The sequence below is a fragment of the Symphodus melops genome (assembly GCF_947650265.1).
Source record: "Symphodus melops genome assembly, chromosome: 2".
NCBI lineage: Eukaryota > Metazoa > Chordata > Actinopteri > Labriformes > Labridae > Symphodus > Symphodus melops.
The window spans coordinates 27,947,520-28,019,608 of record NC_136692.1 but is presented as its reverse complement, the minus strand read 5'-3'; the positions used below and the strand labels follow the sequence as shown (position 1 = coordinate 28,019,608).

Sequence of the window (72,089 nt, the reverse complement as noted above, 5' to 3'; positions counted from 1 at the left end):
ATAGATGGCATTTTTTTCCACTGTTATTCTCCCGGTTGTTTTTTCGAGTCACTTGTAGCAGGTCATCTGTTCTAAAACGTGTACTGGCTAACTCTGACAGATTTATCCAGGTAATTAACCCACTGAGATCAAGATCCCTTTCACAAGGGTGACCTGCAGATCATAATAAATAGAACATACACACACATACATGCATATAAGCAAGTGTTTAGTCAGCTCTGCATCGCTCTGTAAACCTTTCTGCGTTCGAACCTCTCTCCAGTATTGATCCTAGTTTGAGCAGGTTTCTGCTGGTGGAGCTTATTAGAAACATGCAGAGGCTTTTTAGCTCAGGTACAATCACTTCTATCTGAAGCAGTTCCACTGCCCGCTTCCCTCACAGCCACCTGTTGGTTTGCTGTTTGCCTGGAAAGGTGGGCGGCGTCTAAAATGGCTGTGTGCCTTAAAATTGCCCGTCTTCTCTGGCCCGAACAAATCAGGACCGGAATCTAACATTGGAGGGAGGACATGCTGGCTGCTGGAGTGTTGTCAGAGAAGCACTTCAACATGTTTCCTTGGTGTCTGATCAGAGAGGCCTTTTTCATCGTCTTCACTCAGTCCAAATATACAATACAGGAAGTTCAGGAATACACCGTGCTCTGTCTCCAGAGCATGCTACCAGCGCCACTTTATCAAAATACAGGCAGGCTAGGTTTCCTGGATTCTGCTGATAGCACAGGCTAGCTGTTCAGCTAGTGAGACTACACTGACTGGACAGGAAGTCAAAGGGAGCGCACAGGGCTTTCAGTGAATTTCAAAATAAAACAATTTAGAGACTCCCGAGTGTATCTCTGTCACACAAAATTAAAAACACGTAAAATTTGAAAAGGCAAAGTAACCTGTTTTTTGCAAGTTGTTAACTTTGTTTCCGCGGCTCTTGTAGTTCTCTTGTGTTCTTGTGAATCAGTAAATACATCTGCAGCACGTTATGTTTAGATTTCTGTTCTGGATTGATGAAAAAGTGTGTTGGGTTTTTAACAGAAGTCTCTCTCGGTCCTCGACTTTGATGTTTGTGTATTTTTCCTCTGCTGCTACAGTTTTGAAGTTCATTTAATACTTCTGTGCAGAGGACTGAATCAAGAACAAATGGATTATAAAGGGGTTTTTTTTCTTGTCATTACAGTCACAGTAATGAGTGTTGTGATGACTTTGAACCCGCGCATCCTTTTGAATGAATCCAAATAATGTCATGAAATAACACAATTGATTGAAAAAACAACAGCAGGGATTTAAGAGACACTTTAGACGTGTTTTCGTTGTAACCATTCATTCACATTAAAGTGTTCACCAGCAGATGAAGGGATTTGTGTGAATGCATGTTTGTGTTAGGAAAAACTGCACATGTGCGATTGTTGGAACTTCATGGGAATGTTCAAAAACATGCAAGTGGATGCAGGATTTAGTGTCATTTCTGACCGTTCTTCACGTGTGTGTGTTTCATATGTGAATGGATGAATTAATTTTATTTGTGTGTAATGCACACACTGTGCCCAACCCTCATGGGCTTATAAGACACCAAAAAATACATTGCATTATACATTGCATTGCAGTGGTAGTAACATTACATGGTATCATTACAAAGTTGCCGGTTCCTGGTGTGGTTCATTTTTAAATAACATTTTCTGCTTCTTTTCTCAGGCTTTACAAATAAGAAACAGGGAAGGTTCCTTTTTTGAAACACACTTCAAGTCTAACCAAACAAAACCAACATAAATTGAAGACTTTTTATGTTTTTCATATATTAGTCCAAATTCAAAAAGTCAGACACTGGATGACCTGCTGTGTTAAACAGTAACTAGCTTTGCCATGGGTGGGCGAGCTTCACAAACAAGAAAAACACACAAACACTGTTATAAGCTGTTATTTACACACACGCACACACACACACACACACGTTGCATTGTTCTGTATTTTGCGTTGCTACTGTCAAACTAGTGTGCGACTCAAATACGTCTCGACTGAAGAAAAGAATTAGTTTCACTTGTTTCAACAAGCCTGCTTCTCCTGAGGAATACAAATGTAGAATTACGAGTTGAAATGCAAAGTGCTCTGTGCAAAACTGTGAGAGGGAAGTTTCCCCATGAGGGCACGATTACTGTGGATGTGAGTGAAAGAGTGTGATTAAACTGGAGCTGAGAAGAAACAATAACACTTTTGATACAATGAGTAAAATACGTCCACCATTATTTAGTACTACTACTACTACTACTAATAATAATAATAATAATACGTTTTATTTATGGGCAACTCTCATGTCACTCAAGGTCACCTTACAGTAGAGTAAAAACAACACAATCGAACATGAACACAATCAAGTAAAAAACAAGAGCAGCAACAGAGAGAAGTACATGGACAGAATGTGCTCATCTCAACAGGTGAGCTTTGAGCTTTGATTTGTTGTCTTTATTTAATAGCTCAGGAGAGGCAGGAACTATTGTGAGGAGAGAAGGGAGGATGACATGAAGCTAAAGAACCAGCCTTGAATCGAACCCATGGCTGTTGCAGCGAGGTTTACAGTCTCCACACATGGAGCGTGCATAACCGCCAGACTCTCCAAACAACTACCACTTTGAGTGGAAAAGCGTGAAGGAGGAGAAGCTGGTGGAGATGGAGGGGAGAGGAGGAATGCATCTTTGGTGTGTGCCCTCGTTGTGCCACAGGAAGCCTATCAAACGTGACTATCTGGAGAAAGTCAAAGTGTTAATGCGACTTCATTGGTGGACCGGCGGTGCGCATCAGGGCACAGCAAGTTCTGTTTTCCTTCTCCTCTCTACCGTCATACAAAGAGGACGTCTCAAAGAGGCATTCTTGTTCTTTCCACAACTCCACCACGTTCTCCATGTTCTTCCAATATCCAGAAGAACCACACATTCTTTCACCTCCTCACCACATTTACAAACGTGCAGCTTCCTGACATTCATCAGGTCATTAAACAACACAATTTGCATACAAGACTAAAGACCTTTTACTACATTGAAATTCTTTGATTTGAATATAATGCAAAGATGAGTGTGTTAAAACAGCTATGATCGAGTTAGATGACCCCATTACACCAAACGGCCAAGATCACAGGAGCGCTGTCCAACAAGCCGAACCCTCGTGCTTTAATGACATTTGGAAATGTGTCTGTAAGATCCTGTTAAAGGCCAGCATTAGTGTAAGCATGGGGTCACTGAGCGTGGCTGCAGGGGCGGAGGAGACAGGCCTGTATTGAGTTTACGTGCAGATACTGGAAAACAGCACGTACAGTAACTCAAGAACAAACCGGTAAACTCTGTCGTCTTGAACTTACTGCAGCTTCACTTGTTTTTCATCTGATTTCTCTCCAGAATGAGCGTGCTCATTAATCAGTGAGGCATTCTGCTGATGCGCAGAGTTCACTCGAAGTGTCTGGAACAATTCATGTAAAGGTGGATAAACTCCACCAGGACTAACATTTAACACAGCACTTTAAAGGATAACGTTCTGTAATCGCTGGTCACCTGATATTCCTGCAGTGGAGGAGAACAGTGAATATTAATTGCAGGCCAAGATTAAGGCAGAATGTATGCTCTGTTGGACTTTCTAAATGCACATTAGTGCTGGGTGCAGAAATGACATGATGCAAATTTGACTGGCTTTGAGTGATTGTGTTTGTCTTGCATCAGCATCATGATGTAGTTATTTCAGCATCCTTTCAGTCTGTTGATTGTAATTAAATCTCAGTCAAATCTGTTGGTTGTGTGCTCATAGCGCTGCAGTGAGAGAGATTTCAGACGACTTCAGCGGGACTTGTTCGACACAGGGAGACTGTCATTCAGTGGAGAACCCCGGTAGGTGTTTTCCATCAGAGAAATCCGACTCATCCTCACTAACAGATCATCAAAGTGGGACCGGGTCAGCCCACAGTAGCTGGAAGCAGCAGACAAGTTTTCTGCACTTCATGGAGAAGGGTGGTGGATCAAAACGAACTGTGTGTGCGACGGGAAGATGTCATGAACACACGGCAGCGTTTGGTTTTTATTTAACGTGAGGTGAAAATTTGTTTCACTGACGGCAGCGATTATTAAGAAAAAAAAACTACATTAACATCCACCAAATTCTCTCCGCCAGCCGAATGTACTATTGAGCAGGGCTTTCTTTGTTCCTATACCATACAGCCTGATGGTGCTCTCTCCAGGATGCATCAAGCTTTGTTATGTGTTGTCTGTCGGCACTCACCATACGCCTTGCTTTGGTCACTACAAATGTTCTCTCCTGCACCTCTGACTGTGCTGTCGTCTGCTCCTCGCTGTTTTCCTCCATGTTGTTTTCTTTAATAAATGTCTTTTTTACCCCATCAGTACCTTCCTCTAGTTAAGGCCAGATCAGCTGTTTTGGAGGCATACTGATGTCTGAATGCACACAGGCAACGGTCGCTCATGCAGGCAGCAGACTGCACAGGCCTTATTCTTTGTCTTTTATTTTTGCCCAAAATTAACAAGCGAACCAAGATTTGTGGGATTATTGTTTGTCTAGAACTTTCTGTTTAATGAGTCTCCCCACCAAACTACAACTGAGACAGACAACACACCAAAACATCATGTTTGCTTCAATGAACAAACGTAATTCACATTTCTTCACAGTTGCAAACCGCCGCTGTAATTTAGTATATGAGAAACTAAACGATACTTTGGTGAACGTTTAGGCGGCTTTGTTGTCTTTGTTTGTCTTTTTATGCAGCAGAAACACAGCAAGTTTAAATTTTAACTCAACTTGCATCTTGAAAATTGTAGAAATTTCTCCTTAATTCAGGAATAGTTTAAAAGAGGCACCATGCAAGCCAAAGGTCAGAGGTCAATCCAGAAAAAAATAAAATAAATCTGCAATTCTAAAAGAAGAAAACGTTTTAAATTTTAAAATGAAATCAGTAATTCTAATAATTTCACTTTATCATTTTTCATTGCTTTTATTTGTTCAGCATGTTGTTAAAAAATGATCCTCCTGGAGGACTACACCATGCATCTACACTTTATTGGAAAGTGGAAAATTGCGTCTGCCTAACATTCATAACACGAGAAACGGCTTGTATCCACAATACAAATAAATCTGGTTGATATTTATCATAAAGCCACAGATGGAATGGAAGCTGTGTTTTTAAACTGCAGAGGTGTTTCCTGTCTGTCTGCAGGTTTCCACTGTTAAAGGCACCCTAGCAAAAGGCAGATTAAGAGAAGGTTCTTTAGCTGTTAGCAGCTCACTAGCTACTTTCCTTTTCTGATACATTTAAAGTCTATTAAGTGTTAGTTTTTATTTCAGGTTATTTGTCAGCTGGAGTGTCTAATGGAGCCTATAAGGGTCCCTTTGGTAACTCTCCACTCGGACAAACAGCCGTTAGTGTTCAGGGAGTGCTTTACCTGCAGAGCTCAAACTGAAGCTGTTTTGAAAGGCCGCTCAGTCCCGTGCATGCTCGTGTGCTTCATGTGTGTTCTGTGGCGTGATATTTTGTATCCTGTAACGTTTTGTATTATTATTCTTTGGCGTGTTTGTCGTCGAGTTTGGTGTGTTTTAAAGGCCGATGTCGGCATGGACAGTAAAAATGAGCTTCAGCTCTAAATACTCACTTTACTTGTGTTCAAACTGTAGATAAAAATAAATATTCCATAAAATTAAAATAAAATATTAAAATATTTTAAAGGTGTGGGAAAAAGATTGAGGCTCTACGATGTGAGCTGTTTGGCATTACAACTGCTCCAGCGCTCTGCAGACTGCTGTTTGAGTGTGTGTGCGTGTGTGTGTGTGTGTGTGTGTGTGTGAGTGAGAGAGAGAGAGAGAGTGAGTGAGTGAGTGTGTGTTTCTTCTGTGTGTGACTGGGTACCTGCTGTAGTGAAGCAGTGCTGCAACATTTGAAGGAATCTATCATGGAGGAACAGGAGAAGACCTTTTTTTTTCCAGTTTATACCGAAACATTATCACCAAACGACACAGTGTGTTGGTATGTTCAGTTCAACAAAGAATCCTATCAGCAAGGAAACATCATCGTTCTTTGATGGAAACCAGATTTTAAAAAAGGTTTCCATGTTTTCAGTCTTCTGTTTTCAGTCATGATCTGAAAGGTGGAGTTTGTTTTTTTCAGCACAGTATTTTCTTTTAGTGCATTTTCAGCAGATTCACATTTCCGTGGCTTCTGATTTTCATTTTAACAAGCCATCGACGGAGAAACAGCTGCAGAGCTGTGTGTTGGTCCTCGAGGTCAGTGGTTCCCAGAGTAGGGGTCAGGACCCTCTGGGGGGTCATGAGACACTGTGAGGTGCCTTCAAAAAAAAACAATACACATTTTGAAAAAAAAAATAATTTAAAATGGCATATTATAAGCTACCCATTATTGTAAAAATATAGAGGAAAAAGTAATTCAATTTAAAATTCAACTATTTTCGTTAAGTTAGATTTATGCTGAAATTAAAGACAACATTTTAATGCATCCATGTAGGGGTCTGTTACAGCGATGCATTAAAATGCATGCGTATTTGTTTATTAAACATTGTAGGCCGAGCACTCCTAAACATGAAGATGGCTTGTGTTCTGCTACTAACCGTTCTTACAATTAACTATTCTTAATTATTGTTGTAACCTGTGTGTGTGTGTGTGTTTTTCTCATACACAAAGCATAAAAATTGTAATAAGACTACATTTTTTTTGGAATATGTATAAATTAAGGCAATACATGCGTCTATTGAATAAATAAAGCTGCACGGTTACATCGTCCTTGAGTTTCTATGGTCTATGGTCTATTTTTTTTAGCGCGTGAGTATCCTGTCAGAACTAAATCAGGGTGAAGAAAACACACCTCATTAACCGGATGTCTTACTATGTGCTCGCTGCTCTTGCTCTCCGCCGTCACCTGTCACAGTCAGGGCATACGGTTCAAAGTCACGGCTGACCCCCCCCTCCATCCCTCAACAACCACCCATGTACGCTGCGCGCACACACGCATACAAACACACACACACTTACACACACGCAGTCGCTATGGCGCACACGCGCAAGCCGGCACACCGGTAGAGACGTCAGGATTGGACGCAGCAGGGGATCCCCAGCGTTCCGTTTCTGCCTCGCTTGGCGTATCATCATCTTTTACCGGGAGGAGATGAGCTGGCTCACTCTCGCAGAGGGCAGCAGTAACAGAGGACGCTCTCGGATCTCCGTTTCACCGGAGCGCGCTCTTTCGCTCCTTCTCCCTCCTTCTCTCTCCATCTTCACGTCTCGGTGCTGCAGAGATTGTTTCCCCCCCCGCGTGCGCCGGGCGGCCGGGACAGCGCGAGGAGAAAGCGGAGAGCAAAGGGGAAAAGGTGTTTCGCCTGCTGAGCGATTTCTTTCCGGAGTGAAGCGGACGCTTTGGGATGAAAATCAATAATAATCGTTGAACTCTGTTAGTTTCTTTGTAGTTTTCTCGCTGTGGACGAGTAGCGACCGTTTCATCTTCTTCACCAACGGTTCATTTCACGTGCGCTGTTCTGACAGCCGCGCGCCGAGCTGCTTTGGACTCCTCGAGCCTCTTCTCTTTTTTGCTGTAATAATAATAATAAAAAAATACAAATTTTTAAACAACTTTCAATGCTTTGAAAGGAGGAAACACGCTTTTTTTGTTTTCTTTCTTAAGACTGAGAAAGTAAAGTAGTACGAACGGATGGAGCTCTGAGAGCGCTTTTCTTGTTTTTATTTGTTTCATTTGTTTTTACAAGGACCAACTTTAAGGTTGAAGTTGAAAATCTGAACAAGTGGGAGTTTGTTTTGTGGGAGAAAAGCAAAACAACACAACGCGTGGCCAGAGACGGAGGTCGTAAACTGGGAGAGGAGGATCCCACCCTCCCCCAGCATCGGGGCGCACAGGTAGGACAGACCTCACTAACACTCAACCTGTAGACAAAAAGAAAAAAAAAAGACAGAAACAAGAGATTTAGAATGAAACGTTTTCAAGTGAATCTGTGAGCGACTGTCTTATACATCACTGATGCCATCCTCTCCGGTAAAAATGGCAGCTCACCGCTGCTCCACATGTCGATACGCATCACACACCATGTTCACAGAGCGCCTCAGTGTAATCCTCCTCGACTCATTTAGGCACCAATAAAAACGAGCAATCACCACGTGTTTATACATTTCTAACTTTTCTAATTGGTCCTCCTTTTATTAACCCTTCAGCCGTGCAACAACATGAGCGCGTGAGCAGTGAAACCGGATTTAAAAGTTGATTGTCATTGAAACAGGTCGGCGCTTTTGTGCGGTGTCTGCGCCGAATGAGGGCCTGTTTCATGAATATTAAGAACAAGCCTGTGATTTTGTTTTAGTGTGCACATTATCACTGCTGTTAGAGCAGCGACAGTTCAGTTGGCTATTTTTCTGAATGGAAATCATGGCGTTTTGCAGGCTGCGTTCTTAAAAATGTGTCGATGCACACAGTTCATGACGTGTTTTAGAGGCAGCGCAGTGTGTGGCAGAGAAAAAGGCGATTATTTGCACTGGGAATGGTTGATATATTGAGATTATTTATGGAGGGGAATTTAAACGTCCGATGAGAACAAGGGGAAGAAGAGAAAAACAAAATCCCAAATTCAATCATTTAGCCTTGAAAACACGTGCAAATCAAAGTGAATGTAAAGTGTTTTTGTGCATGAACGTTTCATCACAACACTGTCTCTCCAAGATTTCGAACACAATTTATTTCCACCCTGATTAAATAAAATCCCAGCCTGCTTTATGGGAAGGTATTCCTGGTACCATAAGAGGAGCGTGCCCTGTCCTCCTGCAAACAGTGACTGGGACAATCTATAGTGAAGTAAATAATGTAAAAAAAAAAAAGTGTGTCATCTTTGAAGAGTTTGTGCATATAATGTAACCACTGACATGATAATAATATATGATATAATGACAGTTATTGGGGATTAACCTCCATCCTGGTATCGATTACAACTTGAGCCCACTTTGAAATAGAATTACTGGCATTTGAGAACTCACTGCCTGAACTAAATTTGCAGTAATAAACCTTGTTCGAGAAATGTCTTGTCTTGTGAGTGTGGGTGGGGAGTGTGTGTGTGTGTGTGTGTGTGTGTATGTGTGAGAGCGAGAAAGGTGTGCACTGAGAGGCTTCTCTCTCTGCGTAGTCGCTCCTGCATTGTTGGATAAGGAAATATTCACACTTGCCCAACAGGTTCTTTTTTTTTTTTGGTGAATATTTCTTCTTCTTCTTCTGTCCCTTGATTTGTGGACGTATCCACAGCGGCTTTGGGAAGAGCTTTGACTTTGTCTTCCTGGGTATTGTTTGGCGTTTGGTCTTGCCTGCTCTTCTTCTGAAACATGACCGCATGTCCTTCCCTCTGTGTGCAGGAACAGAAGACATTGGTACGCAGTTAAGTGATCATTTTTAATCTTGCCTGCACTGTGCAGGATTTAAGATGAAATTGCGCTGGTGTAAGAAACGGGAGTGTAGTTACTGTGCAGCCCTGTGAAGGTGACAAGTGTGTTTACTCAGAGCTAATCCCTTTTGAAAAGGTCTGACCTTTTTCATTGAAATATATCTTTATCAGGTTGTTGTTTGGATGCTTTTCAGCACTCTGAAGCCCACTGTGCATGTCATTGTTGAAGAGGTTTCAATGAAAGGAAGGTGAGAGCGTTGTGTCATCATTTCATGCTCATGATGAGACGTGAGGATCTATTTATTCTGCAGTGTTGTTGACGGACGGTCGCTTCCTCTGATGATAATTCATTAAAATATATTTTTTTAAGATTTTCTATAAAAAGTGAAAGAAAAGTGTGATCAAAGCCTATTTCAGTTTCGCAGACTTCAGATTGCTTCTTTTTCCAAACCAACACAAAGAAGAAAGAATAAGAAAATCAACAAATCTGTGAATAAATCACCTGAATGATTTAGGGACTGTAGTTGGCGAATGACTTCCAGTCAATACTGAATAAATCACAAATCTTAGTTTTTGATTTGCTTGCTTTTGTGAAATAGGAAATGTATGAACATCATTTTCAAGCAGTGATGTGAAGGTGTTTTTTAGGGTTACATCTTTAGATATGTGTTTAGGACGAGTGTACTTTTCTGACGAAGGCTAACGTGATTTTTTTCAAGCTCCTCTGTTCGTCGCTCTTTTTAAACAGCAGCACTGCACTCAAACCACCGCTCACTGATTCCAGGTGAAGTTCTTTTAGTTTAAATCAGCATCAGCTGAAGTACAGAGACAGAGTGTGTTTAAATGTGAACGAGGAGGAGTCAAACTCGTCCTTTAAAGACGTCTGAATAGAAGATGGGCTCTGTTTGCGTCGACTCTGTAGCTCTGCAGCAGCAGCATTCAGTCCTCCTGCTGTTAGCTTCACATATGGCTCAGGATGCGTCCTCATTAAACACCAACGAAGAAGAAGAAGACGAGTTATTTTTAAAATACTGTGTGTGCATTTGGAGATTATTTCTTATAGCAACAGTAAATCGATATATTTAACTTAAATTGATGGTTTGTCCTCAGTTTTTTTTTTTTTTTTTTGAAGTGCAGCTCAGTGTTTCCTGAAAGAAGTCAAACACACTGCAAGCATCGGCAGCTAAAACACACCACTGTTACCTTTCTCTTTATTCTGTTCAGTGCATCGTACAGCATGAACAAATCTGGACGCTCCACACAAATCAACATGTGAAGCTGCTAAAAGCACAAACAGAAACTAGAGACTCTTGGCACCCTGCTGTGATTGGAGGAGATATTAAATGTTTCTTCTGTTTGTTTATTTTCCTGACATGATGACATTATTAATAAAACATATTTTTATATTTTCACAAGATTTAAAATCTAAGAAAAAAAAACTGGATTTAAAATGATTTACGTCACTGATCTTTGTTTGTGTGTGTGTGTGTGTGTGTGTGTGTTTGTTTGTGTGTGTGTGTGTGTGTGTGTGTGTGTGTGTGTGTGTGTGTGTGTGTGATGAGCTGATTAAATTTGTGTGTGTATAAATATGCTGTTGTATGGACTTGAAAGTGTGTGTATGTGTGTTTTATGGTTGGATGTTCTGTGTGTGTGTGTGTATGTGTGTGTGTTTGTGTGTGTGTGTGTGTGTGTGTGTGTGTGTGTGATGAGCTGATTAAATTTGTGTGTGTATAAATATGCTGTTGTATGGACTTGAAAGTGTGTGTATGTGTGTTTTATGGTTGGATGTTCTGTGTGTGTGTGTGTGTGTGTATGTGTGTGTGTTTGTGTGTGTGTTTGTGTGTGTGTGTGTGTGTGTGTGTGAGTTCTTGTGTATTTAATAACTACCATGAGAGCCCTCAAACTGAAGATTCATCCGCAAAGCACACACTGTGTGTGTGTGTGTGTGTGTGTGTGTGTGTGTGTGTGTGTGTGTGTGTGTGTGTGTGTGTGTGTGTGTGTGTGTGTGTGTGTGTGTGTGTGTGCGTATTATCCAGGGAGTGCTCAGACTGAGGATCCAGCTGATGAAAGCTACCTGGAGCTTCATAAATGAACCTTTTGTCCAACAGTGGAGCCTGTGTGTGTGTGTGTGTGTGTGTGTGTGGGGGGGGGTCTGTGCGTGTGTGTGTGTGTGTGTGTGTGTGTGTATTTCTAAGCTTTAATTTTCTCCGGATATCAGCAGAAACAAAACGTCTTGTTCGTAGTTTAGTTCATGCATCTGTGTTTTTAATTCTTGGGAATTTATTTTCTTGAATTTTTTGATATATATATATTTTTTTTTTTATTTATTTTTTTTTTTTTTCATTGAAATTCTTTCAAAAAGTCCCATTTATTTTAAACTGTTATTTTCCACTCTTTAAAGTCACACAGAAGAAAAAAACGCTCCCTGTGTAGCTGTGTCAGCGCCATGTTCTCTAAATCTCATCACATATTCGTGATGTGCAGCACAGCGCGGGACGTGGACCATGGAGGACCTGCAGGCGGTCCCAGCAGTCTCCCCTTCCTGGTTTGAGTTGCACTTCGTCATCAAGTCGGGTTTCTTTACCAAAATATGTATTCATACCAGTCATATGTTTTATTTTGGAATCATTTGTGTTTACTGCTGTTTTCTTTCAGAATAAAAGTTTGCACCCTTTGAGGCTTCTGTACCTCCTGGGTTTCCGTAGCTCCTACCGTCCGTCTTCCAGGTTGCAGAAAAAGAGAGCAGAAGGAGGTTTAAGGTGTTTTCTTGTGTTCCTCAGGAGCAGATAGAAAGGAGGAACAGCCCTCACAGGTCACACTCGTGCATGTTGAAAGCTTCCACACATGACATCAAAGACAAACTGACTCAAACTCAGCGGCTCCGGAAGCGTCGGACCTCGCCGTGCTGAGGTCACAACAGGAACTGTATATGTGCGTCTTTGAATAATCACAGACGTACGTACTTTAAATTGGATTTCATTGAATTTCTTCACTTTTATTTGCTTGTTGTGGAATTGAATGGAGGCCGACGGATTCCTTCGTGAAGTTAACAATAACTTCTGCCTTAGTGATGCGAGGAAATAACTTCAACGTGTGCTTCTATTGATGGTGGAACGCCATTATGCGCCCTTTGCTTATTTGAAATGATGCATAGTTTGTTTAAGCTCCTTTCACAAACGTTCGTTCGGGGTCGTGGAAACAAAGCGGCTGAAATCATTTCAAGGCTGACGTGAAAACCTGAACTTTCTGCAGACTTATTTAGTCGCTGTGATCGAGTTTGTGATGAGTTCAAAGAGGATTCTCTAACGTTAATGATTTGTTGGATAGCGGCCTTCTGACGGAGCTTGAAAAAGTCTAACATTTCATGATTTAATCTTCAGGTCACAAAATGTTCGACTTTGATCTGTGAGAGGTTTTTCATTTGAGATGACTTCGAGCCACGTCTGAATAGTTGATCAAGTCCACGCGGTGATGATTTCTACGATCTCGGCGGGTGAGCGTATACATTCACAAAGGACATTTGACTCAAAGAACACAGGACATGACGAGCAGAGGTGAACAGAAAATCATTAGGATGCAGCTTGCAGGAAATGCAAAGACTTTTTTTTTTTTTTTTTTTTCAAACTTTGGAGCAGGAGAATCAACTCGGTTGTGTCCCACGTGAACTCTGAAGAGCTCATGACGGGCTCCATCGTGTTTGTTTGGATCTTAAACATTCCAAAGTGTGCAGAAACTCTGTGTAGAATTTAAAGGCAAACACAAGTTTACCAACATCACTCTGCAAAAACATGTATTGTAATTTTTTCAAAAATGGCTTGTTGTTGCCATAGAAACAGTGAAGCCACAACAGGACTAATAGTGTTGAGTGAGTCGGGTAGAGACGCTCGATGAGGATGAAGAGGATGATGGCGGGGCTTTTTAACCCTGTGAAATGTGAGCGACAGCGGGGCAGACGTGAAGCGGCCGCAGGAGAGCGCTCTTCACTTCATCCTATTTGAGTTCATCTGAAGTCAAGCCGAACAGCAAGACGCTCGCCGCCGTCGCTCTGCAAACACCTCAGGTAGAGAATGGTGGCCTTGAAGAGAAGCTAGCTGTTGGATATATTTAAAGAAACGACGTCGTGATAAGTGAACGCAGCAGTGACAGAGCTGAAAGGGTTAATCACTGTGCTCACACGCTCGACATGTTGACAACATCACTGTACGAGTACACACAAAGATCTTTTTATTCTTTATTATAATGACAGAAATTGGTTTCCCTCTTTAATCTATGACTAGACTTAAATCTCAGACGATCTTCAAGCTGCTTTGAGTCTTTCATGCTAAATATTCCAGTAGTTATAAATGTTGGAACATCTCAGGAACATATGAAAGTTTCTCCTCATTCATTTGGAGTTTCAGTTTTTATCTCTGAACATTTTCAGCCTTTTACTTAGGTAATTTTTTTCTTTTTGGACTTCCTGGTGTTTGTTTTAATGTCAGTGTTTATTCGCATATGTGAGTTTATTTAGACGCTTATACAAACTTGTTTGTATGATCAGAGATGAATCAAACTCTTTCTTGTGAATTTGAGATGCTGTTAAAAAGAGATTCAAAGTCATTCGTGCTAAATATTAAAGTTTATAGAAAATATTTTTTTACAATCAGCTCATCACACACACACACACACCTTTTTTCCAAAAACCTTTGGGAGATTTTATAAAAACATCTGTGAACACTTAGTGGGGTAAAACTCCAAGAATACTTGCACTCTTTTCTTCCACATCTTCACCTTTGTTCTCAGACATTTCATCCATTCATTTTAATTTTAGACTTCCAGAAAAAGCTCATTCAGTCTTGAAATGTAAATTTATTCAGGAGGATTTTTTTTTGACTCAGAGAGTATTTAAGCTTCTTTCTTGTAAAATTTGAGGCTCTGCGCTAACCCTAACCCTAACGTATTTTCTTTATCACGTTTTGACTTTGACAGATTTCTGCAGTTCTTTTCTCTGCATGTGATTTCATTTTTATTTCATGTTTTCTTGCAGATCTTTGTTTGTATGCTGCTGAGATTATTCAAGCTGTTTTCGGGGGGGGGGGGGGGGGGGACTGTGGCTCAGTGGTCTGTCAACAGCTTGGTGGAGGATTCAATCCCCAGATCCTGTAGGAACATGTCCAGTGTGACCTTGGCTAAAACTCTGTGCATGAATGGATTAGTTCTGATGGTCGCTGTAAACAGCAGCCTCCAGCGTGTGAGAGCCGGCCCATTCACTGCGGACGCTCCTGCTGTGATAAAAAAAAAAGAAAAAAACATGCCCACTAACGCTCTTCTCTTTTGAACATGGACAGAGAAACACGAAGCTCTGAAATAATTGCACATGAAGTGATTTGAAAACACGAGCTGTGCACAAGCTGCTGCAGTTGAGGGGTGACTCAAAATATCTTTTTCAAATTTTTTTTTTGAACGCGTCATGATCGACTGTGACGTAAGGGTGAGCTCACCTCCTCTCCCTGTGATCTACACCCCCTCGTGTTCGTCCCTTTTAATGTTCCCTCTCTGACTTCACTTCACAGCTCTCCTCTGGGGGAAGCTTCCCTTCATACCCACAGATTTTATATCGCTCCAATAACTCCAGTCAAATGCTCCGTATGCACAGGTTTAGGTCATCGTGCCCAGAGGTGGATGATACACACCTTCAATTAAAACACACTCTGTTCAGAAATGTCTCTTTCATCTGACAGCAGCTAAGATTCATCTGCAGTTTTTTACTCCTTTCACAGCTCGTCTCTTTGTGTTACCAGGATCCACACGCCTTTATCTCTTCATCGTCGTTCAATAATCAGAATCAGAAATACTTGATTCGTATTGGAGAGAATATTTGAGTAATGATGTGGCTCGTATGCCAAATTAAAGCACACGATATTAGCGATTTGGTACAGACGTGTAGCACACGATGGGCAGCAGTAAGTCTGACTCAAGTACTGGTCTGGACCAAAGTACGGAAAGTTGGTCTGGTTGCTGGAGAGCTGCTGGCTCACTTCCTGAGTACTGCAGAGAAGTACATGAGCGAGAACAGAGACGGTAACCTTGAGACTTTTCACACATGCGCACACTGTAATGCTTTCAGTCTGGAGCCGTGTCAGGGTCGCTGGACTGCAACAACAATGGCGGATTCCCGAGTTCTTTGTGTGAAAATGTTGAGTGGCGTGACTCCCAGTGGAACTTCCTGACTCTCTTTGTACTTCCTTTGAAGTCGCAATTTTTGTAGTTCAGCCCCTTGTCGTTCTGCAGAAGGAGAAATATGTGCGTGTGTTGTTCCAAAGTCACAGCGCCAACTCCTGGCCTGGCATGTGAACTACAGCGTTTGAATCTATCCGGCACTTTAAACTGCATTCAGTCTTATTTACCTTTTCTATTGTCTCTATGGACCCTCGCTCAGGATTGTCTTCATTTTGTCTTTTAAGAACAGATTGTTTGTGTTGTTTGTGAAAGCAGTTAGAGACGGGGGCTGTGTGTTGTAAAAAAAAAAAAAAGTATTTTTGATTTTGAGGTTTTTTTTTTCTTTTTTTTCGATGACACCCTCGGACCAGCTTTGCAAGCCTTCTCATGTAACACCATCGGGTAAATGTTTCTTCTTTAATATTTAGTCATCAGTCACTTTCAAGTGTTCCTCCCAGCAGCAGCACGCTTCACATCACGCTGCTGGAGTCGGATCAGGTTTTCTTTTTTCAGCTGATTTAAGTCAATAAAAACATAAATACTTTTGAGTTTTAAGAACTTTTGATTGATGTTTTTATGTTGTTTTTTTGTATGCTCGTGGATTAGCATGTAATATGTGAACACACTCAACAATGTCAGAGCTTTAATGTAATCATCCATCCAGCAAAGAAGCACACAAGCAAGATGTGTGTGTGTTTGTTTGTGTGTGTATGTGTGTGTGTGTGTGTGTGTGTGTGTGTGTGTGTGTGTGTGTGTGTGTGTGTGTGTGTGTGTGTATGTGTTTACAAGGGTTTTCGAAGGTCAATGCCACCCTGCACTGAACGAGTGGGCTTGTAGCTGACTGCCTGTTACATTAACATTTCTCTACACACACACACACACACACACACACACACACACACCGGGGCTGCTGGTGTGTTGGTTGATGACATTAGAGCGTGCTCGCTGCTGCTCAGTCAGGCTGAAACTCTCGGGTGTGTCGGTTCTGTGTGAACTCTCCGCTCGGTGACTCGGCGAGGATCAGAGTACACAGGAAGTGAAGAATGGTCGTGAACAAACATGTTTGTGTGTAAACGTGTGCAGCAGGGAACACTTCAGTGCTTCTTCAACACTTCCTACCTTTGACTCTTTCAGCCACGTCCTGCTTTCATCCTCTGTGGGTCTCTTCCTCCGCTGCGTCTCCGCCTCTTTAATCTGAACATCAGACACGCTGCTGTCGTCTCCGTCCTTGACTGAAGAGCACATTTAAAGATGATTAAATAATTCTCACTTTGAGTTTACAGCAAATCAACATGAAGCATGCCAAATTAAATTCTTAATGAAATAAAATGAGAACTTTGTGACAGACAAAATGTTTTTACTCTCCTACATTTTATGGCAGTGTATTCTTTATGTTCTACGTCCATTTAAACCAGATTTTGAAGCTTTAATTGGATACACTTTGATTTTTACATCAACCAATAAGAATCCTTTGTTTGAGTTTAAATTCAATCAACAAGTACACTCATCGATAGGGAGCTTATGTTAGGCATGAAACATGTTTTTACTGATTCTTCCTTTACTTTAAAAAAAGTTATAAAACGTCATTGTGACACTGATACAAAACTAAATATTATTTTTATTATTGGTTTGTGATGACATTTTCTGTTTTTATTTTAATAATACAGTACTTTTATAATTTTAATATCACAGATTTTTACGCAATAGTCATTTTTGATCGTCTTCTTTTTTGCCAGTTAATTTTATTGAAAAAAAAAACAAACCTTTAAAGACTATTGAAATAGATTTGTTGCTTGTGATTTGTTTTTAAAAGCTATAAACGGTTGCTGTTGTTTTTCCCCCTAAGTGATGCAGCAGGAACGAAGCTGCTGTGGGAGTTTGTGATGTAACACTGCCGTCTTACTCCTCGACTCCTCCCTCGTTCCTTACAGCAGGGTTGTTGTTTTTTTTAAAGATCTATTTTGGGGATTTTCATGCCTGAATTTAGAGACAGGACAGTGGATAGAATGAGAAACCAGGTTGATTGACAACGCGTTCAAAGACACGCTCAGAAAGGAGCCGCAGGTCGGACTCAACCCCGGGCCTCCCGCTCACTGGACCACAGCCTCCTCATGTTTTGTTTGTACAAATTAAGGTCCCTTTGGATGCAACTTGTTTTAAAACATATATGATCGGGGCGCCGATAACCTCGCGGGTATGACGTGCATCATATGTTTGGAGGAAAGCCAAACCTTCAGCGCAGCGGCCATGGGTTCAAATCCCACCCCAGCTCTTTGCTGCATGTCATCCCAATCTCTCCCTTCCCAACATTTCCTGTCTTTTTTCAGCCGTCCGATAAGGGCAAAAAGGACCAACAAATATCTAAACAACTAAACCCACGCATTATCTCCATTATTTTACTGATCCAAAAGAAACTAAGCTTGGAAGCAACTTGAAATCGTCATATTTTGAACGTAAAGCTGCAGTGACAGAAACTGTAAATACGACCAATTTATTTGTGTAATTGAGATAGTGTGCAGGAGATCGCTTGCATTTTTTAGTAATGTCAAACAAGGTAATTACCCAATGTTTGGTGACGGGGACTTTTTTTTGTCGATGCAATGGTTGCAAAACAAATAATGATATTGTTAAAATGTTTTATCTTCATCTTTAGGAATTTACCTGAAAGTGACACTGTGCTACACTGAAAGCAATCTTATTCAAAAACATGTAATGAAAAAAAGATGAAACACAGATAGTGCTGTGATCAGATGCTGCTGCAGAGAAGCGGCTGGTAGAGTGTGTGCAGCCACAGGAGGGCAGAGCTCCAGCTAGATGCAGAAGGACACCGAGCGTGCAGGAAGACAACAGTAGAAAAGGTGCTCACTCGTGTATTTAATTAGTGAAGAAGAATGGGTTGTGGTTCAGAAAAGCAGCATCTCTGTAAGCTTTTTCACAAAGGTGGCATCTACCTTAATTAATCACCTACTTAATGCACTTCCTGTCAAGCATGCGAAGTGACCCCAATCAAACCCACCCACGATGTTTCCTGACCAGCGGGTGCACTCGGGGTCTGGCAGTGACTTGTTCATTCGGTGTCCTTGTCATGACTTCAGCACTCGTGTACAGTGTACAGTGGACAGAGATATGGAGACGTAATCTGCACGGGGAGATGGATGAGAAGGGAAGCTGTCACCATTCAAAGTGTGTTTTGTTTCGCTGTAGCTGCTGTCGTGTGCTTCGTCGGTTGTTAATCTTGGTGTTATGCTTTGAATGTGGCGCCAATTTCAACTTTTTTTACCAAATATTTTTCGTGGCAGTGTTTTGGGGTTTTGTTGTGGTTACTTCTGATAAGGCTTTAAAAGCTCTCACTAAATGATCAGACATGAAGGAAGACGAGAGGCTGATGCACGTTAGCAGCTTACAGTCATTATAACACATATCGTGCTTGGAGCACATTATGACTCTAATTGTCTTATTGCTATGCCTGTTTCTCCTGTACATTATAATACACCTCATTAGTGTCTGCTTAAAGGTGGATACTCTGACACACTAATTAGAGCTTCAGCTGATACATTTGTTTAAAACCCAAAAGTCAAAACCTTCTTGACAACTGGTCATTTTTATCCTTAAGCTCTCCGCCTCAGTTATTTCACCATCAAACTTCATGTAGTCTCTTCATTGTGCTCTTCTATAAAGTCACAGGATTATTAGATGAAACAAAAGTGGATGGACCGTTTTCTCTCACATTTTTCTTTTGGTGTCTATTTTAGACTAAAAACATAAAGCAAAGATTCACAACTTTGATCAGAATCTGATCATATCAGGTCCTGATTCTCTGACTGGATTTGCCACCTTGAGGAGGTTGTGTAAGTTGCAGGGGGAAGTTAAAATGGTGACTTTCAGTGGGCTTCATTTGACAATTAGGTATCTATTGAAAGAGTAGAAATGTGTAAACAGGCAACATTGTGCAACAATTGGCCTGATGTTAGCACCTTTTTCAAGATGTTCTTCATGAAGAATATTAATGCTTTGTGTGTGTGATGTAAACAAGCCCATACAATAGTTCAGTCTTGCAGTTTGTTATGGTTTCGTGGGGCTGAGCTGTCGGCTTCTGCTCTTCTCTGCTGCTCGTTCTCATCCTGATAGATCTCGATGAGGATGAGGATTTATTTCTCTGCAAAGTGTATAGATTTATTTGGGAATCATTTATTTTCAAGACATGAAGAGAGGAGTTCTGATTGGTGGAAATACTGCAGTGCAGTTACCACCAATGTGAAACACTCACTGTGTGTGCCTTTTAGTACCGTTCTTAGTCATTTAGATGTTCTTTGCATTGAGGCTCTTTTATAAAGAGAGTAGGCCAGTTTTACCCCAAATGTATGGACAGTATACTGGCTGATTCACAACAGTGCAAAGACCACCAACGCACAGCGCTGTTTGCTCTGCAGCCGAGTTAAGGGAGCATTTAACCCTTTCATGTGAATTAGATAGACAAGGTGCGGTGATACGAGGTTCTTTTAGTGAAAGATTAAACAAACAAAAAAAGCAGGTGCATATTGTTGAGTGCTGACGAGGAAGGTTAGTACAGATATAGTCAAGCATGGAATAACCACTAGAGTCAATAGGAGACTCAAGATACTAGTTTCGGTACCACTTGTGGAGTCAATAATCCGGCGGGGACTGAGTGTGGAGACCTGGTTTATATACTGGAGTTGATAAGCTGATTAGGAGCACCTGATAGCCACACCTGCCGCTGCTTACCGACCGGGGAGGAGACACAGGAGGAGCAGACAGACAACACACACAAGTGGGAGGGCACTAACAGAACCTAAATCACCCAGTGCCTAAAAAAAGGCTTTCCAGGCCTGAGATGTGAACTGTGGTCCCCGAGCTGAAACAATGAAAACATGTACAGTCGACAGACAGACAGACAGACAGACAGACAGACAGACAGACAGACAGACAGACAGACAGACGTACTTTATTAATCCTAAATTGGGAAATGTTGGCATTACAGCAGCAGGACATCAAACACACATGTTTGTTCGTTCATACAAAGTAGAAAACCTCTAGAAATACAAAATTACAAAATATAAAAACTAAGAATAATATAAACACCAGGATTTAACTTAAACATTCCAACTAGTCACAAATGTGAGAAGTTATGTTTGTAAGTTATGTTGATTTGAATTTAAACATACTTTGCTGGAGTAGATGAACATGTGCAAAATTGTGCATGTGCAAATAGAATCCAAATGTTTTTGTCTCTGTAAACGGGTTTACAGATTTGTAGATCAGGCACAGAGTTTGCTTCTTCCCCCGCGTGCACATAAAAGTGCCGTGTGCACAGGTCAAAGATGAGCTCAAGTCAGACTCTGGCCTGTATCAACCCCAGTCTGCTCTCAGGAGATCTGCATTCAGCCTGGCCTTACAACACAGCTGTGAGTAGGTTGGTGCTGTCATTCATCTGCTACAGTGACCTGAGAGAACAACAACCAGTGATATCCTGCGTATTGTCAAATCCTCCCTTGACCTTTCCCTTGTGTTGTGTATTTTCTGTCGGAACAAGTTCTTTAATGATGTAGATGCAGAATAATAAAGGCTGAGTTTCATCTCATGTCTTTTCCTCTTCCAATCATCTGTGCTGCCGTGAATCCTCATGCGATAGAAAAGGACTCACACACAAAAGAGACCACATGTGCTTTAATGTTTCAAACGGCTCCACTCAGTAGGAGAGACTCGTTTTGACCAAAAGCCTTTTTGGACGCAGGAAGCCATCAGGAGCTCAGGAACAACCTGTTTTTCTTTGAATCAGTGTCAAAGTGAATGTTTCTCCTCCAGTCTGACAGAAAACGGGCAGTCACACACCAAAACATTGTGCAGCCAGTATCTTGCACGGCTACACCACATCTGATTAACCTTTAGCTTCGGTCCAGTGACTTGGTAAAGTCACCGGACTGAAACATCTTTTATTGTTGTTTTTAGTCCGTCACAGACTGTTGTGTCTTCTGTTTAGGCCTCATCAAAGCAGCAGCCACTCTCAGACCTGCCACAATCACAACATGAGTACATCATCACCCTCATTTTCTCAACTTCCTCAGTCAAAGGCATTTCAGCCAACATGAGAAATGTACCGACAAACAGAGAACACAATACTCCTATTCCACCTCAGGCATTAAGACAAAGGGCATATACACCCTTTGTTTAGCTGGGTATACCCTGCACTACACAACCGTCTGCCTGAGCACAAGGTTCCAGTGTTTCATTTTAGTTCTGCTCATGTGTGTTCATATCGTCCTGTTTTCTAAACCAAGACGATGACAGAGATTTGCTAAACAACAGTCCCCTTACTGACACTGGTGATGGAGAAAAAGATCTATCAAAATCGTTTTCTTTACTTTTCAAAATCACCTCATTTAAGGTGCAAATGTGAACAACCAGATCAGGAGGATTTGGGAGCCGTCCTTCGGAAATTCTCCCAACATTTTCAGGAGTGCAGCTTTGAAAATGTCTTTAGACAGGTAATTGTATGAGATTGAAAACCAGAAATGATCCATTACGCAGAGCCTTAGACTTGTATTTTTGTTGCCATGGTATCCAAACAGCAATCGATAGCGATTTATTTTCTTTCTTTTCTGGTATCATAGTGAAGCTGATATTTTTTTAAAGCTCCCCCCTTAAAACCAAACACTTTTCTGGTGCTTCATTTCAGCCTATTTCAACCCAGTTTCATATTCTTCTGCACACAGCTGTGATACTTCACACGTTCTTTTCACATTTCATCACAGTTCTTTTTGACATTTTAAAAGTTCTGCAGAATTGTATAGCTTCTGTGCAGCTGGGCTCCATCTGAGGAATAAAAAAAAGCTTGGATAGAAACATGGCTTTGTTTGTCTAAGTGCAAAATCCAACATCCTTCTTTTTTTATTACATTTGTTCAGCAGTTTTCAGACACAATAAGTAGAATAAATCTTCGTGCAGCAGTGTGAGGAGGAGGGGAACATTGTTGCTCAAATGATTTGGCCTAGATGCAGGCCAAACATAACAGCTCCAGTGTGGGCACTTATTTTATCAGGCATATGCAAATAATTCCACCATGTTTAAACTCTAATAATTGCACAAAGTAAAAAGCAAAGTACTCTCTGCTAAATGGTTGTTTTTCTTCTCTTTTCAGCGCTGTGTTCGGTCCTGAACAGCTCTGATGCTTTGACGTAAGACTCCCCTCTGCATCACACCTGCCAACACAGGTAACGATGCATGAGTGCACACACACATGGACTCACACCCACGCTCACACGTACATGTGCTATTTCTGCTGCAAGGGCTGGATGTGAGCTTCAGCTGCCAAATAGGCCAGTGTGTGTGTGTGTGTGTGTGTGTGTGTGTGTGTGTGTGTGTCTGTGTGTGTGATCGCACAGCCCACTCGGTCCAGAGGACAACTGGCTGAGCTCTTTGGACCGTGTTGACTCTCGTTTGTTACATAGAGAGTTGGTGGAACTCCCAGGAAGATGCGTATTAAGCCATAAACACCCAACACACACACACACACACACACACACACACACACACACACACACACACAGGGTCAGAGCACATTATTCAATTTTCATTTCATTCATGCTTTACTCTGTCAGTCGGCTCAAAGCCTCAGCTTATAACCGGCGTCCTGCACACACGAAGGAGCAGAGGACGAGAACGTCTGAAAAATGTGATAAAATTGAGTTTTTGTTTGTTTCGGTTTTTTGGGTCCTTGTTGGTTTTAGTCGCAAATTTTCACAGTTGAGAGTCAGTAGCCAATACTGACGCACATGTGAGAGGAAATTGAATTTCATCATATTAACCAAAGATATTAATTATTATAACTTTTTTGTTTTTCAAACGATTTGGTAAAAATAGTTTTATTCGTTCACTGGATGTGTCCTGCTGCCACTGCTCACGTTTCCATCTATACGGGAAACAGTAGTGATGACCTACATCCGTGATAAACATAATCTCAATGTCAGTGAACGATGTCATCAGAACAGATCAGTGAGTAATAAATGCAGCAGTGGCAAAACAAAAGGCTCTTATGTGAATGTTTCTCCCAACGACAGTCACTGTAAATACTGGAGAATTTTTCTTCATCTGTTGAACTAAAAAATATCAAGTGGCCTCCTCTTCTTCTTCGGTCCCCTTCCCCCCCCCTTCTGTTTCTGTTTTTTCCGACAGCTCCTCCGGTTATAAAAACCACTGTGATATATGATGTTGTCTCACCAAAACACTAAAAAGTCCCACAGCGATTTAAACACACACACGGGGACGTTGGAATAATGTCCACATCCACAGTTTTTGTGTTTGTTCGATCTTCTCTTCTCTCCCACTTCAGTCCCAGGAGGGCAGGTTGGCATTTTCATCTAGACAACAAACACACACACACACACACACACACACACACACACACACACACACACACACACACACACACACACACAAAAATGTATACATGCATGAGCACACAGTGTTAGAGTAAGACACAATCTGACATACAAAGGAAATATGTTGGCTCTAAGTAACCCAATTGTGTGAGTTTAGAAGTTGTACTACTCTTTATGCCTCACAGGAGGGATGTACCATATCTCGCCATATAATTAAATAAAAACAAGGGGACGATTCAAATCCATGAGACATGTATTGAGAGACTTTTTCCTAACTAGCAGAGGAAGCTATCTTTTTGTGGCTTCCTGTTCAACGTTCTGCAGCTGAAGAAAAGAGGCGTACGTGCTAGTTTTTCTCTTTATTCTCGCATGATCTTGTAGTTCTCCGGTGGTCTTGTAGTTCTCCTGTGATCTTGTAGTTCTCTGTGATCTTGTAGTTCTCTGTGATCTTGTAGTTCTCTTTTGATCTTGTAGTTCTCTGTGATCTTGTAGTCCTCCTGTGGTTTTGTAGTTCTCCAGTGATCTTGTAGTTCTCCAGTGATGTGTGTACAGCTGCTCATGGCTGCACTCACTCTTCTGAAATGGATCCAGTGGTGCAGGGCGTGCACCATTTGATAGCATAAAATCTTGACACTGACGGAATGCAGCGCGTGGACTACGTGGAAATTGGCTTCAGCACGAGAACACACCTCTCATGAAACTGTGCTCCTGTGAACGCTGACATGAAGCTATGAATTCTGATGCGTGTGTAGGCAGTGTGGGACAGGCTTCCTGAGCTAATGTATCTCATTCATGCCTCTGCATGAAACCACAGCTCAACCTAATCAGCTGATGTACATAAAATCTGGTCAATGACTGCAATTGAGATTTTCTGAAACACTTGTTGTCGAGCTTTCTCCGCTCTGCAGCCATGTTTTTACCGGCTCGGACTTCTGTAATGAATGTTCCATTGGGAGGAATAGATGAAAGAGGAACGTATGTGGGAGTAATTTGTACATCAGTGGCCTGTACTTTGTTTACCTGAGTACAGAGACACAAATTACAGCCTACGATGATGCGGCACTAAATGAGCGGAGGATCCTAAAAGCTGCTGAACCTTTGGTGAGAGCAGACAGAGTGTGGGATGAGGTTTAAGTCGGGAACGGTTATATAGCTAATAGTCTGAAGTCCAGCATCCTGTCTGACACAGATTATGTTTTACGTTTCAACAATGTGCAATTTACAGTCGAGAGCTTTTTTTCAATATGATAGACGTGCAACATTTCTGTTAACGTCATTCATGCACAAGCCTTCAGAACAGTGTAAAAGTCACCAAATCAACTCCAAGCTGACCAGAAATCTTCCAATTCCAACATGTGGTCACTTGTGAAAGATGAGCGCAATAAAAAATAGAGACTTTTCAGGGTGAGTATATCTTTTTTTTCTGTGTTTTTTATGACCAAACAGCATGAACCATAAAACACACGGCCAACTTTTAAATGGTTTCCTTAACCTGAAGCTCTTCCCTTGGTGTGTATTTCAGATTGAGATCACATTTCTAAAGGTACACCATAACCTTATAATTTACTTTGTTTCTGTTCCCCTCCTGCCTTATGGCCCTGAGGTTGTCCCACAGGGAACCTAAAGACGATCAAGCAGCTTTAAGTGGAGGGAGGCGGTTCCTATGAGACCATGAAGAGCAATAAAGTGTCCGCTGTGTCCGGGAAATATAGGAGGAAAAATGAAGATGTCCTTTTGTAAGCTGTTAATCAAAGCCTCCTTTCTTTCTCTTTCTGTTTTTCACGTTACCTCAAGTTGCTTTATTCAAGTCTTGTGATAGGAATGCTCTCAAAACTAAAATGCAAACGTGAGCTGCAACCGTCCGAAAATGAAATGAAGCCAACATGGAAGTACAAAAAAGAAAACACCTGCATTTCCTCGATTGTCCACTAGAGGCTGGTGGACAAAAGGCATATGGTAATATATTTGGCAGGATTTTTGTTGACGTCAGATAGGTGATGGTGAGCTGTAGCGCCAAGATGACCCGTCTCCATCCAAAATCAACTAAACAATAACTGAACTATATATTGTACAGCACTTTGGTCAGCTGTGGTTGTTTTAAAGTGCTTAATTAAATAAAGTTGGATTGGATTGGATATATGATAGATGTATTATTATATATTATATTATAATGATAGAACCTTCTCCTAATTCTTTGCAAGTGGTGGATGCCTTCTTATGGTATCTAAAAATCCCAACAATTCTTCTTGGAGAGAGGATGCCATTTTGGATATGACAATCAAGCTTAACTTGAGCTTGCTAGCATAGCTTCAGCTAGCTTTATTTAGTTTGAGCTGGTTCTCCCAGCTCACATTTCAACTTCTCATTCTGCCAACTACTCTTCCTCCTCCTGCTCCTCCTCCTTTCATTTTGTAATATCTTAGCCCCTGCTACCTCCAAGATGGAGGTGATAAAAATGTTAAAGTTGAGGCTTCATAATTGGTCATAAATCCAGCCTGTAATCTAATGTTGATCTAATCTAATAATAAATCCAATCGTCCTTCCCTTTAATGTTCCTGTTCTACCATCTCCTTCACTGCTTTGAACCAGTTGCTATCTGTCTGTGTGAGACAGAAACACAAAGAGAGAAAAATAGCTGTTAAAGGTTCCTGGACGTATGCAGCCCCCCACACCCTGTCTGTGTGTGTATGAATGTGTGCGAGTGATTCTCTGGTTCAGAACTCCAGACCAGGTGATGAAACCTAAGCATGAAAGTGAATCAGGTCAACACAAACATATGGTGGCCAGATAAAATGTAAAAAGTTACATCCACACAGGAGATGAACTCATATGCTTGGTGTCTTTTTGCATATTAGTTATTCCCTGAAGTCTGCGCTTAAGTAGCTGATGAAAAAGGAGGAAGTGCACGCAGTAATATGACCACCTGTGCACAGAAGAGCGGTCTGATTCAAGAGCCCTGTAAACAATACGAGAAGCTAAGTGCTGCTGGAGCTCTGTATCTGAGAGTGTTATGTGTGTCAGAATGATCAGCTTTATGCTGTTTTATGACCTCGGTTGCTTGGTTGAGCCTGGCTCCAATCTGAGGTCGGATTCCTCGTCTCAAAAACTCCAGAGCTGTTCCCAACTAGAGGCTTGGAACTGATTAACTTCCCAGATTATTTTAGTGTGAGATCCAAGATCCAATCTGGGACCATAGACTACTCCATATTTATCAAACATGTTTGGTATTTAGAATTTTGACTTTCGACGATTACGTCATAAAAGGGTCTTTTGGAAGAAATGTGTGACGACAACAATGGCGGGTGGAGAGTTGACAGTGGTGGTGACTGATGGCGAGCTGACACCTGCACTGGTATGCTGGACACTTGAAATGCCTATGACAGTTACAATCTTCCTGCTAGCTCTGGCTGAAGAATTTATCAAATCCATGTCTGAGTTTCCCCAGACCTTTCTTTCACACACACACACCTGTAGGGCAAACTGTCCGCTAAAGGGTCTGCAAGCCAAGCTGCAGCTGTGTCCTTTAAATCAGTGTCTACCAAACTTTTTTTCTGACAATTAAAAAGGACAATCGCAGCCCAATTCGTTAGCAGGCGGTAAGTTGGCGATCAGGTTGGCGAGCATTAGCTGCAGTCTGTTTCTCGCTGGTTCTTTCTTTTTAATTAGCCAAGCATCTATTTCTTGTTGCTAACTTCAAGCTCACGATGACTCAACTGTCAGGGCGGAAACCGGGAGTGCGGTAGAGTTATGGCACCTCATGTGGATCAAATATGTACTGTAAATATAAATCTTAAAAGACTGAGTAATAGTGCAACCCAGTCTCTGGGAATCACTGCTTTAAATGAACCGTTCCCTGACGTTGTGTTACCATTCAACATTTTCCTTACCTTTGGGAACAATATCAGTTTAAATGGATGGATGGATGGATGGATGGATGGATGGATGGATGGATGGATGGATGGATGGATGGATGGATGGATGGATGGATGGATGGATGGATGGATGGATGGATGGATGGATGGATGGATAGATAGATAGATAGATAGATAGATAGATAGATAGATAGATAGATAGATAGATAGATAGATAGATAGATAGATAGATAGATAGATAGATGTACTTTATTGATCCCAAGCTGGGAAATAGTGGCATTACAGCAGCAGAACATGAAACACACAATGTTAGTAACAAAGCAATATACACACAAAGTAGAAAAGCACTAAACATATACAGAGTATGAGAGCAAGAATATCCTTATCATTAACCTATAATTGATGTTCATTGATGTTTTCTGCCACCAATTTTCTCATCTTTGGAAGATAATTTGAGTTCCTTGGGTTCACTGCTTGCAGACTGCTTGCTGACTGAGGGGCTGTTATATTCATCAAGTTCAAATTCAAAGGTCAGTCATTGTGTGAAATGTACATTGTGTATATCAATTTGAGATATTTGTGTAAGAGTTATTGTGCCTTTGTTGTATGGTGTCCTTGGTGGCTCTGTTGTTTGATGCTCTATAGCTTCTATACTGCTCATTCCTTCAAGCACTACTTACATGTTCATTACTGAGAACAGAAGTCTACAAAGACCCTCTAAGACTACAGCAATCAAAGCCCTCTGCTGATGAGAAACAGCCAGTTATTAGCGAGGTCTCATTAGCATATTGTTGATGTAATTGTAAAACTTAATTGCTAATTAGGAGTCTAATTGCACAGATTGGTTGTGTAATTGATGCTGGCTGTTTAATACAGTAGTGAAGTAAATGTAGATGGTGTCTCGGTCTCTTTTTCTTTTGATTTACATTACTTACTCTTGAGGATCAAATCCTGCCCGTCAGGACCAAGAGCTTCGAACTGTCTTTGTTTAGCAGGAGGGAGGGAGAACATTTCAGCCAAGTATTTTTCTGCTCTCTCTTTCCCAGCTGAAGCAGTGCACATAATTACTGTCTCTATAAATGGAACAATCATCAATAATAACAGGGTACAAAGGAGTGACCTGTGCTTTCTTCATGTTATGTCCATACTGCAGCATGTTCTTTACAGTCGTAGTTCAGTGCTTTGATGCACACACACACACACACACACACACACACACACACACACACACGTACACACTGATGTATGGATACTGTACAATACAGTTTGTCCTTTACAGACTCGAGGTGAAGTGTAGTTTACACTAATGATGAGGTACCAACTGGATCTACATAAAATGTACATTGCACACTATATGAGAAGCTGGAATATCATTTGAAAGTGACTGAAAGTCCAAACCTCTCAAGCTTCTGTGTAAATCAGTGTCGATTGAGCAGTGCTGTGATCATCGGGAAGGTTTTTAAAGTTTACTTCACTTAAATTTTGAAATCTCACTCTTCTCTTTGAATTCAGAAAAAAAATCATGCACTCTAATTTGTTTTAAAAATAAAATAAAATAAAAGCCTGCCAATTATTTTTCAATGTGGAGTAATGTGAGATTAATTTTTGAAATTTAGTCGAGATGCTTTTTCCTTCCATCATAGATTTCAGCTAATGGAGGTAGCTGTTTGTATGTTGAAGTCATCTGAACGTCTGTTATCGGACATGTGTGTGTGTGTGTGTGTAGTTGAATATAGAAACCCTTTAATAATTAGTGTGTGTAATGGTTTGGTTGCTCCTAGATGACTTTGACTACATAATGATGTGTTTGGTTGGTTTGAGAGTGAGAGTGAGAGCGGCAGACCGATTTAAATAACAGAGTTTGAGTGTGTGGTGTGTGTGTGTGTGTGTGTGTGTGTGTGTGTGTGTGTTTGGGATGGAGGTGTGTGTGTGTTTGGGGGGAGGCGTGTATTGAAAGCTAAATTTGCTTTAGATGTACCTCCTGCAGGGTGAAGCACACACACACACACACACACACACACACTGATGTGCTCACAGGTGCTTCTCCTCTTTAGATCACATTCGTCTCCTCTGGTCAGATTTGTCTTTGTTTCACGTCTGCCTGCTCCATGTCTTCTCTCACTGCTTCATCATTTTTGCTGCTTCTATATGTTTTAGTTTCAGGAGGATTTAAAGACAGAAGGATTTCGATATTGGGATGAAGAAGTGACTGTGTGTGTGTGTGTGTGTGTGTGTGTGTGTGTGTGTGTGTGTGTGTGTGTGCGCGCGCGTGTATAAAGACAGACTTACAAATGGAGGGTTTTTCACTTCATTGTTCCCCAGCGAGCGGCTGAAATTGACTTGTCACAATACGTTACTTTAGTTCCATCCGTCTATCACTCCATCTCTCTCTGCTCGGTCCCCTCATCCCTGATGTAGTTATACCACAATCCACCACAACTGATGAAATCTGGGCTCTATACACTTGTGCTTAAAGTGAAGCACCACAAGGGGCGCTAGCGAGCCGACTGCTGAGCTCAGAAGCTGTTATTGATCCTCTTCAGGGTTGCGTGACAGGAGCAGGTACAGTCTGATGATTGTTGATCTCTGGTCTTATTTGTCGTTGCTTTTGTACCTGGATGACTGAAACAGATCCCATTTTCCCTCAGTCAGTGGACTGGAGGTGTTTGCTTTGGCTTTAGTTTGCAGAGCTGTTGATGTTCCCGGCCTTCTCGCTCGATGACTCAATGACGCCCTGAACAGGACGGATGCAGGAGCTCAGCATTTCCACACACATGTACCACGACCACAACGTCATGTCACCAAACCTCGAAAAGAATGGACTGCAGTTTTCAAAGAAGCATAAAACACACACCCGCACAGACACACACACACACACACACACACACACACACACACACAGAATAACAAAACTGTTCCTTGAGGGTCAAAGATCTTGTCAAATTGAAAATGAAGTCTATTCCTCACGAATGCTTTCCCCTTATGATTGTGTTTCTTCATGACAATGGATATCTATCTGACTTTTCTGCCTGTGTTAGCGTTGAAACCAGCAAATTAAAAACTATAAGAACATCATGACTGAAAATGAACATTTTATACCTTGAAGAGTTAAGTTTTGTTTTTCAATATTAATTCATAATAAAACAGGAAAACAAACCCTCGGCTTGTGCAGGAGGCGTCCTCATGCTGCATCCTGGGACCTGATGCTCATTGAACCGTATTAGCAGGCCTGTCATCAGGGAATCCAGCAGACACTACTTTGGGTAGAAAGCCATGATAAATGAATCACAGACCTAGAGCAGATATTTAGATGTGTCCCCGCTCAGTGGAGGAGTCCACGCTCTCTCTGCTGCTCTAATTAGCTCTCAGTTTCCCTCCAGAACATCTTCACAGGCTCAAATTGCTCCATGAGGACCCCTCATTGGTCCCTGTGGTTTCCAGCGGGGAGGACACACACACACACACACACACACACACACACACACACACACACAGAAGCATTCATCCTTTCACACGTATACACCATTAACATTACACACATACCAGGCTCTGGGAAACTACATCAGTCATTCTGTATGCACAGAGAGGAAGCCGATCCTCCCACGTGTGTTAGTGGTAAAGATAGCCATATATCCCATAGTTTGAATCCTGCAGGATAGATACAAAGATATCACCAGAACAATAAGAAGAGGGCCATGCGTACAGTACGCCACATAGAGAGATACAGTCTGAGGACACAGAGAGTCTACAGTGGCGTCTGATGGATCGTAGAATCAAAAGTCCAGTCCTCATCAAAGACCAGCCAAGGCTGGTTACGCCACACTCGGCCACAAACTTCCAGCCCACGCGTTCTAACACTGTTAACGCCGCGAAGACTCTGAGAGGAGGCGAGAAGCTGCAGCCAGACGGAGTCTCACACGTTTGTACAGCAGACCTTTAATCATTCCCAACAAACACTTTCAGCTCGGAGATTGTTTTTACAACGCTGTTAAGAAGAACTTCACACTGACCAAAGCAAAATCAGTACACGGACCAATCACAGCTCATTATAAGTATAGATTGATGCTGTCTCTAAAGAACATGACATTTCAAAGTTTAGATGGAGCATATTAAAAAAAGCATGAAAAAGAATCACCAAGTCGTTTGTGTTTGAGTGCACATCACCCCGAAGCCACTGCCCCAGTTTGCTCACCCAAAACAAAGAAGTCTGAACATGCCCCTGCCTCCAAGTTCAGCTGAGGAGGACTGAATGAAGGAGGAGAGCATTTAGAGACAGGAGAGATAATGGTTGTTTGAAGGAGGTGCCAGTGGCCTGCTGGTTGTTCACTCGCCCCAGGTGCAGAGGTCGGGCGGTCCGTGTTAGAGCCCCACCATGTGGTTCCTTTCCAGCCGGTCGTTCCCCTCTCTGTCACCCTGATTTAAGACTCTGCCCACTGTCCTGTCTCTAATAAAAAGGAAAGATAAGGAATTATACTCAGCTAAAGTATAAAATCCCCTCCATCCTTTCATTCACCTTGTATCAAACGGCCCCTGAAATCGAAACTTCCCAATTTCACAGCGCTGAGTTCAAACACAGATCGTTATGTTCCCTCCAGGAGTACTAAAACTGTTTCTTATTAGGCCACAAATAATTTTCTTATCATCCAGTGACCCGGGGTTTTTTACAGTCTGGAGTCCGGGACCAGGATTTATTTTAATAAAACATCAATATCAGACCCATGTTTCATCATGATGCACACCTCTGCTATCCTGTGAAACCCAAAGGGGGGTGTTCTACTCTGAACAATTAGCTGTGACACAACGAAAGCAGCAGTCAGCCTTCACTTCATACTGACTGTGTATAATTACATGACTACATATCAAATATGGCTTTAAGTGGGGATGCAGTGATTGCAATTTGTCTTCTCCAAACAATTCTGATTTTGTCAGATTGAGGTTTTCTCCTTTTAAAGGAAGCAAAACAAACATTTTCTAACTTTTCTGTCATTAGCTCACGGAGCGACCGCTGTCCTCCAGTATGTCAACAGTTTGGATGGAGACCTCTCGTCCACACTGCCGTCTCGTTTGCTTGCGTGTGTGTGTGTGTGTGTGTGAGTGTGTGTGTGTGTGTGTGTTTGTTGCTGTGTGCATAACATGAAACATGTTTGAGAGCACCTGCTGATCCTGAGAAAAAAACTCCCATTATTCCAGTCACCATCTGTATGATCTGCGCTCCTCCTACTTCACGTTACGGCTTCAGGTATAAAGGGGTTAATATGCTGATGTCACAGGTCATATCTGCTAAAATACTGTAGTGTGTATATGTGTGTGTGTGTGTGTGTGTTTGTGTGTGTGTGTGTGTGTGTGTGTGTGTTTGTGTGTGTGTCCTATCTTTGACTGTTTGTCTCTTTATTGTGTGTGTGTGTGTGTGTGTGTGTGTGTGTGTGTGTGTGTTTAAGTGTACATGTGTGCCATAACTGCAGGCTGTGATCACAGATAACCTTCTTGGTGTCCGCTTGCTGACTCTATTAAATACACTTCCTATTAGTGTGTGTGTGTGTGTGTGTGTGTGTGTGTGTGTGTGTGTGTGTGTCCAGATGCTGAAACCAGATGCTTTCCTTCAGACTGCAGGCGCCTAAGATAGTGACAGGGAGCGGACACACACAAGGTTATCACACACTTTCAAACACACACACGCAGTGTATATAATACGTCAGGTAGACAGGTCACAGTGTGAGCTCTGTTATATTGTGTTACTTTCATATAAATCAGAGCGATACTCTCATGGATTCAAAGATGAAACCAAAGCAGCAAAAAAGTTCATATTCAGATAAATGATTGCTGACTTCATCACTGTTTGTGTAAACACCACACTCTCTGAAAAAGAAGAATTACTGAATCTCCCAGGAGCATGCACTGAGTCAAGTGTTGCAAAGATGCACCGCCATGTTGACCGACATCAGCAGGTACAGTGGCATGCATTGATATCTTCATCCCACGTGTATCTGCTGTGTCAGTTTGACGCCAGCACAGCATGCTGGTCCAGAGAGGAGGCTTTTTGTGGGGCGGAAGGTTATTAGAGCGTCCATGACAAAGATCAGCCGCATGCAGTTTGTAAGATGAGACATTTTAAGGGGAAGGATACAAACTACTGTTTAAGTAAATGAAATGTCAAAGCTCATTTCCAAGCGAACACACAGAAGTACAAAGAAGTAATAGAAAATTCTTCAGAAGCCATATTTGTCTCAATTTTTCCTTGAAACGTTCTCATCAGCCCAATTTTCACAATCCGTGCATCTCTGGTCCAAGTTCTACATGCATTTAAATTCAGAGTTTTATTTAATACAAAAACACATCTGTATTAAAGTTACTAGAAAATCAAAGACTTGACTCCCCTGATCAGGTAGAAGACCTTGAATCCTTTTGAATCTGTGAATGTGACATGACAGAGAGCGATGCAGGAACAAGAGCTTCACAGCTAAACTTTCCAACAACCACACAGTGTTCATTTTCAACGGGAGCAGCATTGACTGCTCAGATCTGTTAAAAAAAAACACTGAATATGTAAAGGACACATATTCCGACACACGCTGCCGCAGCTTTCTCCACTCTCCTCCGGTGTTCCCCAAGGCTCTGTCCTTGGTCCAATCCTCTTCATCATCCACCTTCTCCCTCTCGGCCATATATTCCGGAAACATTTTCACTGTTATGCGGATGACCCCCCCCAGCTCTACCTCTCCTCCAGAGCCTTCAGCCGCTCTGCCCCCCTCCTGGAACTCCCTCCCACCTGACATCCGTCTGTTCAAACAAGCCCACTCACTCTGATCTGATGTAAAACTGTCAATTATCTCCTTTTAACTTTTTATGTTTTATTGTTTTTTAAACCCTGCATGTAAGGTGTCCTTGACTTTTTTTTTTGAAAGGCACCCTCAAATAAAACGTATTATTATTATTACTATTATTATTATTATTATTATTATTATTATTATTATTATTATTATTATTATTATTATTATAAAGAACCTCTTTTGTGCACATCCCCTCACTCTGACAACTTTCCATGTGTGTAATCCTTCACGGCCTCTGTATGTGTAGCATGTTCCTCTCCTTATATCAAGCCTGGGGTGGAAAACAGCAGAGCAGTTTGTCTTGCTCTATTAAAATGTCTTTCTTTCATGAAGTAGCTCAGCACTGATTACATGTAAATGTGCTGACTTCTTAACATCAACACTCGGGCATGCAGCAAACCGTCTCAATCAGGCCGACGCTCCGGTGTGCATTCATTACAAAGACAGGAATGACTCCACTTCGAGGAGTTGAGATACCATGCAGGACTCTGATGGACTCAGCTCTTTTTGAAGTGCTGCAGGTCTTTGCATGCACAAACCATTACACATAAAACACACGTGTTCACACGAGTACACGTAAAAACCCTTGCAGAAATATCCGCAATCTGTGTGAGAGACAAAAAGTCCCTCCTCACGCACAGCAGGCTTCTCAAGTAAAGCTTTCATAAATAAATTATGTTGTTCAGTAATGGAGCGGTGTGCTGTTGTTGTGGGAACAAGGCTGACGCTGCCATGACAACCTCAAGGGTCATGTGAGGTCATCCGCAGCTGTTGCTTTGACGCCATCACGCCATCACATCCCTCTGCTCAGAGGGTGAGTCTGTCAATAGATTTCAGAGTCTGTGGGGTTTATCTAGTTGTATGCACTGTGTGTGTGTGTGTGTGTGTGTGTGATGTGTGTATGTGTGATGCAGTTAGACAAAGTGAGCATGGTAACCAAGGCAACAAAATAAATATGAAGGCAGTAAATAAAAAAAACAAAGAAACAAAATAATGTAAGCAGCATCTCAACACTTGATGAAATGTAGGTTTTACCGGTGAGTCAGAGCAGCAGTTTAGTATGCACATTATGTACAGACTATATATGAATATTTAATACTTTTTCAATATATAACATGTCTCCTTGTCTTTTATAATAAAAAAAAAAAAAAAAAAACATTCATTCCAAATAGCACCTCTTACTAAACGGCTGTTCACTGCAGAAAAAAACAAAACAACTCGATCTTTTTAAAACACAAAGAAAGTGTGGGATCGATTATTTAGAAATAAAAAAAGGAAATCATTGATACAAAATGAAACACTCTTAACTAAGATCATCAGATCGTGTTTATTTTCATGATCAACAGCATCAAAAAGTTGTGAAGCTCAAAAGCTTCAGATCTTCAGTCGTACTTTCAGCCAAGAGATGCTGAGGAGAGGAGAGTTAGAGAACGCTTTTCAAGTTCTTCTGGACTGTAAACAGATGCAAGAAGTTGCTTGTGTATCTCTTACAAGCAGGCAGAAAGGAGAGGAGCTGACCTAAGTTGCACTAATACATTGGCAACATTTAAGTTGCCATTTATGCAATCATGACGGTGCGCCAGTTTGATAGCAATTTCTGGAATTCAAAAAGAAGAAATGTCTTATGTATGTTAATATTAATTATATAGAATAAATCAAATGAAAGAATTTAAAGACGACACTCCTGTTTAACACCTTCTTACTCTTCATGACATCTCTCACTGGCGATTCACAATCTAGTTTCACAATCTAACAGCGACGACAGTAAAATCCAGACACATCTTCTGAATAAAAATGGAAAAAAAGTTTCACATAGTAATACTTTTAAACATGCAACAGTAATTAACCAAGTTTAGTCATACATTTAGCGAGAGAGAGAAGGTGACGTCTAATTTGCAGAAACAGAGTTCTCAACCTCAGGTGGAGTGTTCCTGCTTTTGTTAGCAATAAACAAAGAAGAAGTTACTCAATACTGGATTCAGAGGACTTCTAATTCCGTTGCCATGGTATCAAAACATCGAGCTTTTTTGATTCTACTAGAATAATTGAGATAACCCTGCTGACAGATCTACAGGTAAAACAAATGAACCTGAAGGTATAGTTGTGCAAAATGAACAGAATCTCAGTTTGTTTTAAAGACTCATCTTTGTTCACTTGCTGGAAAAATAATTCTCCTTCAAGTAAACTCAAACCCTGACGTCAAGAAACAATCGCTCCACACCGAGCTTCATCCATCAATTATCTGTCCATGAACTTTTGAAGTTGTGCAAACTTGTCCCATACATGACACAACAAAGATGCAAACCTACAGTTTGAAAGACTGTTAGAAAACGCCTTCGGGACTAAACTTACAGACACAAATCTGAAGGCATAGTTGATAAGTTGACCTTTTCAGATGAAATCAAACGTCTTTTATTAATTGTCATGTAAATAAATTATCTCAGTTTGTTGTTCCATTATTTTTGTCCCTCTGTGTTTCTCTCTGATGACATTTAAGATTTTAATCTGTTCAGAATGTTCTCATATTTCAGCCCGCATGTCCTGCATCTCTGTCTCTGCTTATCTGTGTGTGTGTGTGTGTGTGTGTGTGTGTGATCGCAGGCCTGCAGACACACACGTGCACACACCAGCCGTTCTAAATCAAGTTGGAAATTATTGCTCACTGATGAACAATTACAACAGAGTCTGTGACAATCACCCGTCTATTATCATAATCAACTTCACACGAGGAGATGTCGCTTTGAACAGAGTGAGGAAGAGGATGAGGAGTGTGCGGGGAGGGAAACACTCACAACCTCTGTGTAGTTTCTGCGCTGCACAAACACAATCACAGAGAAATCACAGTGGGAAGGGCTCGATGTTAAATACCGAGAATGATTCAGGAAGACAATAAGACGGACAATTTGAAGGTAGAAGAAGAAGGAGTGCGTTTGCTAAATACACTTTACTGTGATCGTCGGAGTTCTCCTGAAGTTAATTAGTGTCATTACGATTTTCAGGACATGTATTATACCTCGTTCTGCTGTGTTTCCTCTGCAGCTTTGATTCTGTATGTTTCTCAGCTTTTTTCTTCCAACACCCCCAGAGAAAAGTCGAGAAATTGTTCTCAAGCTTCAGGTGATGTGAGTAAACAAAAGAGCTGAGTGACGATTACATTTAGGCTCATAAGAACAAACCGGGGGTGCACTTTGTTAACAACATACCAGAGGAAATATATAAAAATCGCTTATTCCATGCTAGTTGAGAGCGGTTTGTGAAGCTACAGACGTTTAAAGTTAATCTGAAGATCGACAAGGAAAGAGACATGAAATGGATTTATTTGTTTATCTATATTCAAACCTGAGAAATAACTTGCATAGGATGACTTTCTGCACCTGGTTAAGATGATTCACATGAGACAACGATGACCGATGTGTAGCCTGATGATGTCACAATCTGTTGTGAATATCTGCAGATATTTACACACGTCTCTTCTTCTCTTTATCCATCACAGGTCCTCTTCCTCTTTGTATCAAAGAGTAATGAGACTACATGAGGGCTCTTTTTTTTTAAAGTGAAGGCTGTGGTGTGAAGGAGTGCTGTAAAGCCGTACGCACTTCTCTTCAGATGATCTCAGCCATGCTGTCAAAGTCCCATAGTGCAGTAAACAGGTGACTGATACAGAGACAACTGTTCAAAGATATTGTACTATGAAAACAAACTTTGAAAAAGGTGGAGAAGAAACTCTGCATTACCTTTGACTTCTCTCCTTCTACAAACAGGCTTTAATTCGTCTGAGCGAGCTCCAGTAGCTGACCTTAAGTTAGCACTGGTCTATCATCAAATCCCAGCAGAAGTTAAGAAGAAGACTTCATTTACCGAACCTGTCTTCCCTCTGCATCAAACAGTAGATATCTTATATGCTCACAGCATACATACATTTCTTCACTGTTGTTCTGTAGCTTCCAGTCCAGCTGACGCAGCCCCTCCAAACACGCTCCATTATTGAACACTTTGTCTGAGTAGAACAACGCCTCGCCAGCTGAGCGCTCCTATAGGAGGAGACAGTCCTCCAAGGGTGAAACGGCATCATGTCCGCAGAGTTTGATTGAGAAGATGATGGGTTTTGTCATCTTGTTATGTATACAGTGTTATTTCTTCTGTGATTATGTGTAGGCTGTGTGCTCGTTTGTTTTCCCTCTCCTTTGATTGGTCATTAACCCCCGAGCTAATCAGGAGAGAAAACAGAACTTTTTAATAACTGTGTTTGCGTGCATAGAAAGTGTCCACTGTTCTTTAGAATATATGATTGTTAGAAACAAAATGTTTATAAAAAGAGGAAAGAAAAAGTGGAACACAGCAACACAGTTAGAACTTAAATAACTGAATAGATTCAAGTACGGAAAGTTTTTTTTTTTAAATGTTTGACTCCCCTGCCCAAATATTAAACCAATTGAGAGATGGAAGTGGGCCAGAGAACTGCTTCAAATAGAAGTAGGGATGCAAAAATTAATCGTGACTCAGTTGAAAATCGATTCAAAGGTGTCAAGGTTCGAATCGGTTCTCTGAAAAATAAATGGCAGTAATATTGTGATGTGTCAGCTGCTGTCGAGAAGAGGAGGTTGGTTGTAATTAGCTGGCAATATCACGGCAGTGGAAGTATTTTGGCTTCCCAAGACAGGAAATGAAGGAAAAAAACTGAGTGCAAATATTACAACAAGGCAGAGAACTTCACAAATAGCACAGTCAACATCAAGCTTCAGCATTTAAGCTCCAATCACCTCCCGATTCTCTTCAAATAAATGGTGGGAGAATCGTATTGTGAACTCAGTAACGTCTGTGACACAGAGTCAAAACCATTCCAGCAAAAAGCCCATGACACAGACACATGACCCAGGCCGACGGAAAGTGACGCGCTGACCAAACACACGCGATGCTGCTTCTCGTTGTTGTAAAGTAGAGAGAGGAGAAGACAGGTTTAGCTGCTCGCTGATTGTGAAAGCTGACTCTGTGAGCGTGACTCTGCTCTTCAGTGTCAGAGTGAAACTTTGTTTAGCTCCTTCCGTTATTGAGCAAGTGTGTTTTGTGAACTGTAATCAAACGTGTGTATCTAAAGTGGTGAAATTCATGTTGTGAGAATAAGTAATGCCTGTTTTAATACCAGTCCGATTACTTCCCATCCCTGCCTTCGATATGATTTACTCATAAGTAGGGCCCGGCTGATGTGGGATTTCTTGGGCCGATACCAATATCAGGGAGAGAAAAAAACAATCAGTAATGTTGGCACATACCTGAGATCATATTAGCCGATACTGACAGTCACTTGTTATGTTAATATCGGCTGGTTTTACTGGCTGGCCGGTTAATCGGTCAGGCTCGTTTTTCAAGGTTATCCGTAAACTTCTTATTTGCCATTGATAGAGAGAGGACATGAATCGTTGCCTCATGTGTTGGAGTCACATGCTTTGTTGATGCGATGATCCACCACTCCAGTCAACTTGTCACTCTATGAGAATCACTTCTGCTTGGAGAGGAGAGTCATTACAACGACAAGAGGTTGTGTGTTAAAAACATTTGAAAGTGTTTGTTTTTTAAGGTCATTGCAGCCGAGGAGGTTTTGGTGGAGTTTGTAACAGCTTTCAGACAGTTGAGTCACTTTGCACACACGTTTCCTCTGATTGTTCCGGCTGTATGTTTCTCTTTTCTGTTCGTCCCTTCTCTCTTTCTGTTGTATCCTGTCCAGGTGTAGCCACTGATAGAACAACGAGGCACACTCGGCTCCAGCTTAAAAGGCGAGCGCTGCTTCATGTTGAAGAAGAGTCGGAGCTGTGTCTCTCAGTCAGAGAGTCTTTTGACTTAGTTAAGGTGTTTAATGTGTTTTAATGGGTCAGTTTGTATTTTGTTGATCGCTCCATGGGGCCGCCTTATGGTGGGCGTATATTCACATGTCACACGTCCTCATCACCTAGCTTTTTTTCGGAACAGATTTACATGATTGGGAAGTGCATATTTTGAATGTAACATCAGACATACATTGAAAGGTTTAGGTGCCCTCTGATTATTTGTTTCCTTTCTGTCTTCAGTAGAATGATTTGTTTGACAATCAAGCAGTCAGTCAACAAAGACGAGAGATGCTCATTTGCCTTTAGCCTATTTTAAAACATTACAACATGAATGTCAGTCTTTAAAAAAACATCACATTATGTCTGATGATGTGCTCTGAAGCCTGTGACTTTTCACGCACATCCTGATACCATGCTGAACTAAAAACGTCTTCATCAGTTAATATTTGTATTCCACTAAAATCTTTTCACACAGGTGTTGGAAGCCTAGTTTTTGGTGCACACGCCCAGTGTACGGAGACTATAGTGATTGTGTTGTAAATGTGTATTTTAACTTTGCACTAACATCTTGACACTTATTCTTTTGTCTTTTTTTGACTCTGTATCTTTAAATGTTCTAATGTTGTCCACTGTCCTATTGCTGGAATAAAAACATCAAATAAACCTTTAAACAGCTGAGACTTGATTGCTGTCAAAACTAAATATTCGATGTAGTTTAGTATTTCTGGTTTCAACGATACTTTAAGGATGATAAAACGAAAGCAGAGCATTCCCGATACCTCAACTACAAAAATCTGTTTTATGTTCTACATTTTAAGTGAATAGTCAGGCCTTCGTTTTCTGTTAAGACTTGATCGATGTCTCTCTGTACTTTTAAAGTCTCCATCTTCCGTTTCACGGCAGTGTGAGAAAAAGGCAAGAAAGTGGTTCAGAAACACCACAAACAGCAGCAGAAAAGCTGAAACAACAGGTACAGTCAGAAGGGACGGTCAGTCACACAGGTTCAAACGAGTGGGAGCAGGTTAGGAAGGAGGTGACAGAGCACAGACTCCTGATCTCAACTTGAACATGTCTTGTAAATGTACTTGGAGCAGAGTGTAAAAACCCACAGATCAGCAGGTACCCTGTAGGGACGGACAGATGGACTGAGAGATAGTTGGAAGACATGAAGTGGGAGGGGGTGTGGAAGCGATTCCTTGCACACCTCTCAGTCATAAATATGGAAAAGGAACAGCGCGGCTCAGCCAGCCCTCCTACGAGCAGAATGTTACCCTGCTTCTCTGGCAGAGAGAAAAGGCCTCGAGCGAAGAAAGATCCAGAACACAGATCGACAGATGAATGAATTCACTGACGGAGAGATGTACAGAAAAATAAAGCTTTTAATAACTGATGGAGATGTGGAGCTGCTGTCAGTTCATGTGGACACTTACGTTGTCATTTTTGAGGTTTCTGACTGTTGATGCTGAATAACAGGGCAGACAAGCGAAATAAACATTGCACAACGTATTTGTCCAATTTAGAAAACATCAACTTCTCTGCTGTGTGTGCTGGTAAGAGATATAAACGTTCCTTTAGTTAGTTAGTGACGTGTGAATTTAAAGGCGCTCCCTCTTTATGCCCCTGCCAGCAGATTACAGTAATTTGTTGTTTCTCTTTAAAACTTTTTGATACTGTTGATCATCAAGATAACTTGTTTCATCTTTAAGAAATGTGTTATCAATAAGTATCAACGTGCTAAAGGCTTTACGTGGTTGTGATTAGTCTTTTTTTTTAAAGGGGCGCTATGGAACACTGACACCTGGTGTTTGAAATGGGTACTGCATTCCAAATTCATAACAGAGCTGTCTGTCCCCGCCCCCTCCTCTCACGGGAACACAGGTTGCTAAGTTGCAGACACTCAAGCTTCAGGGATAACCGCGAGTTGCTGACCGCCAAAGTCCGATTTACGTATCAGGCATGGCTAATAATTCAGTCTGCGTGGCTAATGCTTAACAATGCAAACCATGCAGCTACTGCTGGATCTATTGGTCATTTCTCTTAACTGAAATGAATAAACATTGGCACTTTGTTTCCTGGTTAGCACTGAGCTGCTGTTAAAACAGCTGAATGATCATGTGTGCATTAAGTGTGTGTGTTGCAGTAACAGACAGATGGAGCTTTGGTGTCGTTCCATCGTGGAGTAGGCGAGCTGTAAGGTGAAGCAGGTGTCGCGCGTTAAGGTGGTGGAGAGCTGACGGTGTGACGTATCTCATTATCACTGCAGCAGTGCCAGAGAAACGCTCTCTGAACCTCCTCTGCTCTCCTCTGACGCCGATCCTTAATTAGTCTCCACGATTTGAAGCATTATCGTTGTTGTCGGGCACAAATGATCAAAGTTGTAAATAATTTTCATCTTGGAAATCAAACCGGCGTTCTTGCACAAAAATGTGTTGTATTGTGAATGGGTCTGAGTGTATTGAACACGAGACGTAAATAGTCAGCACATGGTGAACTTGAAACTGCGATGGTGTGAATGTGAGAGAGACTTGAAATCTGTCCAGGGTGTTTCCTGTTGCTCAGGCAGCCTTGCATTCTGTTAGAAAGGCTGCGTCTGAGAAGAACCTCGGCCCCGTACGGTTACATGTTTCGAGGTAAGATGAGGAAAATGTACAAAACTCTTTGTCCAGTCGATCCCTCAACCCGACAACATGCCTCAGGGCCTTGATCTGCCCAGATTCCATTTACAACACAAAATCAGTGAAGGTCAGCGTCTTCAATGCTCAGCTTCTAAAGTGAAAAAGCATCAGCTGTTTTAAGTCGCTGCGATAAATTAAAAAGGGTTCAACGTGCCGGTAGCCTAGTGGTTAGTGCGTGTCCTTCGAGCAGGCAGCCGGGTTTGAAATCCAACCTGTGACTCCTTTCTCTCTCTCTGTCTCTCTCAGCACTGTCATATCCCTCAAATAAAGGATGAAAAAAACACACACAATTATTTAAGCTCTCAAAACGCTGCCGTCACTTCTCCCTCACCTACCAATCAAAATCAGGAAACAAGTCGGACTCTTTTTTTTTTTTGAGAGCAGCTGCTAATCACGTTCTAATTACGCTGTTTCATGTTAGTGTTTCTTGAATAAAAGCAATTATTTAATGTAGAAACAAAATAAAGAGGGAAGGGTTTGTGCTGAGAGATGACTTTAGAGTCACTCAGGTCGCGTGTGCTGCCAGCACCCAAAAAGCTCATTTATGGACAGAGGTACTTCATGACCAGAAAGTCCGACTTAGATTATTATTGTTGTCTGACAACACTTCAGGACGGATCTCAACAGAGCAAGACCTTATACATAATAAGAGAAGGACAAGGAAGCAGAGACAGTCTTTACGTTGCCCTCGACCGTTCTATCACACTCGGTTCACTAAAGAAACGTCACCTCACATAAACTCCGCTAACAAGGATGAATCTCAGTCATTGTTGTCTCCTCAAGGCCAGCAGCTGTCTTTGAACCTTTATCACTGAGCAGACTCACAGAGACACACACAGCTTCAATGAATGCTTGTCAATCCAAAAACACTCAAACATCAAACTGGCACCTCAACATGTTTCGAAGTAACTTCAGTCTGCTTGCTGCGAGTTGCAGGTTTTCATTGCATGTTATAGATAACGACACGAACTTAATATCGAACTTAGACATATCTAAATCAAGTCTTATCAAATTCAACCCTCGAAGCTCATATTGTAAAACAGAATTTAGCATTTATTACACACTGCAGTCTCGTCAGCAGCTGCCGTTAGCCTGCTGCTAACACGCTTTGTGTGTGTTGGAGGAGTTTGCTTGAGTGGTTTTGGGGTAAATAGTTGTTTATTCGACGTAATGGAGTAGATAGGCTGTTGACATGAATTAGTGAATAAATACGAATCTGTCTCTGCTCTCTAAAGGCTCTTCTACTGATTGGGGGGTGGGGGGGGGTAGAGCTGGGGGGGTGGAGAGAGAGAGTGAGAGGGAGAGAGAGTAAGAGAGAGAGAGTGAGAGAGTGAGCGAGCAATTTGTTTATCAAACACTTTCCTCCCTCAAATCTGATTTACTCAATGTCACATTGAAGAGTTGGACCTCTCCACTGTTTGGTGGGTGTGTGTGTGTGTGTGTGTTTGTGTGTGTGTGTGTGTGTGTGTGTTTTCTACATGCTATCATTTTGCCTCGGTGAGTTTGTGTTTGATTATTCAAACTAGTTGCTTTAACTCTGTTTCTTCACTTCCTGTTCCTGATGTTGGTTCATTTGAAATAACAATCTTTGAGATGCACGGTTCATCTAAAATAAAAAAGAAAGAAAAAGTTTAAAGACTCCATCTCCTCGTATGTATTTAACCTTGACGTGAACGAGTGCTCTCAGACTCAAACACTATAGAAATTCATGAAAATATTAAATATTCATTCACATTTATTAGTGACCTTACAAAGAGGAAAGTGGACACGGTCCACCTCTGGATGCAGGAGGAGCTTTCAGTCTCTTCTCTCACCATGAAGTGGTTGACAAAATGTGTACCAGACAAAGAGCTGAAAAAAGTGACAGAGCCTAAAGTTTAAAACACAGACAGACTTCAGCGTCTTCTGCATGTTGTGAAGCTGTGCAGTCAAACACAGACACAGACGACCCGTCACAGTCCTCATCGTCCTCGTGTGCGGTGTGAACTCGTGACGTGTGCTTTTCTCTTGAGATGACCTGGGCCTGCTGCCGCAGTCACACAGCGCAGTAAACGGGCGAGCACGCCATTCTGTGGACATGGGAGACGTGTGTTTCCCTGTTTAAAGTGATTGACCTATGAAACGACGCCTTCAAGGTGGAAAAGTGACACGCTGTCACTTTTAAAAACCTTTTTTTCAGTCGAACTTTGACCATCCTCAAACCTCTAAGAAATACTTTGGATTCTTTGTCACGTGCTCAAATTGTTCATTTTAAAAACTTTGTGAGTGTGGAAGCAAACACACACATATAATCTAGACAGGATGTGTGAGGATGTTCACCCTGGTTTTGCTCGCGCCTTTCTGCTTGTTCAAAGGCAGTTTTCTCCTCGTCCGTGTTTCACAATGGTTTGATCCTCGCGCCTCTGTAAATAACAACGAGCATGGTCGGACCTGCTCTCCAGAGAGGGAAAAGGAAACTTTTTTGATCTCTGACAAGTTGTGATTTTCATCAACATGCTGCAGTTTGCAGTGATGGTGTTTGGGTTCATGCTTGCATCAGTGGCTAATAAGCGACGGTCTAATATTCAACACTTCCTTGTTTTTCTGTCTTTAGATTTCGAGGCACAACAGAGAAAAAAGACACTAATTGGCAGCAGACCAGCAGCATTCCACTGCCAGACCACTCTTCAAGTTGGTAGGTTCAACTCTCACCGTCTCTCCATCTGTGTCTCCGCTCGGCATTGTGTGACAGCCTCGCAGTTGTTCCATCTTGCACATATTTCTCCTTCGATCCTGTTAATTTTTGCTGAGATTCCTCGCTCTGCTTTTCTATCCAAATCTGCTGTTAAAGAGCGAGAAGATTAGCACCAATTTGACTTGATTGGACTATTCTTCTGGCGGAGGGAGAGAAAAAAAAAAAAACCCCGCTCTGCAATTTGAACACGTGCAGGGAACAAATGATTGCGATCAATAAAAAAAAGAGCGGGGGACAAAAATGAGAAAGAAAAGGAATGAATTGCCAATTTCTGTTCTTGTTAAGTGTTTTTGGAAGGCAGCTCTTGAGGAAAAGCTGTTTCCGCTCAAGGACTCTGACAGTGTGTTTGTGTGTGTGTGTGTGTGTGTGTGTGTGTGTGTGAGGGGGGTGATGGGGTCTGCTCAGCATTCAATAGCACCTGATTATCAGACATGGGTCTGTTCTCTTCACAATGGTTTATGGAGGATTACAATAGTGTTTTTGTTTTTTAAATAATGCATGTTTATGTCTGCAGAGAATCACCCGGGAACTGAGGTCATTTTGGCTCCAGTTGTTGTTAACCTACAGTTTGAGCAGAAAATAATCTCCAAATATCGGTGTTGGACTGATGGACTTGCTCCAGGCTTTCTGCAGAAAAGAAAATGGATTGGCTTCAGTGAATATCCCCTCTGCTTTGTTTGCCATTTTTATGTTGAAGCAACTAAAATCAACAGTGTACTGTTTTATTGCTGTGCGGCTGTAAAACAAAATGATTTATAATGAATATACTGTGATGGTGTTCAGGAGTCAAACAGCACAGTGTCAAGATAGATCTGTTGTCCATTTAACTCGACTTCAACTTTTATTTTTTTCTGAATCCATTTTCCAACATGCATATCCAGTGTGGGTGCTCCTCGACGATACAAACCGTTATTGGAAAAAAACCCAACAGTCAACATCATGACGAGGTTGAAGTTCATGGAGCCTCAGCTGTTTGACTCAGCTTCACCTCTTACTGTGACATCATCATCATCGTTTGCACATGTTCTGTGTCTGCTACTTCAAGCTGATTGGGCCGCATCTCAACAATGCTTGTGTTTCCACTGCAGGCGTTGTGGTCCATCTGCACATGCCGACAGGGCCACTCCACTCCAGGAGGTCAGAAAACTGAGCTTGTTAAGTCCAGTCAATATCAATATTAATAAAACAGCATGTGTCAGTCAGACGTCCCATCACCTACTGAACATTACTGCAGGTCAAATGAGTGACAGATCCACCTTGGACAGGCAGAGGAACCTGTTTTTGTGTTGTTCTCTGTCGTCTCGCTCGATCTCGGAGTCTAACATTTCCTTTTTAGCCGAATATCCATTTATCGTCTTCTAAACCCACCTGGATGCACCTGCCTCTCCTCGTCTTTGTTTTCCACAACCTTGCACCATGTTCATCAGAACCAAGTGCTATCTGTTGTCAACTGAATGGAGTACGACTCAGATAGGTAACAGTAAAGAGAGAGAGAGAGAAGACGTCAGTCTGTCTTTCTGTAGTTATTCAGTGCAGAGCTTTACCAACACTGTTTTTTTTTTTCATTTTGCCTTTTGATAAATCCTTTCTGAAGTTAGAACAACCTTGATCTACTTTAGAAGAGAACATAGACTTGAGTGTTATTTACTTCTCCATACAAGAAAGATGTAAATGAGTAAGTAAGTGTTTTTTTGCACTGATTGTGTAAATGTATTACATTCTGTGACTCAGCCTCTTAAAACAAACAACCACTCAGTATGAAGTTAGTCATAAACCTCAGAGATGAGCGTCGGCCAACAAAAGTTCACTGAAACAAACCGTGAACTTTGATCACAAGAACAAAATCTAATCAAAGACGTGTGGGCAAAAGAAACCTTAATCAAATGAAGAAACAAGCTTCTAAATTTTTAAAAGCTGAAATGATTGATCAGAGATGGGTACAGAAATCCATTCAAATTATTCTAATTCACAAAGATCACCAAACAGCACTGCAAAGCAAATACCGTCTCTGTGTTGTTGTTCATGTTGCACAGATCTAATCGTTCATTCTGTAATCATTTGGGCAGAAGTTGGCACAGGTGATGAGGGTCAGGGAAGTCACAGTGAAGCAGATTGTGTCAGACTCTCACCATATGAGACCCTCTGGGCTGTGAAAAGAGTCGAAAAAGGAACATGAGCAGTACTTGCAGTTCTTCCTCCTCTGAGTGTTTGCACGTTGCAGATGAAGATGAGGAAAGGCGTTACAATGAGTCACGGGTCAAACAGACGTCTTGTAGGTTGGTGTCGGCTGAATCTCAACTAAAGACGGAAAAATGAAGAAGTCGGCTGAATATGCAGAAATGTGTGATAACAAACAGCTCCAAAAGCTTGTTTGAGGACACCAAAGGATGTACAGTAGGCTAAGCAGGGAGTGTACGACAGGATGATCGTCTGTAAATATTAATTAAAGCCTGAGTGACATCACCCATCTTTGACTGAAGGGAGCTTTGGAGCCCCGGCGTTGGCGGTCCACATGCTGGGAAATCCTGTCTGAACTTTCAGTCAACCTAATGAAAGGCTGAGAGCTGGAGCTGAGGCGGCGCTTCATGACAAACTGTTACACCGCCCCGTCAATCACTGTGTCAATCAGGTCAGCTCCATTTCTGCTGCCCATTTTTTAAATAGGTGTGTCTGTGACTACTGGTGCCAGCCTCAAGTGGACACTTGACGTACTGCAGGATTTTACATTCATTCTTCAACATCAGAGGTTGCTGCTTGGACAGGACAGTGGATATCATAATAAGCGGTGGTAAACTAAATTAAAAACAGTACGCAGTAAAGAAAATACAAAAAGTTCACTTCATTAATTTTACAAGAAGATGAACCTGTAAAATAGATTTAGATCTGCAACAGTACACTTCAAAATTCAGCCCAGCTTTAGTTTGAATGAATAATAAAAGAGCTCTTCTGAATGAAAACAAATCCTTGTTTCTGTAATGATAAACATTTAATTGCATTTTTTATTGAATATTGATGACAGTGAATTGTTACGAGAGGTAAAGAACAAAAACCTAAAACAGTGGTTGCGACGATCTGGATAAATAAGAGTCAGAAAGGAAAGAGAAGAAAAAACAATCAAAAGTAACAATACAACAACAACCACACACAAAAAGACAACACCGTGTAGACGGTGCTGTCATGGGGAATGGGTCCACGAGAATAGATGGATTTGGACAGTCAGGTATTTCACACCCAACAAGATGTTCAAGATTTTTGTGGAATTCAGGCCAGAAGTCTTCTGAAGTCAGACGTTATTTTAGCACAAACTTCCCCCTCCTGTATCTCCAGCTGCACTCTGTATAACTGTGATAAAGTCCAATAAACTCGGTTTAAGATCTTGGATTGAAAAAGTCTTGTTTGAAGTTCTCCTAGATATCTTTCTAAAGTTGTGTAGCATCCTGTTAGTAAGATTCCCTCTCATACTTATTCGTGTATTGGTATGTACCACCTAAAGCTCTGTATCTCTGGATGGGATTGATTCAGATCGTTTTTAAAAAAACGGACTTTAGTTCTAGCACAGAAAGTAAAAACAAGTGTTTTATTTGAGACAAACACAGAAAGTTTCTTCTTTCACAGGGACAGTTTGGGCATACGCACAAAAATGTAAAAATGTCAAATTGAATAGAATTGTTCTGTTCACAAAATGTGTCCTTTCGCAGCGCCGGGACAAAAGATGACATTTCTGAGAATCTAAGATAGAAATGTTTGGTATGTGTGGCCGACATGGTGAGCCAAGAAATAACGGAAATGTGGAATAATAGCTCCGCATTTCTAACCTTTTCTTGGGCGTTCAGCTGTTTGGGAGGTGAATGAAACCAGTCATGGAAGAGTTACCTCCATTGTGTCACCAAATCACTTTTTACTTAATCACTTTAGATGTAGACAATAAGAAACCTACTTCAGTTCAATCAGTAGAGACTGAAGTAAGAGTGTACACTTACTCACTGAACGGTTTAGAAAAAGTTGAATATGTGACGACTGCGTCTTGATGATGTCATGCACTTAGAGGGGTCGACTGCAGGATGAGAAACCCGGCGTGTCGCCCCCGGTGGGGGTGATAGAAGAATACAGGTTGTGATGAGGAGTGGCTTTGTACGGCGGTATCTGGACTCTGCTGAGCTGGAAATGAAGGGAACAGGGCGGAGGTCTGTGGAGAGAGAGAGAGAGAGAACATGTGAGGATTTGATGAAAGAGATTGCAGAGATTATGAGTTAAAATGTAAACGCCCATAATCAGCTGATGAGTGGTCGAGAGGGAGAGGCGAAGTTGAATGAAGAAAATTGAATGAATGTTGATCAGAATATACCTCAAATCTTTCTGCTTGAATTTCACTGAGCTCAGCTTCCTTGAATCTTTAAATCTCCTTTGTTTAAAGTCACTTGATGTTTCTCTGAAGGTGTTTTTTATATCACACATAGCTGCCATTCCACCTGGATCTCTGGGGAGCTCAACACGTATGCACATGATTCATTTCAGCCTGGAAGGGCTACACTTGATGCTAATTATAAACACATACTGTACACTCACATGCATTACTGAAATCTGCAGGACAGAAAAGTAATGAGGGATTTCAAACACAAGAGGAGATTCAATTATTCAAGTTTATTTTTGGGCCATGAAACCAACGAAAACGCAGAGCAGCACCGACCATTCATTTATCCTTTTTTTCATTCTTTCTTTTCTTATCTGGTAATCTTTTGAAAAACTGAAAAAACCTCAACCAACAGATTGTCCTTGAATATTCAGGCCAGTCTGAAGGACACATTCCCTCGGATTTCTGATATGGCTGCACTTTCTGCAACAAATACAGGAACTTGCAAGATAGATGAAGTGTATTTTTATATATTCAATCGAACTTTGCCAACCATTCCCTCTGATTATTTTGGACTTCTTTCTTTTTGCTGCCAACAGTTAAAGACCTGTTTTCTACATTTTCCACACTGTGATCAGCTCTGTGACACTGCGTTCAAATGTGGTGAGAAGAGAGCTTGAGAGAGAACAACTGGGAAGACACCTTCATTGATAGAACAATAGTTATCTTAGGAGTTGCAGATTTCTTTCTTACCATATGTTCAAAGTTGTGGCGTGACTTGATTAATCAAAATGAATCTCATCCATTTAGCGAGTGAATTTGTGAGTTGGTCGAGTTTGGGCTGCAAACACCTTTTGTTTGTTCTAGTAGGTTGAAGGGAGGGTTGAATTGCGTCGGTGGTATGCAAACTCTTTTTATGCACAGAACCGCGCTGCTATCAAGGTTACCGTCAGGCTGTTTCTTGAAATGAAAATGTCCTTGTATTGGCTCTAACAGCGCGCTTCCATCCAAGTATTTTGGTGGCCTTTAGCCAAACTCAGACGTCACGTGTGCGTCACTTTAATCGCCGTACTGGAAAAAAAAAACATACATTAAAACAGTTCTGTGCTGTTTATGAAGCAAACTGTGATTAAATGCATTCAAAGAAATGAACACTTTATTTTCTTGTAATTAATTAATCTTAGTTACACGTTAAAGTCCCATCACTTGTTGCTTTTAAGTTGTGTTTGATCCCTGTGATAACTTCCACATCTCGTACCTCTTCACACTCCCACAGCTGAGGGGAAGCGGACAAAAGAAAACATCTCTTCTGATTTTGTGCACTAAGCAGCGTCAGGACAAGCTACCACTGATCACAGAAACTGACACGCTCCAAAATGGCAGAGATTTTGGTGTACCAGACTCATTTTGAATATCCTCTTTTTATCTTTTCATCTAAAATGTTTACTGCTTCCTGGTGCGGCCAATGTACCATCATAAACTGCTCAGACATCGTTCTGACCTCCAGTGCAGCTGCCTCTATCACTGGACGGCTGTCGCTCTCGTGGTAGAGTTGCTCATCTGTGAACCCCAGGCCGTGCAGCCACATGTCTGATGACAATTAACCCCGAGTTTCTTGCCTGTGACAAATGAATGTGTATGAAGGGGAGGAGTTACTTCTGATGGTCTCTTTCCACAGCAGCCTCTGCCATCAGGGTGTGAATGTGTTGGTGTGACCTTTATGTTGTCAGAAGACTAAATGGTGAGTGGACTTGAATAGCTCTGTTCTAATCGGTTAACAGAACCTGAACATTTGTTCCCATTGGGTCTGGGTCTGTACCTGTACTTTCCAACTGTCAACATTACCGCTAAGAGCTCAACTAGCATGCAGGATTTCAAACTTCCCATAGAGCTCCACAGCTGCACACAAACAGTATCTTGTAGACTTGAAACAGACTGCGTATTATAATCTGGTGGGATTTATAGTCCAGGTTGTACGTTAAATGTGACAGATGGAGTGCAATGTTGCATGTTTACATTTTACAGACTCTCCAAACACAGTGTTTAGTTTCCTCTGTGCTCTGTGGAGAGGTTCACTGATTGAACACTTTTCTTTTATAAATTATAGTCATGCAAAACAACCGCTTCAAAAAAAGCAGCAGCACTTGTTCTGGGTCACCGTGAACAACAATCTGAACAGGCTATCACATGTGCACACGATGCAATTGCAATGGTTTGACGATATTTCGCACAGCTATACTTTCTGACATCAGTCAATGATGCTGGACAACGCACAGACTGTAAATATGATTGGACGAAGCCTGAGTGATGTCAGCCATTTCATCTGCAGCAGACTCAATGAAATCCTGTCTCAGCCGCACGACAGGCTGGGAGCTGGAGCTGAGGCGGGTTTTAGACCTTCTGACATCCCGCCCACAAGTCAGTCATGTCAGCGACACACCTCACTATGGATAACTTTTATCATTCATAAAATGAAAACAGTGTGTGCCAGTGATGACAATAACTGATCAGCCTTATTTCATGTTTTTGTCGTGTCTGTGACTTCTGGTGTTCCTGCAGCCAGCCTCAAGTGGACACTCGATGAACTGCAGGATGTTGCACCTCCACATTATGGCTTCATTTTGTTAAGACTGAGTTTGCTGCTTGGTGCAGCTCTATCAAGTTTCTATTTACAACTAAAGCATTGATGCTACATATATCATATCAACACGTCCAAGTACATCTTTTAGTGTCAGTGCAGACGCTCACTCAGTGCACTCATTTATGTAATCAGGAGGTGTGCAGTCTTTCTGGAGCAGGCCGGTGTCTCTGTCCTCCCACTGACTTGCTATCACTTTTTTCCCCCTAACCTCAGTCTCGTCCTAATCGTAACCAAATTTCTGTTGTTGCACAGAAATGGTTACTGTAACCATGACTTCACATCAGCAGAGGGATTGTGATCAGTTGCCCAACCTTAAACAGGTCTGAACCATTGTTTATGTGAAACACGGCTCGACTTTGTTATTGTTGGAATTTGAATGTAACAGTGGAACATTGTTTGAAAGAAGTCCTTTAAAAACATTTGTGCTGAACAAAGAAACACATTCTCAGTGGATGTAAACTGTGGTTTGGTAGAGCTGATGGTGTTTTTGAAATCCAACATTCAGCCCACTTTTTCCTCCATATTTGATGTAATTTATTATTTGGTTTACTTTGACCAACTAACTCCTGACCGCTTCTCGTCCATTCTACCCACAAGTGTGAGCATTTTGAGTTCACTTTGTGTGATCATGTGAGTGTACGGGAGGATGACTCCGACATGAAAACGCACCACAGCTGCTCTGCTTCAGTGTGATATAGAAAGAAATGTTTTTCATTTCAACTGGCAAAACCTTTTTCACCTTTGTTGAAATGTATACAATCTTTCAGATCCTGTCTGCACAGGAGCTTGTGTAGAACTTTTCTAGTCTTTGGACTATAAAGCTCTTTAACGCCGCAGGTCACACCTACACATTCACACACTGATGGACGAGGCTGCCATGTAAAATGAGTATTCCCATTCATACACATGTATACGTTGCAGACTAAGCAGTGGGAGCAACTTGGGGTTAACTGCTTGCCGACTGGCACATCAGACATGTTGCTGCAGGAGCTGGCTGTAAAACACAGCAGTCATTAAATCCCTTTCATTACTCCACTGTGACCTCAATATAGATTAAACATGGCTGATAGTTCTTTTTAAAAGCTTCACCCGCTAGGCCAAGGCTTCTAGTGTAGCGTCTGACTCCAAACATCTTCTGCTGCTTTGTCTCCTTCTGCCTCTTTTATGCTCTCTAAGTTTCTCTCTCGTATTACTCAGTGATGAATTGTTGGGTAATACAGTCACTGTGGCCCATTTGGTGTGTATGCTGTACTCCAGTTACTGCCACCTGATGACTGTGATACTGTCTCAGTCTGACACAGCTCACAGGACTCTGCTCACAATAATCCTGTTCATGGCTCAGGTGTTTACTTCAGACTATCAGAGGATCTGATATAAGAGGCGAGGCCGACACCCTCAGAAACAGCTTGACGTTAAAACTGTTGTTTCCATCTTTGACACCTTCCCTTTTTCTGATCATGGTCAAAAAAGAGTCATATTTCTAAATCATTCCTCCTTCAACTCTTTTTTAACCTAGGGATAAGCTATAAACCATAGTAATCAAATAATTCTATAGATTTTGTATTAATTGTAAAGCTTGAAGAATCAGACTTGTTACTAACTCCACCGTATGTGCAGGAGTGTTTCTGGTCTGAATGTTTTTGAAATAGTCGTCGTTGATTATTCAGGAGTTGTTTTTCTTTCTTCTGTTTCGAAGCCCAACAATCAGTCAAAGTCAAAAGGTTATGTTGGTGTTTAAAGTTCAGCTTCAGCTCGTATGGTTTTTCTTTTGGCTCTTTTGATCACCTGCAGGCTGAGGCTCAAAGATTTTTTTAGAAATGAAAGTAGAAGAAGACAGAAATGCAGAGATTCAAATGTGTCTTTGACTTGTTTTTATCACATTGAATCATCAAATAATATAAAATGTATTGTTGCAAGAACATCGATCTGGAGCTTTATTGTTCATCTTTGTTTTATTTCAATTAAGACAAAATATTGTTTAACAACCATCAAATGAATTTACACTTCACTGCCCCTCTAAAGTAACAAAGACGTTAATGGATGTAATCAATAACAAATGAATGAAGCATTGATCTTTTTAGAACAAGATCATTTATTGGGATTGAATTAGGCAGAATCATTTCACAACCACCTGAATATATGTTTGTGTAAACTGCCTATAATGCAAAGACATCCAATAATGAATGATTTAAAATCATGATGAAGCTAAAGCTATGTGTTCATGAAGAACTGAACTTAGAGGTCACGTCAACAATGCAGCCTGCAAGCTATTTAACTATTTTATTCTTTAGTCTTTATTGCACATTTATGAAAAAACATAATGATGCGTAAACACAGCTGGCAGCTGTCTGATGAGCACGTAATTACATTTATTTATTTCCTGTTTTGAAAAGAAACAAATAAAGTTTAGCTTCTGGTTTGGACAGATCCACGTCAAGAAGGACTTTTGCATCCGTCTGCAGCAGGCTGAACTGAACTCTTCAGCCACATGATGATTCACAAGGCCTGAGATTTGTTAAGGTTCTACATATTATAGTATGAATTTATAGTTGTTTAAGGAGCGTCATTTGAAACTTGACTCCAGTCCGTTTTTAAAGAGTCACTTTTTGCTGTAACTTTAATGGCAGTGTCTTGACGATAGCTTCTACATAGGAATGAACGTCCTTCCATCTTTGTTGGTGGATTTTTGTATTTGCTGCGTTGCTTCAGCCATCCCCTTTTCAAACCTTGTTGTTGTTGTTGTTGTTGTTGTGTCTGTCTGTTTTAGGGTTTGAAATAAATGACTTGAAATGAATTGAAATTGAATTGACACTGCCCAGTTTATTGCGTGATTAAATCGATCATACTGTTCACATCTCGTTGGTTCCTCTTTTGAGCCTTTCGCCTCCTTTTTCCCTCAGTTGCGTTTGTCTGTGTTTATAACAGCTGGCCGTCCTCTCCACGCCGCCATCATCGATGTTCACACATAAAAGCTGTGTTAGCGGGATGTAGAGAGACATGCATGCCACAAATGTCTCCAGACGCTGAGAGGCATGCTGACATAAATGCACAGAAGGTACAATCGGCTCTTTGTGATGTGGCCATGTGAAAGCTGCTACCTGAAGAAGAGGAAGAGGAGGAGGAGGGGAGGGGGGATGATAACAGGAACAGCAGAAGGAGCTGAACACTTTGTTACACTTGTAAAAATCTAAAAAAGCTATCATATGATGTCTGAAGTGTAAAACATTAAAGTCCTTAAAAAGACAAAGATGAGAGAAAGGAGAGCTGGAGGAACGAGGGACAAAGAAGAAATGAGGGACTGAGAAGAGACGGGGAACTTTGGATGAATGGACTCATTGTTAACGAGAGCTGACCTTCCCTCCCTCCTCGCCTACACGAAACCTTGACCCCTCGCTCCCTCCCTCCCTCCCTCGCTCCCTCCCTCCCTCCCTCCCGCAAACAGCTACAGGGTATCTGTGTGTGTGTTGGGTTCTGGTTCTTCAGCCACCTCGGGTTTCAGCTAATAGCGCTGAGCAGATGCTTGTGGGAAGTGATGCCCTCAGTCTGAGTTCATGGCTTCATCACAATTCTTTAAAGGGGAAAAAGAATAAACAGCTGCACGAAACCACAGTGGTTCTGTTGCTGTTCTTCCTGAAGATGCTTGAGGGTCCTCTCTATGTGCTACAGCTGATGTGACGATTTCAAACCACATCTACACTCATGTTGTTTTCTTTGAAAGAGACTGGATCATCGTTCGTCATGTTTTCATCCACCTTAAAAAAAACGAGATCTTGAAACCAATTATTTTTTAGAAAATCAAGAAAAATGCAAATGGGAGCATTTCTGTTAATCGCCTTTATGTGTATCAGGAGTTTGGTGCATTCAGATTTCAATAAATGATGCCCATTATACAGTTGGATAAAACGAACCCGTTCAATGCAATGAGGGGAAGCCTAAGCACAAGAAATGGAAAACCAAGTGAAAATCTGACATTCCTGCTTGTTTCCTGTTTCTGTTTCAAGCTGTTATCTCAGATCTCTGTCTGCTGCCACTTCTCGTCTCCTGAGACCAGAGGAAGTTTAAGTGGATGTTTAAGATGTTCATAAAGGTCACCCTTTCTTTGTCGAAGTGTATTCATGATTTGACGTCTCAGCAAATGTAGACATCATGTTTTTACTTTAAAGCTTTCCCCCCGTAGCTCCTGTGTGATAAATTACTTTGAGCACAAAATTCATATTTTGACATTCCTAAACGACGCGACACAAGAACCAGCCTGGGCTTTACAGCAGCACTCTAAGATAGTATGAAGTCAAACTTGAGGATGCAGTCCATGAAGGACAAGAAGCAGAAGTAAACAGGCAGCCCTGGACCGGTCTAAAACAGGTCATTGGTCGGCTGAGGCGCTGCGTGCAGACCTACGTGACCTGCCACTAAGATGGAAACTTGTCAAAAGAGCAGAGACATCTTTTAGATTTACTTAACTTTAAAGTTAACCCCTTCACACTGTCTTGCTCGTGGTCTTTGTTGTGAGTGTTGCTGTTTTATTTGTTTCACTGCGTCTCTAAGCTGACCTCAAACTAATCTCAGATGCTGCAGCAAGTCTAAAATGTGAACCTGCGTGACCTGCAGGTAACCTGTAATTGACCCGAGCACGCTGGCTGACAGCGATCAATGATTAAAAAAACTGTTTTGCCCGTATGTGCTGGTCTGACCTTGAACTGGACACTGAGCCTCCAAAACCTTCCAGGTTGTTGCTTCTGGCTGGCCCAGTTCTCACCCTGACCTCCCACTCACTGATACTTTCACAAATAAAAAAAGGACCAAAGGAGAGTGAATCCACTCCTGTGGGCTCTTCACACTTTCTCATACAGTTATTATTTCTCTCTGGTTACTCTTGTGCATCTTTTGTTTACATCTCTGAGCATTTATTTACTTTAAATCTCTGTGTCAGCGCGCTTTCTCTCTCACTCATCCCCCTTTCTTTTTTAATCTGAGGGAAGAGAGAGAGATTAGGTGAGAAAGCAGGAAAAGTAGGGAACAGATATATTGAGAGAATGAGAGATAAAGATTATCCCTGCAGATTTGCACTTAGTGAACTGAAAGAAACCGAGGTCAGTAAACAGTGGACAGAGAGGGGGGGGGGGGGGGGGGGGGGGGAACAAGTTGATCATATCAGGTGGGTTTTGTAATTCTGATTATTCTGCCCATATAAGAACATCTGGGTCAAACAGTCAGGCTGAAAGCTAATACAGCACGAGTGACTATACTTTAGTAATCCATGACATAACAGAGACAGGCTGATGGAGAGGAGCTCCACTGAGTGACAGGTTGACTGTCTCCAACCAGTCACACTAAAGTCAGCAGATCTCCGTCTTACTGCAGCAGAAGAAACATTTGTGACTGAAATGTCCTGATAATAAAAAGGCTGAAAGGATGCTAAAATAACGACATCATGATGAGGATTTGTAAAAAGTCTGAATTCATGAGTGAGCTGCTGTGTCTGCACGACAACAATAAAATCACTTTGACAATGTTTCTTCTCTGGCTCAGCTCGGATGCATCCAGGAGTGCAGGAGAAGCCCAACACTGACGGTCTTTCTTTTCACAGGGTCACGTTCACCAGTTGACTTGAAAAACAAGAAAAATCTTTCTATTAGCATTTCTTAATCTATCCAAGTCTTCCAAGATCTTTGGTTTGATTGACTTCCCGATGAAGGCTTCATGCCAAAACACAACAAACTGTGTTTTGAGGTCAACGTGACCGTACTGTATCATGACAAACAAACATTTAACTGTTCAACAGAGAGTGCCTTGGAGGTTTTCTTGTTTATCTAATAATTGGATGGATCCCAATCCAAGGAACAACTCAAACATACACGTATGTGAGTCCAGGTAGTGCTCCTTTTGTACATTTCATTTTTTTTTAAAGGAAGACGTTTTGAACCAGTAGATGTCGCCCTTGAGCACCAGCATTAAAACCCCCCAAAAAACTTCTTTGTGACACCACCTATTCCTAAGCCTCCGCTCTCCTCCAGCGACACACCTCCAACCCTCCTCCTCCCCCCATACGTACGATCACTGGAGTCCAATTAGAACGCACCGTAATTAAGCACGAGCGGCAGATGAAAATTGTTATTTGCACAAGCTGCAATTTCCGTCTGCATTGTTGTTAGCAGGCTAATGTTAGCGCTCTTTGGTTGACTCTTAGATTTATATTGCATCTTACGTGATATCCATCGAAGCAGTGAGGATGTTACTTTAATTTTCTCCAGTCCTTGACTGAGACAGCATTATACACAAGGCCGTCCCGTCCATGTCAACATGATGGAAACACATTCTGACAAGAGTGCAGCTGGTGGTACTGGAGCTTCTCGCTCACTGTAGACAGTCTACGGGGTAAATTTGAATCCTGTATTCATGTGTAAAAGGCTGCGTTTGAGATTTATAGTTTGACTGTGTTAAAAATGTAAAGAGGCGTGTTGTAACATTTAAAACAGTATTCATTGATGAGAGTGGAGACACAGGAGTAGAGTGTCATGATTTTCACCTGGATACTCTGCTCCATTTATCGTTCCCATTTTGGGCTCTGAAGATTGTTTGGTTGAATTTGTCGTTCTATATTCTCTCCTCACTCCCAGCAGTCAAACAGGCTGCTGTGTGTGTGTGTGTGTGTGTGTGTGTCTGTGTGTCTGTGTGTCTGTGTGTCTGTGTGTCTGTGTGTGTGTGTCTAAAGATGGCTCCAACAAGGAATAGGGGACAAGTGTTGCCCAAAGGTCACTCTGATAGTAGGAGTTTGTGTGGGTGCATATGGGTGTGTGTGTGTTTTCCCTACAGCAGTGTTTAGGGTGACCTCCATGACAGCTTTACTTCCTGACACACAGACTGCCAAACACACACACACACACACACACACACACACACACACACACACACACACACCCTTTAGGCTGTTGCCGGTTCCATGTGATACGATCATTGCGAGAAAGCAAACCTGAGTTAAACGGTGAGCTATCATGCAGTGGCAGCATTATCTGAGATCTCGTTAGAACAAGTTGTGTTTCTGAACTTTCCAAAGATGGAGAGAAGCTGTGAAATTGTCCTGAACAGGGTTTTAACCCCCCATTCAGCCTCCGAAGCGTAACTAACAGGGTGACAAAGACTCAACCTGAGAGAGAGCTGCACCATCTCATGTCTGTTAAATGATCCTCAGTCCTCGCTCCACATTAGATCAGTTCTGGACCTGCCGTCTGAGGGATCTTTTAAAACCCTTCAAGCTGCTCGGAGGAGGGAAGATGAAGATGAGAGGAGGGAAGACCTGAGGAGCTATGAGTGAGGACCTCATTCACTGATATCTTTGTCGAAATGTTTTAAGTGTATAGGCAATATCACCTCATGACATGACATGTGTACCAGCCAATCACCAAGAGTAAGTGAATTCATGAATTCACAGTGAAACTTCTCTGGGATTATAAATGTTAGAGGGATTCTTGACTCTTCTCTTGTAAAGTTTTTTTTTGTTTTTGACTTGATGTTTTGGATGTCTTGACTGAAGCTCTTTGAATCGCCTTGTGGCTGAAAGTTGACGTTGCTTTATGAATTTATTTGCCTTAAATCGAACAAACACAAACGATCCAACAGTTTAACTTCTGCTGCTTCAGGAGGAGAAAGTCCCCTCGACTTTTGGTCTGAATGCACCATCAGTCAGTGTGCTGTAGAAATTTGTAAAATATCATCAACAAGGTGGTTTATATTGAGCCAGCTAATGTACACAAATGCAACACCTTGATCTTCTCTCGGTGTTGTTGATACACCATGAATATAAGCTGGTTATAAATTAAATCAGTGCCAATGATTTGCGACACTCTGTCAAGAGATATGGAGAATACAAAAAGCTGGTGACGTGTTTTCAGCCTCTGGCTGGAGCTGATGCATGTTTTTTTCCTGCTGTTTGACTTTTATCTTCTTCTCTCTTAATTGCATTCAGGAAAATTAAATCTTCTTTTAGTGTTCTGTAGGAACCCCTCGTTTATACGCACCGCACTTCTACCTGTGGGCACACAAAGAATTAAAGCCACTGCGCCCAGTTTCCACACACAAGTGTAACAATCCATCATGTGTATGTATTCTGCTAAGAGTGTTTCCACAGTGATTAAGTCAAGGCTACAGTACCGTCTGCTCTTATCCTCAACAATGGAGTGAAGCAGAGGGGGGTGTTTGCACAAGGAGCTGCTATGTGTCAGGCATCCATCCGTTCATACACACACCTGTTCGGACCTTTGATTTTGTCCCTGGACTCTAGCCTGCCCATCTTTTCTTTTCACCTCACCTCTGCAGGATTTAAAGCATTTGACTCCACAGCAATTTCCTGAAAATGATTTCTTTTTCACTCAATTTATCTATTTTGTTTACGGTGAGAAGGCCGACTCAGAGGTCAGAACAAACACCAAGCTGTGGGAGGGGCTACTGCCCTTTGTGATGTCATGAAGGGAAAATAATGTTCTGAAAAGTGAAGCAGGGAACAGAGGGAGAGGATGGACTTTTTACATAATGGGGGAAGGGGGGAGGTATTTAGCATATGCTTCAAATTTGCTCAGTTGGATGAAAAAAAAGTACAGATTTCAGACATTCGTTCAATTCTATAAAAACCATCATATCTCCTTCCACAGTCCAGTGATCTCAAACATTTATAAAAGAGCATATGGATATGTTCGATGCGTTTGAGATGAAAACCTTTGTTGTGACTGACAGCAGGTGAAGGTTAATTGATCTTTGCTAATTAAGAGGAGTCCTGAACTGGCTCTTTAATCCCCATTAGCTTCCCTTCATTGTTCAATGAAGCACAGTGATTTTAATTAACAATTAAATTATTGATGAAGCACCCGATCATGCTCTGTTAATTCACTTAATAATGGAAAAAAAAACAACAGCAAACTGATTGTTTCATACTATCAATCTCTCTTGTGTTTTTCCCCTCAGCCTCCTCTGTCCCGTCCTCAGAGCTGATAAACTGAACAAAGTGCTTCCCAAAACACAATTTAATGTTTCTAATGTATATTTAAAATCTAATTACAAAGAAACACTTTGACTGTGCTCCTTGTGGTCTTATTTTCTTGTCATTTTCATGCTCTTTCTCGGTCACGTTGTTCTCTTTGTCCCATCTGTCCTTGTATCTCTCCAGCCTCCTTCACCGTCTCCCCTCATCCTACTCCATGCTTCTTATTTGTATCACCATTAGTCTTTTATCTGTCGAGCCACTTTCTCTGCTTCTGTGCATTTCTTCCATCATCCTTCATTTCGTTTCTCTGCTCACATCATCACTCATATCTCAAAATGCAAACACCAAATGTAACCGTCGTCATGATGACTGTTTTTTTGTCCCCATCTGCACTGCAGCTGTGTTTGATTCTGTGATTGTAGAATTAGACAACAAACATGCAAATGTGTTACTTGCCTGACGGCCAAGTTGTGGCTGTCACATTTCCCACGTTGGCTGTCAGTCAGGCTTCGGCACTGTCATCAAACTTTGCTGCACAAATGTCTGTCTGATGCCTCACTGTGCTCCGTTTGTTGTGAGCTCACATGTTTTTGGAAAGAATCAACTGGATTCGTACATTTGGTAACAACTGATATGTGACTGAACATATGTTCGACGTGTTAGCCAGAGAAATGTGTTTCTGAAACCTCATGTAAATTCAACAGAAGTAATCTCAGTGCTAACTTTGTTGAGTGGAGAGGAAGTCTAACCGCCATTTTCCACATCGTGAATGCATGCTGTGATCCGTCAGTGCCACGGTCTTGTCCCACTTGGTGTCCTGCCCCATTTGGTCCGTTTCTGGAGCGTGAGCACAGTGGAGCAAAGCCGTGAGCCGCTGTGCACACATCACAGGAGAACGACAAGATCACAGGGAATAAAGGGAAAAATGTGCAAACAACATGTTGCTTTGTCTTTCTGAGGAGGGTTTGTTGTCCGTATGGTGCCTGGTAATGTTTATTGTGACTAAAAATATGGACAGGAGTCTGTACATTGTGTGTTACTTTAAAATTGAATGGACGCTCACTGCGTCTGCTTGTCTGATCTCTGTGCGGGTCGAGATGCTCTGTTTAGTTTGATGCATTTCTGCAGCAGGCTCCATTGAATATAGACTGGCATATTTGAAACATAGCAGAGCGGAGTGACGCTGCTGATAGCTCCAGAGGCGGAGCCCGGAGCTTGCTCTGGAAACAGGAGCATTGACTTGAAAGGCAGCAGTGCAGTAATGCGTGCCGCTCGGACTGGCCTGTTTAGTGGAGAGATTGGTTTCATTTTAACATCTTCACACGTTGCGCTGGAAGAAACGTCATGGTTAACTTCTGAAAATGACTGACTCAAAACGAACTTCTCGTTGTTGATGAGGACTTTTATTTAAAAGCCAAAGTATACGCAGAGGTCTCTTCCTCAACAAACACATCTGGGGAGTGAAACAGGTCAAAACAAACAAAAAGTGCTCAAACATAGTTTCTCCAGCATTAACCAGAAGAGGCTGTGAGCTGGTGAGAGTTTAATTCATAAGCCTGAGGTGTGATATTAGGATCCAAATACATTTTCAAATGTCTTTTTCCCAAAGCTGAATTAAATACAGAGGTCTCCTCCTCTCCATACAGACCTGTGGGGAATCAATCAAAAAAAGTGTAATATAAAACGAAGCAATTCCCCCCAACAATGAACGTCTCTCTGCAGCTCTCAAACAGCAGACTCCGAGCCGAGCTGCTTCTAACTTCAGCCCAGACTTTTTCTCTAAATGCTAACGAGCCTGACGTCCGGTGACAGGTGTTCTTTGGTGATGTGACAAAGGTTAAACGATGCAGACGTCACTGGACGGACTCGAAAGTAATTGACTGGAAATATTTGAAAGGCTGGCAGACAGACGGCACTTATGGAACTCCCTGATAAATGGAGGTCTGAAGTTTGATGTTCGCTAAAGCAGGAGTTTTTGTGTTTGAATATTTGAAGCTTTTCCCATAAGTTGAACATCCACTTATAGGAAAATGAAGTGCTTGGTATAGCCCATAAAACTCTAAAGACCAGTCATAGGCATGAGCTGGCGCTGTCACTGTTGGACTGTTCATTTCGTGTCCTGTTGACCAGCCTGTGGAGAAGAATGGAGAGTGAAATGCTCCACTTGCAGCTTGAATGGTACAGGCAGGGCTCAGACAGCTGTTGTGTCCAGGCTGTGACTAAAGAGGCTCCACAGATTGTGAACAGATTGCACCAGATCCATTGATTAGGAAAACTGAGAATGAATCTTAAACAACAGCTTCTCCTTCAAAGCTGAGGAGCTCCTCAATGTGATTCACTGAATCCTGAACTTCTCTGTCGAAGAGTCAGGGTAAGACAGTGAGTACTTCACCAGTCAATGAGTCACAGCAAACAAACAGCTGCTGAGGGCCGCAATGCAAAAGTTGATTTCTTTCTTTCTTTTGTTTTCATCTGTACACGTTAGTAAGGGTCAGGCACACGAACAACATGTCAAAACATGCAGCAGGAAAGTGTGCTGATTGATTAGCATCACTGCACACAGTGTTTTCTCTGTCGCCATCAATCGTTGTATCACACACACCATTTAACCCTGCTAGCTTAACTAAGTATTTATTTTACCATTGACAGTTTTGGCATAAAGAGCTTGAAAGCAGCAGGTTTTTTTCCAACCTCTGTCCATGTGGTCCATGTCAGGTGAGACAGAGAAAAGTTTCTGTAGCAAACTGTTTGGGTCAACACTTTTTACATCTGATCTGCTTTTTTTTCACTCACCAGCACTACGTTAACACAACCTGCACTACGTGTTGGTGTGACACACGAACACAGGCTTACAGGCAAAGTTAATTAAATCTGTTTGTATCATTGTATATCTAACAACACATTAAATTAAAGATTGAATGCTCACCAAACTGTGCTACAGAGAAAACAGTCTAGCGCATGAATTTCAAAGAGTAATGGAGCACCAATTCAGCGTTACATTGGTCCCTTTTTCAGGCAAATTATCCTCATTGCAAAACATGAATAGTTCTAAAACATCCAAGCCGACAGCCTCTTACGTCCATCCATCCATCCATTTTCTGCCGCTTATCCGGGGCCGGGTCGCGGGGGCAGCAGTCTAAGCAGAGACACCCAGACTTCCCTCACCCCAGACACCTCCTCCAGCTCTTCCGGTGGGACCCCAAGGCGTTCCCAAGCCAGCCGAGAGACATAGTCTCTCCAGCGTGTCCTGGGTCTACCCCGAGGCCTCCTCCCGGAGGGACATGCCCGGAACACCTCCCTAGGGAGGCGTCCAGGGGGCATCCGGACCAGATGCCCGAACCACCTCAACTGACTCCTCTCGATGTGGAGGAGTAACGGCTCTACTCCGAGCTCCTCCCTGGTGACCGAGCTCCTCACCCTATCTCTAAGGGTGCGCCCAGCCACCCTACGGAGGAAGCCCATTTCAGCCGCTTGTATCCGAGATCTCGTTCTTTCGGTCATGACCCAAAGCTCATGACCATAGGTGAGGGTAGGAACGAAGATCGACCGGTAAATCGAGAGCTTCGCCTTTCGGCTTAGCTCCTTCTTCACCACGACGGACCGATACAGCGACCGCATGACTGCAGACGCCGCACCGATCCGTCTGTCGATCTCGCGCTCCATCTTCCCCCCACTCGTGAACAAGACCCCGAGATACTTAAACTCCTCCACCTGGGGCAAGGACTCCCCACCGACCCGAAGAGGGCAAACCACCTTTTTCCAGCCTCTTACAATTAGAGTAAACATTTTACAATCTGCGGCGAGTTGGTGAAAACTGCACCGTAGTATTTTTAAAGACGTCCCTCGCTCACGTTCCAGTGATCATGACAACAATTCCCCCTCTTTCTGACCTGATGAATAAAGTCTGTAAATCTAAAGTTGATGTCACTAGTATTATAAAGTCAGGGGTTAAACTCATCACATGAGGAGATGGTCGGCGTCGATATGCAGGTGCAAGTTATGGAGCTCAAAGGGATATGGTTAAAAGAGAGACAGGCGGTTAAAAAAGGAATGCAAATGGATGTCACTGTACACATAATGTGTTCTCAGGAGCCCTGAACATAATGTTCGAGTGATTAACGGAAACAGCAGCATAAAGCTCTACTGTGTTAGCTGTCAGACAAACGCCTCCTCCATTCTCCAGCTCAAACAGCAGCTCAAAAAGAAAGTACAAAACTTGATTCAGAACACACACAGACACTCAGTCAGTAAAATAAACATACAGAGACCAACATGCACTCATCTTCTTCCTTTGAGCAGATTGATGTCGTGCTCACTTCTCTGGTTTGAAGTTTTTCTTGTCCATGATTTCCAAAGCTGAAGATCAAGCTCTAACTTTGATCTTCCACTTCGATGGACAGCTCACCAGCTGCAATGTGTCCAAACTAACATGAAATGTTGGAGGATGTGTTTCGAAGTGTTTTTTGTTTTCGTGCTCACTTTTGGTCCACTGGAAGAGCACCCTGGAGGACACTGTATCACGTTTTGTCCAGTGTCGGGCACACTGTACATGTCCACTGTGAGGGCACTTTGGAAGGACACTCCATGTTCTATCTTCCTCAGGGACATCCAAGAGGGCAAACTTTGAGACCCAACAGAGATGTCAGGTCATAACAGTGTGCCTGCACAAGCCTGGAGGATGACCTTTGACTGACGGTTTTTTGATCAATATCCATTTTAACAGCAGCTTAAATTCCAAACTCTCACAACAACATTTTGTTACTTACAAAAGTGTCAGACTGCTATGTAGCTGCTGGGTTGTCCAAAAACAACAGAAATACACACAGAAATACACACAGGAAAACGCAGAGCACGCATAGGGATTAAACCTTTATCCCAGTGCAAACTGAAAACTGATAACTGAGCTTAAAGGGCAGAAATCTTCTCCCAGTGACTGCACCTTCTCTCAGGTTACATTGGACTCTGATAATATTGGGTTCATCTACATTTGTTGTTTAAGATTTCAACCAATAAACATTTCATGGACAGCAATCCACACGTGACCCTCTGTTGATGCATGATGGTACTTTTTCATTCCACGTTCGGATTCAATCATTAACATGAATAGCATGCACCATCCTGGCCTCATGGTGACTGCGTAGTTATACGATACATCACCTTTTTTGTACAGCCTTCCACCTGGTGCTGCAGGTGATCCAAAGAGGTGGAGACCCCCGAAGAAGTGAATGAAATGTGTGCTTGTTCACATTATGCAGGAAAAAGAAAAGAGGGAGGAATCAGGGCAGAGAACAGCAAAGGAGAATAGAAGAGAATCAAAAGAACCTTTTTATTATTTTTTTAATTGACGCTTTCTGATCCCTTCTTTTGTCTTTAAGATTCTAATTAGGGCTTCTACATGTAAAGAGTGGCATGTTATTAATGCAGAAATGGATATCTTCAGGTTATGACAAAATCCTTGATTAACCCTGCAGGCTTTATTTAACCCTGCAGGACGTGCTCGGCCTGATTTGTGTGTTCTGCTGTCATTATAAGAAAAAGAGTAAACGATGAAAGGCTGAGTTGATGGAGGAATAAAAAAGGGCTGAATGAAATAGAAAAAGAGATGAAACCAAGAAGTGCAGACAGCAAAGTGCATCAGGACACAGCTGCACAAAGAAACCCTGCACATTGATAACACACACACACACACACACACACACACACACACACAGGTCCAGAAGGTAGGGGATTTAGGGCTCAGTGTCTCTGATTAAGTTGAAGGCTTATAAATCTGTGTGACCACTGCTGCCTGTCTTTACTTCTCTCTCTCTGAGCCGTGTTCAGACTCTCTTTATGACTTCTTTAAACTCACTCTCTTCTCCTACAAGAGGATTTGTTTGACTCTTATGTCTGCATCTGAATATATAATATTAAATATTGAACATGAAATTCACCGATATCATTGTTATTTAATCAGTCTCGTCTCTCGTCTTCTTGTGTCTAAAAACCTTCAACAGCGATGCGTTAACTTCCCCTCTGAACAAACACAGCTCCCTATACTGACATCAGCTGGTGAATCTGTGTGTAAATAAAAGATGCACATGTGACTCAAAGAACTGCTGACAGACTGTCGACTTATCCTATCAGCTTACTATCCCATCAGAGGATCAAATCGAGCTGAATTTGTAAGTCAGCATAAAGAGGAGCAAAAAAGAAGGCTGCCATTTCTCATGTATACGGTGGCCTGTAAAGCCACATTTTGAACATGCATTTTCTTCGTCATTAGAAGTAACAGAAGAATATGTCATTTTGCAAAATTTACTGAAGACAATAAGAATATAGGTATGTAATGATTAGGGTTTAATACATCGTGAATGGCAGTGTGAGATAAATCTGAGTGTGCCTGAGCAGGAGCAGAGCAGTGAGATTTTCTTGGAGCTTGAAACTGTTTTGAAAAGCTGCGTTTGTGTTCTCTCAACCAAAGACAAACTCTGCTTTCAGACAGAGGAGGAGGTGAATTCGGTGTTAAATATTTGCATGAATTTTAGCCTGGAAATCACCAGACCATTTCAGAAATGCAAATCAGTCTGAGACCTTTCAGTTCATTTCTAACTTAGAGTGAAGCAACAAAAAAAAAAACCTTTTTCTGGACGCCTAAACCAATTAGAGCAACCGAATGGGTGAGGTAGAGATAGGCTGCACGGCCAGATAACTGCTCCAATATCCAGTTCATGCCGCTTTTACTTCAACAACATTAAGTAACCAACCCAGACGATGCAAAGCTTGTTGAATTCTAATGAAGTAGAGGACCTAGTTCTTCCTTCCCAGCAGCAGCCATCTTGGTTTGTTGTGATTGAGCCTCTGGAGACACTCGGTGCGTTCAGTGCGGTCGTCCAGGTACCGTGCTGTATCAGCGCTCAGTGTGCGTGAAGGCGAGGGTGTCCGTCATTGAAATGATCCCGACCCGAAAAATTAGAACCCCCCCCCCCCCCCACACACACACACACACACACACACACACACACACACACACACACGCTGCCTTGTGTGAGTACTTCTTTGTCTCATATAATCAAACGTATCCAACTGTTGCTGTGTGAGTGATGGAGACTGAAAAGAATCTCAAATAATCAGTGAGGGGAGAACCTGCGGCAGATTTGTATGAGAATATGAACGTTTCTCGGCTTCACTCCCTCTCTTGTGTTTCTGTTTACATATTTTAAATACCAGATGGCAGGACTACATTTCACGCATTAACATTATGAACTACCAGAGGGCTCAACTGCTGCTTGGAAATAAAAATAAAACATGTTTTTTTTTTCTTAGGCAGGAAATAAACAGTAAAGTAAATATCTCCCAAGATCCAGATATTTATTCAGGGATAACAACTAAAGCTTTTTTAAGCCTTTAATGCATTCAGAGTTTTGCATTCTTATAAACCCTCTGTTTAGTTGCTTCCAGATTTGAAGCAAAAAGATGTGTTTTATTTCCAAAAAATGTTTTTGACCTTGGAATATTTAGTAAGGACCTGCTGGAGGATCACAGGTCACATAAAGTCTGGTAGGAGGTCAAGAGGTCAGCAAAGATTCTGGAGCTGATGCTCTACAAGCTTTAAAATCAATCATGTAATGAATTGGGATTCATTCTAACCCCCAATTCTCACATAGTCCGTGTGCCGCGCACTACGCCGTCCTTCGCCTCTACTCTAGTCAATCATCGTGTTCCCACAGCGGGCGCTGCGGTTCGTCTTCAGAGCGTGTCACCAGCGCCGCTTCCTTTCAAATACAGGAAGTCAGACAAGAAAACACACAGAACATCCAGTCATTATTTTCAAAATAAATTTTAAAACCAGTGTGATGTGCCCTTTCCTGTTCGACCTTGAAATGAGTCTGACTGCAGTCTTGGTGGATATGCTGGAGTTTGTTGTTGGGTGAGAAAAGAGTAGAAGTGAACCGAACCGGGAGGAAGAGAATGCATGAATTTCTGTTTTCATGTTATTAATAGATAAACAGTGACCAGATTTTAAACAAAAAACAAAAACAAAAACAAACAAATGACCTGACATCTTACACCTTACAAGTACAAAATAAGGGATGGAACAAGAATTAATCAAATGCGAGAGTGAGGAGAAAATTAACATTCATTTACATGAGACACAGATAGTGATTAGCTTTGGATGTTTTGGGACGCTGTGGTGCAGAGAAACAGATGTCGGAGCAGCTATGCATGCAGGTACACGAGGTTCAGACTGAAGGGCGGGGGCTCTGTGACCTCCATACAGCTAAACTGCTCCAAGTGGGTTCTGAAATGAAAAAAAAAAAAAAAACCTCTCTTGGTCAATAAAATCCTTTTTTTTTTTTTTTTTTTGCTGCAATTTACCTTTTTTTTGCGTGTGTCATGTGCTGCTCATGGTCTGAACGCTCTGGCTTATTAACATGCACGCAGTGTTCAGCATGAATTTCAGTATTCCGTCTGAGTGAATTGATTTACACTGGAGAGACAATATCATGCACCGAGCACGATCCAGACATAGAGACAATAAAAATACATTTGTTGGAAAAATCAGGAGAAATAAGAGAAGAGTACAAAAAGTATAAAGTGAAAAAACAATATACAATATAAACAATTATTTCTACCAAGAGACATTGTTTCAGGGTTTACAGTCATTATAGTGACAGGGGGTTCATATCTGCCCTGTGAAGAATCCCCAGCTGCGTGACAAAACACATCGTGGTCAGTTCATTCATATCATTTTAATTTGAGCTAACACGAACACCCCTCCACCTCATCCATACTTGGTGTCTTCCAACTGACACGCCCCGCTTTTAAGCCAGTGGCAGGCCTCAATGCTAATTGGCAGTTCCTGGATATGAAAGTGGAGTGCAAGCATGGCAGAGGCAAACAGATGACATGTGTTTCTAAATGCTTAGTCATGCTATGCTAACTTTAAGTCCAACCTGCCAGCTTGTTGATTTGAATGTACAGTAAGCTTGGCTGTGGACTTGCTCTATGAAATGGTCTTCAGCTCCACAGGTTTTTTCTTTTTTCTGCAGAGTGAGGACTCTTCTTAGAGTTTAAAATGCTTCACATCCCTGAAACATGAACAGTTTGTTCCCCTCTATTCTGTTTAGCTCATAAAAAAGTATGACACCCACGCCACTCTGCACACAGCGACTTGTCCATCTTCTTCAGTCGTCTGTCGTTGTATGAGTCTGTTGAATTGACTGTCTGCCTCGCTGAAATGTTCCATAAAGTCGCAGAAGGGAAATGTTCCAGTGAATCTGTTTTGAGCGCATGTGAGTCACAATGCAGGAGGATTTAAAAACTTTTTAAAAGCTTTAAAACAGCAAGGGGAGGATTTCTATGAAACAGAAAAGGTGTCTCCTCAATGTTGGACACACCTGAGCACATCTCGCTTTGTTAGCTTGTGTGTTTGTGATTGTCTTCAGAGGGTTTGTGGACCCTCCTCAGGCCGTGTCCTGGGGGAGGAGACATTTCAAAACAGGTGAAATTTTTCTCAAGGATAGTTAAAAAAAAAAAAAAAAAGTCCTACCTTTGTAGGATAGAAACCATGAAGAGAATAGAGACGGAGCTGCCCCTTTGGAGGCCTGTAGCCTTCGTACTTGGAGTGCTTGTGTGATAAGTGATGTGATGCGAGGTGTCAGTGTGTCATTCATCTGCATTCATTTTTTGAAGTCTTTATTTTTTACCTGATAAATGATTTGATTTGGACGCCTGATTGGACAGAAGTAAATCTGTCTCTGGCTAACCACTGCTGTCATTAATGCTGCTGCTGACAGCTTGTGTGCAGATTAAACGGTAAACATGTCAGCTATGTGTCACCAGAGGAACACATTGTACAATATTATTACTAAATGTCATTGACACCTTTTTGTCTGTTTGTTTGCAGGTGGAGGACAACAGCCTCTCTCTCTCTCTCTTTCTCTCTCGCTCTGCCTGTCCATCCGTCTTTCTGTGTATGCAGCTGAGCAGCAGCATGCCTGTATGTTTACCAGCAGCACAAGCAGAAGCATTATGGAAGTGAAAGAGCGTCGTCCATACTGCTCTCTCTCAAAGAGCCGCAGGGACAAAGAGGGACCGTACACAGGTGAGAGCATCCATCGTTTTCACACGTCTACTGAACATACTGTCAACTCATAATGAATTTACCTCCCTACATTCTTTTTGCTGTATTTACTCTGCGATTGTG

The 72,089-nt window shown here is 41.8% G+C and overlaps 1 protein-coding gene and 1 long non-coding RNA gene across 2 annotated transcripts in view; both read left to right on the top strand.

The window, feature by feature from the left end:
- The first annotated feature begins 13,248 nt into the window (after nt 1–13,248).
- LOC306820678 lies at nt 13,249–46,851 on the top strand. The gene is made up of 4 exons (XR_013778690.1): nt 13,249–13,470; nt 22,765–22,837; nt 45,794–45,874; nt 46,449–46,851. It is a non-coding gene; the product is annotated as an uncharacterized lncRNA (long non-coding RNA).
- Nucleotides 46,852–71,111: 24,260 nt separating this feature from the next.
- The window catches only part of tenm3 (teneurin transmembrane protein 3), a 212,732-nt gene continuing 211,754 nt past the window's right edge, over nt 71,112–72,089 (top strand). Inside the window, 2 exon segments of the mRNA XM_079338171.1 lie at nt 71,112–71,175; nt 71,790–71,987. Of these exon segments, the coding sequence (XP_079194297.1) occupies nt 71,121–71,175; nt 71,790–71,987 (253 nt within the window). The 5' untranslated portion in view covers nt 71,112–71,120.